The sequence below is a fragment of the Canis lupus genome, chromosome 4 (genome assembly GCF_048164855.1).
Source record: "Canis lupus baileyi chromosome 4, mCanLup2.hap1, whole genome shotgun sequence".
Classification (NCBI taxonomy): Eukaryota; Metazoa; Chordata; class Mammalia; order Carnivora; family Canidae; genus Canis; species Canis lupus.
The window spans coordinates 39,067,960-39,140,048 of NC_132841.1; positions in this window are offsets into that span (position 1 = coordinate 39,067,960).

The following is a 72,089-nucleotide window of genomic DNA, read 5'->3' on the forward strand; positions in this document are numbered from 1 at the left end:
TGTAAACAATGTGGCAATGCCTGGCTAGCCTGGAACCTATACAGAAAAATGGAATTGCTGGCTCGCACAGTGGGCCATATTAAGACTTGCTAGATAATGTCCCAAAGTATTCATGGCAGTTTATACTCTTACTAGGAGCATGAGACCTCTATTGTTCACATGCTGTCCAATATTTAATAACTGATTTTTTTTTTGGTTCTTGCAAATGTTTTGGGTACTGAATGGTATCTCATTGTGGCTGTATTTTGCACTTCCCTGATTCCTTATAAGATTGATATCTTTTCATATGCTTTTTGACCATTTGTATTTCCTCATCTCTGAATCATGTGTTCAGATTATTTGCCTCTTGTTCTAGTAGGTTGCTTGGCTGTGATCAGTAGTGACAGTGTTTTCTTGATGCCTACAAGTTCTGTTATCTACTCTGAGCACTAAACCTTTTTAGGTTTTAGATAAGTTTCCCTGTTTGTGATTTGCTTCCATTCATTAAGGCTTCTTAATTTCAAATAGTTAAATTTATAGAAATTCTTCTTTACAGCTTGCATTTTTAAAATTTAAATTCAGTTAGCCAACATATGGTACATCATTGGCTTCAGAGGTAGAGTTTAGTTATTCATCAGTTGCATGTAAAACCCAGTGCTCATCACATCATGTGCCCTCCTCAATGCCCATCATATGACACAGCTTGCATTTTTATTTTACATTTAAAAAGTTTCCCTCCTCTAAGTTCCTAAATTTATTCTAAAAATTTAAAACTTTTCCTTTCCCATTTAAATCTTTAATCCATCCCATATTGGTTTTTCTATAAGGAAGTTATCTGATTTCATCTTTCCCATGTGGATAACAACCTGTCTCTGCACTAATTATTAAGTTACTCTACAATACCATCTCTGTCACCTATCAAGTTGTCATACATGTGTAGGGTAACTCAAGGCACCTTGGGATCCTCTGATCTTTCCCACTAAGCTATGTGTTTATCCCTGTGTCACATCAAACCATTTTGTTATTTGTAGGACAAGTTCCCCATATTATTATTCTTCAGAAATTGCTTAGCTGCTCTTGGCCCTTTGCTTTTTCATGTTAGAATCAGCTTCTTAATGTCCATGAAAAATGATGCTGGCATTTTGATGGGTAAGCCATCAAGTCTAGAGATCATTTTGGGGAAATTTGATATATTTAGAATATTGATTATTCCTACCCATAAATGCAGTGTGTCATACCACTTATTTGGGTCTTTAAAAAATATATTTAGCAGAGTATAATTTTCTGCATAATTTTTTGTATCAAGTCCTGGTATATCTTTATAAATTTTATACTTGTATAGGTCTTTTAAGTTAAAAATTTCTAATTGTTGCTGGGGAATTCTATATTTTGGTGGTATGTCCCAACAGTCTTGATAAACATTTTCATTAATAATTTTACATACATTTTTTTAAGTAGACACTTATATCCTCTACAGATAATTACAGTTTCTTTGTTTCTGTTCCTCACATCCTGTCATTTATTTTTCCTCCAGTGTAAGATGATTAGTGGAGATAGCAAACTTCCTTGTTTTATTACAGATAAAAAGGGAATGTTTTTGAGCACTTGGGTGGCTCAGGCAGTCAAGTGTCTGCCTTTGGCTCAGGTCATGATCTCACATTCTTGGGATTTAGTCCCACGTCTGGGGAGTCTGCTTCTCCCTGTCCCTCTGCCACTGCCGCCTACTCATGCTCATTCTTACATGCATGTGCGTGCTCTCTCTCTCTCAAATTAAAACAAAAATTGTTTTAATAAAAAAGGAAAAAAAGAAACGCTTTTAACATTGTACCTTTGAGGAAGGTATCTTCAGTAGTTATTTATTGCCGCTGTTGTTTTGTTTTTTTTTTTACATAAACTTTATCAGGCAAAAGAAGTTACTTTTAACTTCTAGAAAAGCTTTGTTTTTAATCATAAAGGGGGCTCAATTTTGTCAAACCTTGCTCCTGCATCTAATAGGTTGATGAGATGATTTTTTTTCCCTCTTCAATCTGTTAATCTGGTAATTTATGTAAATAGGTTTTCTTGCTGTTGAATCAACTTTGCTTTCTTGAAATAAAACCAACCTAATTATGGTATGTCAACATTTTTATCCATTATTGGGTTCCATTTTCTAATTTTGATTGAGGGATTTGATTTGATTTAGGAATTTTTTCAGTTACATGCTTGAATAAGATGGGTCCACATTTGGCTTTTTAAATATTGTCTGGTTTAGATGTCAGGTTGCAAGAACTTCAGAAAGTGAGTCGGGGAGTGTTTCCTCTTTGAACTTGTGTGGAATTTGAAACTATCTGTTCCATTATGAAAAAATTTTTAATCTTATCATCAACTCCCATAATAGTTAATAGGCCATCCAGGTTGTCTGTTTTTCTTTTTTCTTTTTCTTTTTTTTTTTAATTTTATTTATTTATTCATGAGAGACACAGAGAGAGAGAGAGAGGCAGAGACACAGGCAGAAGGAGAAGCAGGCTCCATGCAGGGAGCCTGACGTGGGACTGGATCCCGGGTCTCCAGGATCAGGCCCTGAGCTGAAGGCAGCACCAAACTGCTGAGCCACCCAGGCTGCCCAAGCTTTCTGTTTTTTTTTGTGTGTGTGTGTCATTTTTAATAATTTATATTTTGCTAGTACTTATCGATTATGCCTGCTTTGAAGTTTATTAAGATAAAATTATTGCTGGGGTCTCTTATTTTTTTATTGCTTAAACCTCTGCTGAATCTGCATTTGTCTGTTTTCCCATTTCAACTGCTTTTTAAAATTTGAGCCTTCTGTCTTGCTTGGGATTTTGTCAATATTGCTAGAAGTTTATTAATTTTTTTATAGTTTTCAAGAAACTGATTATGGGTCTTGTCCTCTTCTTTTCCTCTTCTTTTTCTTATTTTTGCCTTTATTTTTAAATCCATCTATTCTTTCTGATTGCTTTTGAGTTTATTTGCTTATACTTTTTCTAATTTCTTAAGTGGGATGATTAGCTCATTTGTTTCACTCTCATCTTTTTTTTTTCTTTTCTAACATTATTATTTAAAGCTATAAAGCTATAAAATTCCTCCTAAAAAGCAATTTAACTACATCTCACACTTTGTAACATAGTATTTTTATTATCACTCAGTTCTAAGTATTTTTAAATTTTTCTTTATGAGTTTGTCTTTATGAAGTCATACGTTATTCAGAAGTTTGTTTTTTAATTCTAAACATTCACAGCTTTTATTGTGTAGGCCAGTGACGTCCTATTCTAGTACATGTGCCATCACTGTCACCTGTCACAACTACACCTGATATCTTGACTCAGCCCCTGCATCTTTTCCACTAAGCCCTTTAGTCTTCCTCACACAGCACTCTAGGTAACCATAGCCAACCAATCCGAGCTGGAACGTTGAGATGGAAACTGTTGAGCATCCCTGCCATAGACTGGAGAGACATTCAGGCCTGGTACATGCAGGAGCCACCAGGCTTATATTTGTGCTTAAGGAAAATGACTCTGATCTCAAGACAGTAAAAAAGACCCATTTTCCTTAGCCCTAGGATACTTTATTTTCAATCTCAGAGAGACAGATGCATCAATTTAACTCAAAAGGCACTTACTGAGTAATTACTATGTCTAAGACAGTGGGCTGTAAATAATGAACAAAACTTGCTGCCCTCCAGACATTTACAGTGAGCCTGGTAACGTGAAATCTTTCACTCAGAAAGCCTTGTCAGGGCATTCCCTGCGCCTGGCACCGCTTCTCTCGTGTGTGATCTCATTTCTAGCAACTCTGGGAGTGAGCTAGTGTTATCTCCACTTCACAGATAACAAAACAAGACTTAGAGAAATGAAGCAGCTCACCCAAGATTGCCCAGCCAGTATTAGAGCTGAAACTCAGAGCCACACTGATGTGGCATGGTGCCGTGATGCCTCCTTGCAAAAGATTACAGGGTTTTTTTTTTCCCTCTCCCATTTTGTCCACATGCTCAGCAATTGGAGAGTGGGATGAGAATTGATGGATATGCAGTCAATTCCCTTTTCTACTACGAAAAGTACATCCAATCTTCAAGCTGCTCTAAATTACATCATGGTTAGTTGACTCAAAGAATCTTGCTTTGGGGGCCTGTTTGTTTTCCTTATCTCTCCAGGATGCTTTGGCCAACCAAGCAGAATGCTTATCTTGCAGCTTTAGGGCTTTGAAAAAATGTATTCTGTTGTGCTGAGCGTCCTTCCCTGGGGTCCTGTGTGACACATATAAATCCATACCGCCCAAGGCAGGGAAGCAGCCAGAGTCCCTGTGTGCTGTGGGTAAGACCAGGCTGTCCACATGCATATATTACCCCGTAGTTCCCATGGCCTAGACACTGGCTATAGGTGTCCCCTGCTACCTGAAAACAGAGCATTCCTATAAAACCTTTCACAAGTCTCAATAGCATACATCAAAGAAGCAGTTAACATTCATTAATATGGAAATTTTTTTTAGCATTCCCAGACCCAAAAAATAACCTCTTCTGCTTTTCTGATACCTTAGGACATATCTTGCTAATGGATGCACAAAATAAATCGAGATAAAGCCCAGATGCTCACAAACACAGTTCAGAGTTCTGGCAGTTTGACGCTGAGATGCTGAGTGGTTCCCGGGGAAGGGGCTGGTGGGGCCACTCTCCCTGCCCAGGGTGCATCCTCCCTCTACAATGCCTCACAGCAAAACAAACATGGAACACTGCTTTCACTTGTTTCTCTTTTCCCTCAAAAGTACAAATCCTCTTTGGATTTCTTTCCATTAAGCAAAAATGGGTACTAATGTAGGCCTTTCCAAAAGCAAAGAAATGTCATGTGAATGTACAAACTGTGGGGAGTACATGTATCTGATGAGCATACACATGACTTAGACCTGCTCTCCCATTTCATCTTTCTTTTTTTTTTTTTTTAATTTTATTTATTTATTTATTTATGAAAGTCACACACAGGGAGAGAGGCAGAGACACAGGCAGAGGGAGAGGGAGAAGCAGGCTCCATGCACCGGGAGCCCGACGTGGGACTCGATCCCGGGTCTCCAGGATCGCGCCCTGGGCCAAAGGCAGGCGCCAAACCGCTGCGCCACCCAGGGATCCCCATTTCATCTTTCATTATTAGAATGAGGTTTAGCAGCCCCATGTTACCAATGAGGATGGAAGACTCAGGGAATGTACATGATTTGCTCAAGGTCACGCAGCCATTAGTAGAGGGATTGAGATTTAAACCTTTCTTTGTCAGACTCCGTCCTCTTTAAAGTAGAGACTCATGTTCCTACAGCATCTGCTACTCTGTTTCTGAGTGGGAGATGATATCCAATAGGTATGGCCTTATACCCTGATGGGTTTTTCCTAAATGGAAAAAAAGATGCTATATAACTACTATAATAACTATGTTAGGATTTGTCCTCAGTCTTACAAATGTGATCCTCAGACCAACAGCCTCCACTTAACTTGAGAGCTTATTAGAAATGCAAATTCTCACACCCCACCTCATACTTACACAGTTTAACAAGAGCCCCAGATGATTTGTATATACACTGAATTTTATGATCTCTGTAAGACACTGGAAGGCTCATTAAATGGCTTTCCTTCCATTGACAACCAGCTCTTCAATTGTATGTAGAGCCAGCCTCAGAGGCCTAGGCATGGTGCTTGTGTGCCCTTCTCTGCATCTCAGAAAGACCAGCTGCAAAATCCCATTCCAGAGGAAGATACTCCCGATTAACCAGTTTGACTCATCTGTATTTTCTTTCCTTCCTCTCCTTTCTTATCCATTGACTGATTGTTTGATTCATAGATTTATCTGCCTCTTGTCTCTTCCTTCAGTCCACCCCCGACATAATGTTTCTTAAATTCAAACATAGGTATGCAGATTCCTGCTTGAAAATCATCAGTGGCTCCCTGTTGTTGGCACAGTAAAGTCTCCACTTCTTTGGCCTGCCATTCATTGCCTTCCAAATCTGGTGCCATTTTCTCTTTTCAGATTCATTGGTTACCCGGTATCCTACTATATACCCACTGGCATGTGGCTACCCTGGTTGCTCACAGTCCTCAGAATCCCGTGTGTCTTGTTAGGGCACAGCGACACCACCTATCCTGCACCTTTCCTTCCCCTGCTTTGTGAAATAGTCCTGGCGGCAATCTTCTCTCCCAACTTACTGTTATGAAAGTATTTCTTGGTCTGAGAAGAAAAGGTATCTCACAGGGCTACCGCGAGGCTCACAAAAGAGGCGTAAAGTTCCTATGTGATCATCAGTGCTAACAAATGGAAGAAAAGGGAGGAAGGGGGAAGGAGGGGAGGAGGGAAGGAAGGAGGAACAGCAATCAGCTAATGTTCTGGCCTCCTGGGCGGTGAGCTCAGTGTACAGGAAGCAGTCCATGGGGGCCTTGAGTCCCAGACAAAGCCCAAGTGGAATTTTACAGGCAGCTGTGTGATTTGGAAATGTTCAAGTGTACTAAGCCTGTAGTCTTGGGGAGCATTTGTCCTGAGAATTGCAGGGAGCATTTTCCACTCTGATAAATAACCAAGGAGACACTCAGACATTCCTAAGTACAAATAGTTGACTGGAGAACACTTTCCAGGGGGATTAGCACCCCCAGGTGCACATTGGGTTTCAGAAATGGACCTGCTAGCTAATGCTGAAGGCAAGGCCAGTGCTCACAGGAGACTCCAGTGTTGCTGGTAGGAAGCGTGTAGCTCTGGCTGACCCAGATTGCTGGGGTTTCCAGCACTCAGGGATGTGGCTGGGGAAGAAAGGAAGGAGCTGAGTGTGGCCAGAGTCCCAGCCTCTGTGTCAGGCTGCGCAAACAGGAGATGCCTTGGCAGGTACTCTTCATCCAGTCCCAGGGCAGATTTTGCTAACCCATCCGTGTACTCCTTCCTGCCCTGCCCAGACTCCAACTCAGAGTCCTTCTCAACAGAGCCCACCAACAGCCACTGCAAAGGATCTGAGTTAGAAAAAAACAAAAAACAAAACTGTAAAATCTGAGATGGTCTTGTATTGGTCAACATTGTCCAATAGAACCATCTGGGAGATGGAAATGTTCTATGGTGTGCACTGCTCAACGCAGTAGCCACTCGCCATGTGTGGCCACTGGGCCCTTGAAATGCAGCTAGTGTGAGAAAATAAATGTTTACTCTGTTCATTTTAATTGGTTAAAAGTTAAATTTAGGGACACCTGGGTGGCTCAGCTGTTGAGCATCTGCCTTCGGCTCAAAGCGTGATTCTGGGGTCCAGGGATCAAGTACCGCATTGGGCCTCGATGGAGGAGGATTCTGCTTCTCCCTCTGCCTCTGTCTCTGTCTCCCTCTGTGTGCTTCTCATGAATAAATAAATAAGATCTTTAAAATAAAATAAAATAAAATAAAAGTTAAATTTAAATTGCCATTTAAAAAAATAGATAGATATCCAGCATCTGTTTGGTGAAAGAAACTCTGATTTCCTCATTATTTACCCTGGCACCTTTGTGGTTTTCCTCATTCTTGACTCTGCTAGAAGTTGCTATTTAAACCCAGCACGACTTTCTGAGTCTTAGCCTGGCTATTTAAATTTGAATTGATATAATTAAATAAAGTAAGGATTCAGTCTCTCAGTTTCACTAGCCATGCTCCAAGAGCTCACTGCCTTATTGCAGCTGTATCTGTGTAAGAGTTTTGGACATTTCCCTGATCACAGAAAGCTCTCCTGGACAGCGCTGGTCTAAACCAATGGTCTCTAGTGTGACCACAGGCCTCAAGCTGTGAGGGAACAGAAGTATGATCACAGTTATCCAAGTGGTGGAATCCTCCAGACCAGGATCTATAAGGCCTGACTATGCCCAGCAGATGCCACAGCATATGGGGATGCCCATGGCGGCTTGCCCACCCTACAGCCCTCCGTGCTAGCTGTCCCAGAGGTGCTGTCTTAGGGGAGCCATCATACTTCCCCATGGGACAGAGGAGGAAACTGAGGCTCAGACAAATTAAGTAACTTACCTCAGGCTGTGAGGGTAGAGGAGGAGTCAGACCCAGGTCTGATTCCTAAGTCTGCCCAGTCTGCATGCCATCCCTGGAATGCTGATCAGAGAGAAAACCTTTAGACAGAATGACTCAAGGCATCCACTACCACTTCGGTCCACCTTTGAATCATTCAACCTACTGAAGGGTCATTTGGGAGTCCCACTCATAGCCTATCTGTACAAAGCTAAAAGTACATTTTTATGATGATCCACAGGTTCAAAGCATGAAGCCTAGAGTGGGGAAGCCTTAACAATAGCAATAACAAAAAGGTGGCCCTTGAAGACAAAAAGCTGTGTAATTAATATTCCAAGGCAGAGAGAACACTATAGGATTGCTATGCATAGAAGAGGGTCTGTAACTTCTTTGATAACTAGTATAAATGATAATAATAATAATAATAATAATATTAAATGTATGAGCTTCCTATTGTTGTTATACCAAATGACCACCAACTTAGTTGCTTAAAACAAAACAAAGTTATTTGCTTAAAGTTCTGGGGGTCAGAGGTCTTAAAACCAAGGTATCAGCAGAGCTGCCTTCTTTCTGTAGGCTCCAATTCCTTGTCTTTTGTAGCTTCTGGTAGCTTCCTGCATTCCTTGGCTCACAGTCCCATCCTCCAATTTCAAAGCTAGCTGTGTAGCATCTTCCAGTTGTTCTCTGCTTTCACCACACCACCTTTTCTGGTCCCAACCTTTTCGATTCCCGTCCATAAGGACCCTTGTGATTACATTTGGGGCTTATTGTCTGGATAATCCAAGACAATCTCCCTATCTCAAGAACTTTAACATAATCTTATCTGTGAAGTCTCTTTTGCCATGTAAGTTTCCAAGGGTGAGGACATGACATATTTGAGGGGAGGAGCATTATTGAGTTTCCCATAAATAATAACTCATACTACTTCCTTAATCAAGTGCTTCCACTGCTGAGAACACTGAACCAAGATTATTCTTCATCCACTCAGCAACCCTACAAGTAGTAGGATTAGAGAAGAGAGTCCTCTATCATCACTCACGTAGTAAGTCACAGTACAGGGATTTAAACCTTGGCATCACTCTCCAAGTCCACCTGATTTTTTTCTCTTACCAGGTTATCAACATGGAGAACTTCCTAAGTACTAAGCATTAGACCAGCACCTGCATGATCTCATTTGCATTGCATCTTCTCTTCACCCTGACACGGGGTCCTTCTATCTCCAGTTTACAGGTGAGGAAACAGGTTTACAAAGGGGAAACAATTTACAAGATCAGAAAACTCAGCCATGACAGAACCTGGTGACTCTGAAGCCCTCTGCTTCTTCCCTGGATGCCATAGACTCCTTCCCTACAGCTTATGATGGCCCCAGTTGGCCCCAGGTCCCAAGATGGATGGCCCACCATGGACTCAGGCACACCATCTTCATCTCAGCCAGTCTTTAGGTGCCAGAGCAGAGAGGCTGTCCATGGCTTGCCACCAGCTTGTATTTATCAGCTGGAATGGTTTTACATTCTACTTGCTAAATTGGATTTCTTTCTGAAAAGGCTAAGGCGGCAGATAAAAGCAGATTTTATGACCATCCAATCAGAGGAAGCTGAATTTCATTTGAGCAGGTGAGACTGGATGTCTTTCAGCCTTCTCTTTTAAAACCTGGGGGAAGCACTTAGATGTCGAGGCCAATTCATCAGGCTTTAGGAGGCTTTTTTTATTAGTCACTTACAGCAAACATTTTCTCCTTTACAGATGGTTACCTAATGCAACAAAAGTCTCCATATAGGCTCAATGCCAGGCTGAAACTTGGAAAGCATGGGCAGGATGTGAATGACAGCATCTCATTCCAAATCAAGGATGAGAGAATTCACAAAGGCACCAGGGTAAGTCAAAGGAGAAAGAGACTTTCCAACAAATCGTGCTGGAACAATTAGATGCCCACATGGGAAAAATGAATGTGAACACTCAATTCGCACCATATACAAAAATCAACTCAAAATTAATCTTAGATTTCAATGTAAAGCCTAAGGCCACAAGACAAGAACACTAGAGAAAATGTCTGTGACCTTCATTTAGGCAAACATTTTTACAGAAGATAGGACACAAAGAGCAAAAGTCATAAAAAAAGAAACTCATCAAATGGACTATATTAAAATTAAAAACTTCTGCCCTTCATAAAGCACTGTTAAAAAAATGAAAGGACAAGCCACAGACTGGGAGAAAATATTTGTGAAACACTTATCTGATACTTGGCTGTGTCCAGAACGTATAAAGAACTCTTACAGCTCAATGATTGGAAGATAAACACTATTCAAAATATGGGTAAAAGATTTGAACTGACACTCATTCAAAGTAAAGATACAGATGGCAAAATAAGCGCATGAAAAAAATGCTTGCCATCATTAGCCATTAACTAAACTCAAAACCACAGGGGTATACCTCTGCACACCTATTACAATGGTAAATGCAAACAAACAAAAGCCATCAATACCGCTATGGTCTAAATGCTTGTATCCCCCCCTCACCCCCCCACCTCCCCACCCCCGCCCTCAAAATTCCTATGTTGAAATCCCAAAGGGGATGGGATTAGTGGGGTGGGGTCTTTGGGATGTGATTAAGTTATAAAAGTAAAGTCCTCATGAATGGGATTAGTGCTTTCATAAAAGAGATCTTACAGAGCTCCCCCACACCTTCCACCCTGTGAGGACACAAGGAGAAATCTTCAACCCTGAAGAGGGCTCTCCCCAGACCATGGTAGCACCCTGATCTCAGGCTTCCAGCAATAAATTTCTGTTGTTTAGGAGTCACCCAGTCAGTGGTACTTGCTTAGAGCAGCCGGAATGGACTAAGACAAACACCTTGTAAGAATGTAGAGCAATTGAAACTGGAATACATCACTGGCAGGAATGCAAAATGGTACATCCAGCCACTCTGGCAAAACGACTGGCAATTTTTTATATAGTTGCACACCAATTGTATGTATGACACAGCAATTTTAGTCTAGATGTTTACCCGAGAAAAATGCTATGCCCACAAGAAACCTGTATACAAATGTTCACAGGAGTTCTATCCCTATTCATCAAAACCTAGAAACAATCCAAATATCCTTCAACTCATGAATAAATGTCTATCCAATGAAATATTATTAAGTTATAAAAGGGGATCCGCTACTAATATATGCAACAGCATGGATGATTCTCAAAACACATTATGCTAATTGAAAGAAGCCAGACACAAAAGGCTCCGTGAGATACGATTTCATTAATATGTTACTTGGAGAAAAAACAAAACTATGGGACAGAAATCAACTGAGTGGACTGGATGAGGAGCAGGGGAGGGGAGGAGAGGCCACCGACTGCAAAGGGGCACTGGGGAACATTCTGGAGTGATGGAAATATTCTATACCTGGGACTGTGGTAGCAGTTACAGGATTCTAAACCTTTGTCAAAATGCAATGAATGGCACATCTAAGAAGGGTAAATTTTACTCTTTGTAAATTAAATCTCAATAAACCTGACTTTGAATAAAAGGAATGAAAGAATTCAAATCCTACTTTTCCCCCCTTCCCAATAGCAACATGTAAAAGTTCTAATGGGGATGAAAATAACAACATTGGCACAATTATTCTGATTGTAGAAATTATGCTGTAGCCCACGCATTTAATAGTGAGCATCAGAGTCCTGTATTCTCCAGAGCACAAAGCTTCTGAAATTAGATAATCTTTCCCTTATCTTCTATTCCTATCATGAAAAAAAAGAACTTTCATTTTCCAAAACATCTTTTTTCTCTAGAAAAATATTTTATTTCTTTATACCCTATTTCAACCCCAAAAGGAATAGAAGCAGCTTACATGAATGCTTTCAATAAAGTAGAGGTTATAAATAAAAAAAACAGGACCGAAGAAAATATGCATCCCATGAGAATGTCAAGAACAGCAAAGAAGTTGGGGTGTGGATGTGCAGATCATGAGCTTAACACACTTAGTCATGAAGCCACGAGTTTCCTGATGGCCACAGGAGACAGAAAGGGACCGGAAAAATTAATTAGCCAAATAATTTACAAAGCACAGAACCAGAAATGGGAGAAAATGTTATCACGGCAAGACCAAACACCAACAGTACCCCAGCAGCTTCCTCCATTTTTAACTGGCTCTGGTCTGGGAAAGAGGTAACTCAGCTGGTTAATCAACCTGCAACAAACATGGTGTCAGATAGAAATTTCTCCAGCTCTAATGCTTGCTTCATGGTCACCACCATGCTTGCTGTTCAGGTGGCCTCTTTCCCTCTGGCCAGATTGTTCCTAGGAGAGAAGCAACACGTGATATAGTTTTGGAACCTTGGTGAGATCTGGAGCTGATGGCCAAACAGAATCCTTAAGATATCTTTGGTCAAAAATGGTGATTTTATAAAGACATGGGGACAGGACTGGTGGAAAGAAAGAGCTGCTGCCTGGGGGATGTGCACGGTGGTTGATTATATACTTGGGACTTGGGAGAGGTAAGGAAAAAGGGAGGTGTTCAAAACGACTTTGATATACTTAAGAAGAGTCTCAGGATACTGGAGGCCTTGCTATCTTTTTTTTTTTTTTTTTTTTAAGATTTTTTATTTATTCATGACAGAGAGAAAGGCAGAGACACAGGCAGAGGGAGAAACAGGCTCCATGCAGGGAGTCCGATATGGAACTCGATCCAGGGACTCCAGGATCACACCCCAGGCCTAAGGCAGCACTAAACCACTGAGCCACCGGGGCTGCCCGCTATCTTTAATCTAAGGTTGTTTTTTCCTCTAGTAAAGCATTGACTTTAAGACAGTTGGAAATTTCCTGGAGGAGCTTTATACTCTGCCTGCCTCAAGTATTTGTCTTTTTTTGTTGTTGTTTACTTCCCCTTCTACCCTTATTTCCCATGTCACTGTGGAGGATAAGGTGGTGTTAGGGCTCCAGGAAATTGAGTTATGGGTCTCTGGAAGTTCGGCTATTGATAAGAATGCTTTTTCCTTGTAAATCACTAAGACATTGTTGAACTTATAGGGACTCCTGTCTTGCAGGACTGTGATCTCTATTAGTTAACCATTTGTTTTTCCCTTCCCTTAGTTTTAGGGCAGCCAGGAGTACCTGAGGAATGTCACATAGATCCCACTTGGTGGGAGGAGGGGTTGAGGAGTGTCAGCTTGTGCTTTGTTCTCAGCTCGCCTTCTGCTCCCTCATCAGCATGGACTCCAAAAAGAGCCCTGGCAAAGAAGCTGACTGGGATCTGGGTTTCAGTCCTATCTGGGCACTGACCAATGGCTCATGGATTTGTACAGGATTTGTGCCTCAGAGTCTTTGTGTAAAATGGGCATACCTAATTTAGGAGCCCCACATGATTGTCATGAGAATTTAACAGCTATGAAAATATTTTGTAAACTGTCTGACAAGTGAATGTCCTATTATGGGTTGAATTGTGTCTACTTAAAAAATGTTGAAGTCCTAACCTGCACTACTTGTGAAAGTCACCTCACTTGGTGATAGGGTCTTTGCCGACAGTCGGGGTAAGGTAAGCTCATTGAAGTGGGCATGAATCCAATGACAGATGTCCTCATAAAAAAGGAGAAATTTAGACACATAAGAAAGAGATGGTGTGACGATATAGGAGACAGTCACCTACAAGCCAAGAATGCCTGAAACTACCAGAAGCTAAGAGACAGGAACAAGACCAGATTCTCACTCACAACCCTCAGAGGGAATCAACCCTGCCAACACCTTGATCTTGGACTTCTAACCTCCAGAACCCTGAGGCATGAAATTTCTGTTGTTGAAGCTGCCCTGTTTGTAGTATTTCACTATGGCAGCCTGAGGAAGTTGCTATGGCCCCAAATGCTGCTTCAGTGCCAGCCCATGAGCAACTTGCCAGTGGTCTGAAGGAAATCAAGAAAAGAAAGGACAGTGTAGGAAAGTCTTTATAATTCTAAACTTACTCCACTTTTTTATCATCATAGATTATCCTTCTGTCACACTATATGATAGGGTTATTATTCTGTCATCACTTGGAAAAATGAATGTTTTATTTATTTATTTATTTATTTTTATTACTCCAAGAAATCTACAGGTGTAGAAAGCACTGGATTAAATTCCCACTGTTCAACTCCCTCTTTCAGTGATCCCAGATGAGCAGTAGGACACCGTAGAAGGCAAAAAAAGACATACCTCCACTTGAATATGACCTCTAGACAGCAAGGACCTCAAAGCACTTTTCTCTGTTACAACTTTGAGCACAGATCCTAGAACATAGATGTGCTCTGTGATTCTGACTGATGGGTCAGTAAGTTAGTCAGGTGGAAAGTTGTTTCTTAACTAAAGGGGGGTATTACACTCTGAGGATGCACCAGGAATTCCAGGAAAGGACACCTGCTGAGAGGGCTGTCCCTCCCCCTGCCAGGTCATCAAGGGACCTTGATCATCAGTCATGGACATCTTTTTCAGAACCCTTCTCAAAATGGCATTCCAAGCAGCCACTATCAATGGAACTGGGCATGAGGTAAGTCCAATCTCTTACCTAAATACCCAAGTAACAAACGCCTTCTGAAACTCCATGAACCTGGAAAATACACTGAAGTCTCCGGACTTGCTCCTCCAAATGGAATTTCTGGCTCTCTCTCACAAGCTGGACCACTAATAAGAAGCCCCTTCCCAAGGGCATGTTCCCCTTGGGTATAGAGGAGAATATGTCCCTTTGGCCATTTTCTCCAATGGCCTTGAGGCCATCCCTTGCTGTTCAGGTAGTGGGACCAGAGCTCAAACACCTCCTGTGTCTTCTATGATATATGGTCTGTGCAGGTGGGCATCTCCACAGGGCATCTGTCAAACAATCAAGGTTCAATCTATGTCAGTCTCATTCACTGTATCCTGAAGACTGAACCCCTGGGGGAAAAAAAAAAAAAAAACTGAGGCAACATGACCTGCTCACCCACACCTCTCACACCAACTGTCCTTCTGATTAGATCTGGTGTATTAGTTTCCTATGACTGCTGTCACAAATAATAACAAACATAGTAGAAATGTACAGAAATGTACTCTCTCACACTTCTGCTGGCTAAAAGTCCAAAATTAGTTTCGTTGAGACAAAATCAAAATGTTAACAGGTTTGCCCTCCTTCTGGGGTTTCTAAGGAAGAATCCAGTTTTTGCCTCTTCTAGCTACAGGAGGCTGCTGCCTTCCTTGGTTTGCAGCTGCTCGTTTCATTCTTCTAAGAGACTGTCTTCAAATCCTGCATTGTGGTCACATCATCTTCTCCTCTTCTGCTTCAACTCTCCCTCTGTTGCTCTCTCATAAGGATATATTTCATTGTATTTAAGGCCAATCTGGATAATCCAGGATAATCTCCCCAGCTCAAGATCCTTAGCACCTTTTTTTGCCATATAATGTAATATTTACAGGTTTTAGGAATCAGGTCTTGGATCTTTAGGGGGGCATTTTCAGCATATCATTCATGGCTTTAATTCTGTAACCCACCCCAGACATGCCCATTTTGGTAAATGCAGTTGATGTATTAGAATCCACAAGTTATAGGGGACCCATCATGCTCAGGTTTGGGGTAAGGATGGTGTTCAGTGATGAAGCTACAAGACTGGTAAATGAAAAGAACGAAACCAAATTGCCACTGGGCTTGTCTGGCAGATAAGATAAGGTCAAAGGTTTGCTCAAATCCCAGCATTCATGGTCCAGAGAGAAAGAAATTCAATTCTTCTTTTCAACAGAGTCCAGATTTGCTTTAGGAACTCCCCTCCCCCAAGCCAAGACCTTGGGCTTTAGGGAGGCAACCTCTGCCCTTTAAGCTGCAGGGATTGTGTTCTGATTAACCCAGGCTAATCTGAGTCCGTTTACCACACTAGTGAAATATTGTCATGAGCATATGGCAGATTACTGGTCCATTAGGATAGGGAGGAGTATCTCCTATAGAATTTTGCAAAATGGTTTCTTGCTCTTCCAAAGGGACATGACGAAGGCCTGGATTTCTTTCTTCTCTGAACATGGTTGTGTATCATCATGCCTGGAAGTGTTTTACCACTTAGCGTGCATTTGGAGGGCCAATGTAAAAACAACTTTCACTTACCGAAAGTGGCAGAGTGGAGGGTGGCAAGATATCGATCTTCAGTTCAATAACTGAGCTACCAAATTAGCCAACCCAGAGAGAGCTGCCTCCCTTCTAGAGTTCTTATGAGGTGAGATATAAATTGCCTTATCACTGAATTTGAATTGAAGCCAAAAGTATCCTAAGTCTCCTCTGTCCAAGACCCAATAATACTTAGTTAAACCCACTTTTCCTTCCAGCAACAGAAATAGAAGAATGATCAATGTTATACATAGAAGCTTATATTAGATTTGAATCAGGGTCCATTTTTATGTAACAAATCAAAGAAAATTGCATTTACCAAAACTCCTCTTAGAAAGTGATCACTATTTTAATGGGAAAATAGTCTGGTAAGTGTTTGAGGTCACAGCAGAGAATGTGAAGCATTTGAGCTTGAACAGAACAGAGAGGGTATTATTTGTGCTTGGAAGGGCATCAAGTGGTAGAATAAGAGGAGAAAAGGAGGGAAGGGAATGAGGAGATGGCGGAAATCTAGGAACCGCATGCTGTCACACCTTCCGCTGGACAGTCCTCACATCTGCCCACTCCAGTACAAGCATCCAAAAGCCACATAATGTGGACCACATATACAAACTAGTGACAGAGCTGATTGTGGCCTCTAGGGATTATAGGTTGAAATAAGTGAAATAACAGCACACAAGAAAGCAGGTGAATGAAGACAGAAAGAATCACAAGTATTTCCCCATGAATTGCCCCCAAATCACAAAGAGACATCTAGTTCCCTAAGTTAGACTTTAGCGTTGCCATCTCAGCAATATAGCCCCAGGCTATATCAGGCTCACATGACTACTTATGTTACCGTTCCTAATACCTGTGTCTATACCACAAATCATACTAAGCTATCTGGCCCAACCACTCCCAAATTTTGGATCCCTAGTCCCTCAGTGAGCTTTGCTTTGAGTGCTTCACTTTACCTTAGTCTGCCTCACTCTGGCCAATGCAAGCCATGCTCACCAGCCCCTTTTAGAAAAGCATATCCTTCAATACCTCATCCTTCTAACAGGACTTTATTCTTTCCACCTTGCCTGTAGTTTTTTTTCTTTTTTGCATGTATGGCATCGTGGGTCCTAGACTTTTCAGCATTTTGGGGGTTCGAACATTGCCTTTCCTGAGGAAAAGCTTTCCTAGCAGAATTCCCCAATATGGGCATTCAGACCTGCCATTTGCATAAGTAAGCAGTCATTTGTACAGATGAAATGAGCAGTTACATATGTGCAGATAGGTCCTAATAGGTACCGTATGCTTCAATTACCCATTTTCCCAACCCCCTGGACTGATTGGTTATTAATGCAACAGATGGAGCAATTTAGCACTAGCAAACTCCCCAAATGCTACCCTTCCCTCTTCTTCCCAGACCCAAGAGCTTCTCCTGGCATTCTCCACTTCTTTGTCACTGCAGAAGTAGCACCACTGAGCAGTATCCAACACATACCCTTAGTTCCGCTGACAGTTAAATTGCATTTTTTTTTAAATAGGGTGCCACTCGGGAAACCCAACAGGCCTTCACTGTCAAGGAGACTCTTGGCTGACAAAAGCTGGATTTCTAAATTGCTTCTTGTGTAAGAGCTGGCCTGTTCTGTCAGCTGGAAGTCTTCTAGAAGTGTCAGAAGTTCAGAGATAGGGATCATTGAGGTTTGCTAAGATGATCCAGAGTTCTGATGAGGTCCTGGGGTCCTTGTGGACCATCCTGGGCCTACCGATGATGTTCAGTACACTCCTATCAGACCATCAAAGACCCAGAACCCCTCAGAGGTAGAGGCAAACAGGAAAATCGTTCAGGCCAGCCAGTTGCACACTGAAACCCTGACACTTGAAACCCTGAGAGTCTCCAGAGATAACCTGTGAGTGGGAGAAGTCTGAGCAGCAGGGAACCTGCCCTTCACAACCCTGCTTTAACCAGACCTTCTTTTCTGTTTTTACTTTGTGGACTTTATCACTTATTGAGCTTATTCGTATGAATAGAAAATCCCACAGCCAAAGTCAGTTTGAAAACCCAGCAGATTATTGGTTTCAGACCTGGCCCTCTAAAATCTTTTAAGTTCTTGATGTGATGAGGGTAGGACAGGTGGTAGAGCAGAAGCTATTTTTAAATATTTTACAAAGCTTAATAGTGCTTCTCCATTTACTGACTGCTCCCTGAAATGTCAAGCAGTGATCTCATCCACCCTCAGCTCCATCCACCACCTTCACAGCCATGACTCACAGGCTTCTGCCTCTAGCACAGACCCCTTTTCCAGAATCCAGGTCTGAATCCAAATCTGTTTACACTGCCTCTCCTCTTGCAGCTCTCAAGTCATCCCAGCTCAGCTCATCTCCTCCCTGTTACTCATGGCCCCCACAAACAGATTCTTTGCTGGCATTCTCCTGTTGACACAAGGCGACTTGCTCTATTGAGCCACATACAATAGAACCCTACAAATCCCCCTTGGCAACGCTCTCTCCTTTTCTTTGTGTATCTAGATGATCACCAGGTCCTGTCGATTTCCCTTCCTAACACTTCATAAACCACTTATTCCCTCCATACCTTTGGACTTCACCCTACTCCAAAAATCACTCAACGAGGCAACTGTAAAGTTTCGTACCTGGACTCTGCTTCCATTCTCCCTTGTCTGCTCCAAACTCCTTCCACACTGTAGCTGAAGTATAAACTTTTGGCCATGTCACTCCTCTTCTTATATCATATCAGTGTTTTCACATCTTATGATGAAGAACACAATCCTTAACAGGGTCCAGGGCCTTACAAGACCGGGTTCCAGCCTCACCTCTCACCACATGGCCCTTTGCTCCTGTGTCCCAGCCACTCTGCCTTTTAATCAGTGCCCTGTACACATCAATCTCTCTTCCACCACAGGCTCTTTGCCCATGCTGTTCCTTCTGCCTGGAATAGTTTTCCCTCCCTTCTCTGTATAATTAACCTACTCATCCTACGGTGCCCAGCTCAAACTCCATTACCTCTAGCACTCTTTGTCAAGCAGGTCTCTGGTTTCTAATCTCCCTTGATTTGTATGTCCCTCCTGTACAGCAGTTGTGACTATATGGTTTGTGGGTTATTTGATGAATATCTAACTCTGCCTTGGATGCAAAGCTCCATGAGAGTAAGGACCATGTCTGCTTTTGGTCATCCCAGTGGCTTTGGCATCCAGCACAGAGCCAGCACACAGTGGGAGGAAGGCTGGAAGGAAGGAAGGAAGGAAGGAAGGAAGGAAGGAAGGAAGGAAGGAAGGAAGGAAGGTGTTTTTGCTGCCACCTAGAAACAGTCTATGTTCTGTGAGGTCACATAGATTACCTTATGTTAATGAGCAGTTCTAAGAGCATCTTTGCTTAAAAATGAATAAATGAGAGAACCATTACTCTTGTTGAATAGTTTTCTTGTTGAAAAGCAGGTAAATCTTTCAAAATAATTGAGGGGAAAATAGAAGGGGTCTTGGGGCAGGCACCTGAGTGGCTCAGTTGATTAAGTGTCTGCCTTAGGCTAAGGTCATGATCTCAGGGTCCTGGGATCAAGCCCTGCATCAGGTTTCTTGCTCAGTGGGGAGTCTGCCTCTCTCTCTCTCTCTCTCTCTCTCTCTCTCTCTCTCTCGACTGCTTGTTTATTTTCTCTCTCTCAAATAAATAAATACAATTTTTTAAAAAATAGAAGGGATACTTGCTGAAGAATTCAGAAATGCTCGAGCCATCTAAACCCTTTATTTCTTTAGATGGATGAAGATCCATTATGTAGGCTTTTATCTGCATTATCTTACATCATCTTCTGAGCAACCTCACAGATAAGTATATTATCCTTTTTATTTTTAATAAAAAGGGGAACTGAATCTCAGAGAAATTAAGTAATATGCTCAAAGGCACACAGCAAGAAGGTGACAAAGCCACAGACTTGAGCCCATGTCTGCCTTACCTGAAAGCGGTTCTACACTTTGCACTGGCCACCCACCCCCACTAAGTAAACTGAAGTGGCCAGAAGCCCAAAGTCATGCTGCTAGAAAACGACAGAGAGAGGGCAGGATAGATCCCGGACTGCCATGCTTCTCTGTTCTTTCCATAATCATGTGTATTTTCCTATATGCAATTCTCACAAAAGCATAGAAACAAACCATCAACAACATAGAGAGGACATGAGCCAGCCTGAGGACATCTAGTTAGAAAAGAAAGGCTCAATTTGCAATGATAAACTAGGTCTTCTAGAAAACAGAGCTGGAGGAAAAGCTATGTGCTAATATTCCACTGGGGGTCCTGGGGCTACAATGTCAAAGAAGCACAATAAGGGTCATGAAAGTGAGGGGGAGGGGAGAGAAAGCCAATGCAAGCTGCTGAAGACGGTTCATTACTGTTACTTGATCACTTGGAACATTCTGGAAGACCATATAGACCCATCTGGGTCTCAGAAATTTCCATCAGCCTCTGGAGAGTGACCTAATTCAACTGCCCATCTCCATCCTCCACTGGACTGGACCTCTCCACTTTTTGAGGGTGTCACCCAGCCTCGGCAGCCCCCGTGGGTCTGGGCTGCTAGCACTGCAGTGTTCCCTGCTACGAGCGAGCACCATGGAGGCGTGGTGGAGGAACACTGACACCACAGCCGGTTTAGATGCTGAGTCCCCAGCAATTGCAGCCCAGGCTTTACAGGTATGGAAACAGTGCTAGATGTTGCTGAGGAAGCGGTAGCTGGGACCGAAGCCAAGTGACCCAGCCCAGAGGCGAGTGGGGCCTCAGTCGGGAATGCTTTCTGTGAGGGTTAATTTTACGTGTCAATTTGACTAGGCTAAGAGATGCCCAGATAGCTGGCAAAGCATTATTTTTTCGGTGTGTCTATTATATTGCTTCAGGAAGAAGTTAGTATCTGAGTTGGTAGACTGAGTAAAGATCACCCTCACCAGCATTCGTGGGCATCAGCCAATTTACTGAGGGGCTGGATAGAACAAAGAGATGGAAGGAAGAAGGGCTGGTTTGCTCTCTGCCCAAGCTGTGGCATCTGTCTCATCTGCCCTCAGACATCAGTGCTCCCGGCTCTCAGACCTTCAGACTCAGACTGGGACTCCTCACTGGCTTCGGGGGCTTCTGGTTTGCAGATGGCAGATCAGGGGACTTCTCAGCCTTCATAACTGCATGAGCCAGCTCCTCATAGAAAATCTCTTTCTTTCATTCTACATCTACCCTATTGTTCTGTTTCTCTGGACAACGCTGACTGACACACTTCATATTACGTAATTATTCTCTTCTCAGCTCTAGTATAATGGCAGTCATGGCAAAGAGGGTGGACTCCTAGTGAAGTTTCAAATCCTGGCTCTCACCTCTTCAAATATCTGAAACTCCTCTTTTGTCTGCAGAATGGGGACAATGAGGGTCTCTGTGGCACCAGATTGTGGGATGACCATTTTTCAAGCTTTTTAGAGGAGCAGTAGGCAGACAGGAATGCACGGGCAATTCTAGAAGGTTGGGGGAACAGTATAAAGCAGCTACTGCATCTGTGAAATGATCTTGAAACCCATGCCATCATTAAAAATGAACATAAAGTGTGCGTTCTAGTCCATAATGTATCATGTTCATTTTATCATCAAAAATAATTTTTAAAAAACACAAAGCTTCAGGAAGAGCTTTATCCCACAAATGTGTATATCCATCCTCTGGTGCACCATCAGAAAATCCCCTATGGGTGGCTGAACGTCGCAGTTGAAAAAGCACAATTCAGGACAAGAGACAATGACAGAAACAACTACTATTGATTGAAAACACATAAGGTGTTTAACTTGCATTTTCTTATTTGACCATTTCTAAAACATTACGAGGTAAGGATAGTTTCTCCCATTTTGTAGATGAGAACATCAAGGCTCAGGGAGATTACATGCCTGACCCAAATGGATACAGCATGCAACTGTTAAGAGAGAATCTAAATTCAGTTCATCATATGCAAAGGTCAGAGTTTTACCCACCAGGCTGTATGGTTTCCTGATACTTGTTGAGTGCCAACCATAGCAACGACTGGGAATAAACAGCATGTGGTGGTCAGAGGGCATCCTCAAGAACAGGTAGCGGAAAACCATGCCCTCTGGACTGTGTAAGCAGGGCTGTCAGTAGGCAGAGACATGACTGGCATAATTTTGCCTCTTGCTCATCAGTGGAGTCTAAATCTCTTTCTTTCTCTTCCTCCCTCTGGATCAGATAGCTGCAAATCTGCCAATTATTCCCCCAAGCCATCAAGCCGTTAGCATTTAATGGGGGAGCCAGGGAACATTATGGCGGGTCTCTACTCTGCATTACCAGGATCAAGAGCTCCGAAGACAGAGGTGGCCGCAGACAAGTCAGGAGCTGTTTTTGCAGGTCAAGGAAGCAACTCGTGGCCTTGGAAATTTAAATAGCCCCTTGAAAGGGAAATGTTACGTCTCCAAGTGAAAAAATTAAAAATATTGATTTTCTGAGTGGAAAAATACTAAAATAAAAAGTCTTTGCTCTTCTTCTGTGAAGGCGTTGTAAAGAAGATTAGAGGGATCCCTGGGTGGCGCAGTGGTTTGGCGCCTGCCTTTGGCCCAGGGCGCGATCCTGGAGACCCTGGATCGAATCCCACATCGGGCTCCCGGTGCATGGAGCCTGCTTCTCCCTCTGCCTGTGTCTCTGCCTCTCTCTCTCTCTGTGTGACTATCATAAATAAATAAAAATTAAAAAAAAAAAAGAAGATTAGAGCCTGAGTGTGATGACAACGACTCTTCTATATTATCTCTCCTTAGGTAATCTCTTGATTATGACCACTTGGTGTATGACAGTAATCCCTAGTTATGTCCATCTGTCCATCCATCCACCCAACCATTTGTCAACAGAAGGCACCTGCTCTGGGCCAGGCAATACCCATTCCTTGACTCCTACCAACCAGACACTGAGGACGGTGCTACACTGCCATCAGCTCTGGCCTCATTGAGGCCACACAATAAACAAAACCACTTCAGTTTGTGACACAACCCCAAACTTATCTTCTTTCCCTCCCCCATCTCCCACTTGCTCTTCTCACAGCATGTGTAGTGGCATCACCATCTAGAGTGATTGGATCTGGTTTGGACACAAGTAAAAACCCTGAGAAGTTCTAAACATACTGCATCTCAGTTGATGCAGTGAAACTCCTCATTCTATCCTGGGAAGAAGGAAGGTATAATTGGTTGCTCGCCATTTTGCAGCCCTTAAGGAAAGAATGATTTCGGTATTAATAATGAGAGGACATTAACCTCAGGAAAAGAGACAGTCAGATCTAAGCTGCTTCCTGCACATAGTTCTGCATACACAGTGGGGCTGCCAGAGCAGCAAATCCAGACCTGGGAAGCTTCTAGAGCCAACCATCAACTTACAGGAAATATAGAGGACAAAGGAACTTGTTAAATGCCACCAAGGGAATGCAATTAGCAAAGTCCAGACTCTGGGAGAACTAAGAGGCCAAATGAATCCGTTCTTCCAATGACAAGAGATTGCAAGAGGATGAAGAAAGAATCTACAGTTTTAAAAAATCTTAGGGGACACACTAATCACAGAATAGATTTTATTTGGATTTCAACTGAAACAAATAAACTTAAAAAACATGTATAAGGTAAGTGGGAAGTATAAACACTGACTAGATGACTAATGATATGAAGAAATTACTATCGACTGTTCTGGGCTGTGATGACGATATTGTGATTTTAAAGGGTGGGGTTTCATCCTAGAAACAGAGAGTAGGATGGTGGTTGTTGGGGGCTGGAGGAGGGGAAATGGGAAGATACTGGTCAAAGAGTACAAGATTTCAGTTATGCATGATGAATAAGTTCTGGAGATCTAATGTATAGCGTGGTGACTATAGTTAAAAATACTGTCCTGAGTACTTGAAATGGCTAAGAGGATAGATTTTAAATCTTCTCACTACACACGCCTGCACACATACACACACGCGCGCACACACGGTAAACATGTAGAAGTGATAAATATGCTATATAGCTGGGTTGTGGTGATCATTCATGATGTGTATGTATATCAAACCATCAAGTTGTATAGTTTACACATACACAAGTTTTATATGTCAGCAATATCTCGCTAAAGCTGCTAAAATAGAAGTTTTTGCTTTTCGAGAGGCACACTGAAATATTTGCAGATGAAATGATAGGACATTTGGGATTCACTTCAAAATCATCTGGGATGCAGATAGAAGGGGGTGTAGATGACAAAAGGTTGTTCATGATTGACAGTTGTCAGAGTTGGATGATGGATATATTAGAGGGAGCTATCCTATTGTCTCTATTCTCTCTATCTCTCTATACACATTATTTATGTGTATTTGAAATATATTGTAATTTTTTAACACTTTGAAAAATAATGCCTTCAGCAAGAGTCATTAACAAATACTTTGTCCAGCACCTACCATATGCTGTGCACTAGTCTAGGCGCTTGAAATACATCAGAAACAAAACAAAGATTCCTGCCTTCCCGGAGCTCTTCAGGTGGGGAAAGAGGGACTAGGAATTTGATTATTATGTTTAAGACTATAGGAGAAACTGTGAACAGTGGACCAAGGGGGTTTAGGAGTTAGAGAGGGAGTGGGTTCTCACTTTGAACTGAGTGGTGGAGACACTTGTGTGAAGACCTGCTGGAGATGAGGGAGTCAGCCAATGGGTGTCAGGGGGAAGGGCATGGCTGGGAGATGTAATGGCCAAAGCGAAGGCAATAGGCAGAAGAGTGCCTGCTAAGTCTGAGCAACAGCAAGGAGACCAGTGTGGCTGGAGTGAAGTGAGTTTGAAAAAGTACAGACCAGGGAGGTATGGGGACCAGGCAAAGATCACATAAGGCCCATGGAAGCGCTTTGGCTTTTACTCTGAATGAGGTGGGAGTACTGCAGAGTTGTGAGCAGAGGAGGGATGCCATGGGATTACCTTTGGAGTCACCTTGGCTGCCATGCTGAGAATAGACTGGAGGGGTCAGAGGTGGGAGCAGGAATCTCACTTAGGAGGCTCCTACCATAGGGGGATGGTGCCTCAGACCAGGGTGATGGCAGTAACCAAACACTTGGATACTGGGTACATTTTGAAAGTGGAGCCGCCAAGAATGCATGTGGAGTGAAGGAAAGAAGTCTGGGATGATTCCAAGGTTTATAACCAGAGCCACTAGATGGATGAAGTCCTAGGTCATGCCAGCTTGGTCAAGGGAGTTGACATAGAACTTGTCATTTCTCTTTCACATATGGCTAGTCCAGAATAAGTCATCCAGGGCCAGTGTGATGCCTGCATCTTAGTTATAGGCCCAGACTATCTCCTGCTTCCTTCCCCCCCAACCCCTAGGAACTGTACCAGCCTCGTGGTTCAAGATGGAATCCCAGCCCTCATATCCATATTCCAAAGGGCAGGATATGGAAGGAGGGAAAGGGGGACAAATGGGCCAGCTACGTTTAAAAATGCCTTCCAGAAGCTGCCATACCATCCTTTTGCTTACATCCCATTGCCCGGAAGCTAACCACATTCCACAGCTATCTCCTGGGATGCCTCTTCTAGATATCCATCAAGGAACTGGAGGCTTTATCATGGAAGAGGAGGGTGAGAATGGATAGCAGTGGGCAAGCACGTGCAGCCCCTGCCATACCATCCATTCAGTTGCTCAGAGTGGAGCCTCAGTCCTTCCTGACGCTCTTCCTCAAGTAGTGTCAATTCTACCTCCTCAGTGGAAGAGCCTGCTGCTCATCAGCCCAGCCTTCCGAGTCCAAGAAGCCTGAACTTAAATCCCTGCTCTATCCCTTCATAGCTATGGGACTCTACACTGCCACTCTGTGATCTTTTGCAGAAGCTTTCCCCAGGCTTGACTGCCCCTTATCCTTACTCTTCATACAGCACACTCCTACTCATACAGCAATACCCAGTCCAAACGGCCCCTCTTTAGGGAAGCCTTCCTCGACTTCGTCAGAGTGCTATGAATCCACTTGCCTTGCTTACGGGGATAGTTTTGTGCCAAGGACTGAAGTTTGGGAAAACTATATTATCTCATTTAATCTTCGTGACCACCTTGCTCTCCTGTGGGGGATATCACACCCATTTTACAAAGGAGGACAATGAAGCCCAGAGAGGTAAATGGCAGAGTTTATACCAGACTTCAAAGACCTAGATCTTTCCATTAGCCCCCAGTCCTGGCCTCACAGACCCCTCCCCTGGGAACTAGTGACCAAGGATGGCAGCAGACACCCCAGCCAGGGGCTGAAGATCTTCTGCCTGCTGGGGAGTGAGTCTGTACCTCATCCTTCCCTACATACTAAGTCTAATTCATTTCTCCATGCCCAGCACACAATTAGCATTCAGAAAATGTTTCCTATATTTCAACTGTTTCCAAATATTTAAATGTCCGCGTGTGTAAGAATTAAATAAATGGTAGCTATTGCTATCATTGTAATTACTGTTATTATTACAAGTATTTTGCTGTCATGGGTACAAAATTTATGTGGTTGCCTGACTCTTAATCCATATGTTTGTAAAACAAGTCAACAGAGTGAAAATTCACCAAAGAAAATCCAAACAGAGAAAGGTCTTTGGAAAGTGACCACCATAAGAAGCGGTGTTTTAGGGGGGCTGGCCACCCCACCACAGCTAAACGGGCCTTCATCTCTCAGCGCATGGAACCCACAGCATAATCCAGGCACGTTTGATAAAACTTCTGTCTTCTTTCCAAAGCCTTAAATCAAAGAGAAATTTGCTTGCAGCATCAACTCTGAGTCTTAAAAAAGCAGCGCATTAGCATCAACAATGGGATTAATTAGGCTTCCCTGGAAACTGTTCAAACAAAGGATAGCGCAGTTCCCCAGAAAGGTCAGGCTTTACGTTCTTTTCTACTGCACACCGGCTCCATGACAGCCCACTGCTGGGGGTCTCCAGCCATCCCCACCCCCAGTTCCCGGGGGAGGGAGCTGCTCTGGAGGGGGCTGCTTGGCCTGGCTTTCTCACAGGGGTCCCAGACAGAGCTCCTGTGCCCTACGACTGGGGGCTCATGGAAGGATCGAGGTCTTTGAAGTCCAGTATAAGCTCTGCCTTTCACCACAGTGGGCTTCATTGTCCTGCTCTGTAGAATGGGTGATATTCTCCCCAGAAGAGCAGGGTCACTGCAAAAGCTGAAAGAAGTAATGTGGTTTTCCCACACCCCAGTCATTGGCACATAGCTAACCCAATCTCACCAAAATGCTGTACCTCTTTCGATGTTAATGACTTAATATTTTCTTTTAATCAATGTATTTTAAGAGAAAAGGCTATCACCTTACTTTAAGTAGAAAAAAACAGGATTTTGAAATTACACAGCTCAAAACTATCAAAGAAAAACATTTTTAAATTCACACGCCACCAGAAATTACCCTATTAACCAGCAAGGTATTATTTGAGCCAAGCTTTGGGAAAGACTGTCATGTTTGCTGTGTAAGAGGAAAATTCCCCTGGGGCATAGACAAGGTGTGTGTGTGTGTGTGTGTGTGTGTGTGTGTGTGTGTGTCTTTATTTATTTATTTTTAGAAATAAAGTTTTTAATTTTTAATTTTTTTTTTGCAGATAAACATTGAATCTTAGGTCAGAGCATGACAGGCATTGACCTGAACGTTTTTTATTTATTTTGTTTTATTTTTAAAGTTTAAATTAAGTTTGCCAACATACAGTATAACCCTCAGTGCTCATCCTATCACATGCCCTCCTTGATGCAGGTCACCCAGTTATCCCATTCACCTACCCACCTCCCCTTCAGTAACCCTCAGTTTGTGGATGGGTCTTTGTATAGTTTGTCAGTTCTCCTTCTTGTGTCCCTCCTCAACCATAGTCTGGAGGCTTCAGGCAAGGCTTGATCCAGGGGCAAAATTATATGACTAGAATGAGCATCTCTGTCCATTTGTTACTTCTGTTTTCTTCAGTGTGGCTTCCTTCTCTGCAAGCTGTCTACCTATGATCATAAATAACTAATTCGAGCTCTCAGGGCTCAGGCATCTGAATACAAAGCCAACAGAAATATGTAAGCCTCACTGAGGCAGCCTACTTAGTAAATCCTGGAATCTGTTCTGATTGGAAATTTGGGGGTACATGCTGATGCCCAAATTAATCAATCCTTGTCACCAGTGGTTATGGCATGTTGATTACTCAGTCCTGGGTCAGTCAACTCCTCCGGAAACACACAGGCTGAAAGTGGTGAAGGAGGTGGCCCGACGGAAGGCAACTGGTAAGTGGCTTCAAGCGGAGTGAACGGATGTCGGGCAGAAACCACACATATTCAGGATATCAGTATTATGTGCAGCTGCTTCAAATAGAAAAGCAAAAAAAAAAAAAAAAAGAAAAAAAGAAAAAAGAAAAGAAAAGAAAAAAGAATGCTTTGAAAAGATAGAAATAAGTTCTCTCTTATAAAAGAAATATGGGCGTGGGTATTGCAAAGCTGGTATGATGTCATTAAAAACTTGCACATGGCTTCTATTCTCCCAGTTATATCCCGGTCCTAGCTGGGTCCTGGAGGGATAAGCTGTTATCTCGAGCTGGCGGTAAGAGAAAGCAGATAGTGTGTGGGGGACATGGGAGACAAATGGGCTCCCCGCCAGCCGAGTTAACAGCCACTCACATTTCAAAGAGCATACCTAGTTCCAAGGTATGGGAGGAAGGCTGGATGAGGAAATCCTCACTTCCTCCAAGCAGTGGGATGAATTAGAACCGTCCACCTCTGGTGTCCAGCCTTGAGTGGGGATTCTATAAACATCTGCCAGTAACAGCCATGGCGATGGCAGGTCTGGGGTGAAGGGAATAGAAAGGTAGGTGGCCTGGTGGTTATCTGAATACGAATGGATGCACACACTAATAGATTCTCCTGAGCAATTAATTCGGAAATCAGAAACCGTGTGTCAAAAAGGATCCACCTGTTCCAGACGCAGCTCAGCACTCCCCTGCAGCACAATCACACCGCATCCGGCAAGCATCTGTGGAACCCAGCGCCTTCCAAAGTGATGATTCCCCAGCAAGCCAGCAAGCAGCTCCATGACTTCCTTTCTTAGTTTGTGCTAAGTGGGCCTTTAAAAGCAATATCGTACTGCTGCTTGGCATGGCCATTCGAGTTTGCCCTCATGTGTTTGTCTGCATGGCTCAGGGTTTTTGAGTATTTTTACTTCGAGTGTCTGTTGATGGTGGTAGCTGCCCCATGAACTGCTCCCGTGGCCTTCCCAGGCGCAGTCAGGCAGGTCCCACATGAGCTACCTGCCTGGCATCTGCAGGCACTTGCTTTCAGTAGATTTCAATTCTGATACGATTTCTAAAGCTGGGCTGTGGATTGTATCTTTTTTCATTTTTCCAGGACAGCTAAACAGCTGAGTCAGTGTGGAGCTGTACAAAGTCTATCCCCTAAATCATATTTCTCCAGATCCTATACCTTCAACACTTCCTGCCTTTGTCCTTTGTTCCCCACCCCACAGGGTGAACTCCTTCGTGTTCAAGAACCATCTCTTCAAATTTAGCAAGTCCACTCTGATCTAATCTTGCATTTTGATCCACCAGACTTCTCCCCAGAAATACCCAGCTGGCGACCTGCTCTGGTTCTGGGGCTTTCTCCTAGCTCTTTCACCTTTGTTTTGTTTGTTTTGTGTGTGTGTGTGTGTGTGTGTGTATATATATATATTTATTTATTTATTTATTTTTTATTGGTGTTCAATTTGCCAACCTATAGAATAACACCCAGTGCTCATCCCATCAAGTGCCATTCAGTGCCCGTCACCCAGTCACCCCCACCCACCCCCCGCCCACCTCCCCTTCCACCACCCCTATTTCGTTTCCCAGAGTTAGAAGTCTCTCACGTTATGTCTTTGACCTTGAATCTTCTTTCTCTTCTCCAGTTCCTGCCCTGTGGCCTTTACTCAAATCCCCACCTCTGCTGGAGGCCAGCCCCAAGCCCCAGGCCACCATGCTTGCCCCCAGGCCCTGCCTCCCTGTGGAGTCCAGGGGGTATGGGTGGGAGGGAGGGAGGGAGATCAGCCTCCCAGGACATTTTGTCTCTTTGCTGGAGGAAGAAGGCCTGCCTAGAAATTTGACCTGATACAAGCAAAAGACAATCATGCTTTCAAACTGACTTGTAGGTCCCTCATTTCACAGGGCAAAGACCCAGGGTGGATGACTGTTTTATTTAGAAAAATTCACTCTGAGCCCTTTGGGGTTTAAGGCAAAGGAAGCTCAGAGCTTTGTCTGAGGCCCAGAGGATGCTACATTTCTCTGCATTATCAAGTCAGAGGAATGAGGAGCTTCTGCTGGGCAATGAGGAGGCAGGGAGGATCTGGGAGATCCAGAGAAGCAAGGAAAAGAAAGAAGGTCCCAGCCACAGGGGAGCAGGCTGGGCTGTGGGGAGAAAGTGGCTCCAGGAGAAAGTCATTGAGTGCAGGTGGAATATTTAAGAGCAGGGATTGGAATAACTAGTTTCCCCGCTCTGTGCAACTCCCCCTGGTACCAAACAAACAGGTTCTTTTTTTTTGTTTTTCCTTTTTAAACATTTTATTTATTAACTCGTGAGAGACACACACACAGGTAGAGGGAGAAGCAGGCTCCCCACGGGGACCCCAATGCGGGACTCGATTCCGGGTCCCCAGGATCAGGTCCTGGGCTGAAGGAGGCGCTAAACCACTGAGCCACCCGGGCTGCCCATAACAAACAGGTTCAAGACGAATCTGCTAACACGTCACAGTCAGTCCTAGAAGGGCTGGGGGTAGGAAGGAAGGGGCAGCTTTGGGGAGAGCAGCTGAGGGGGGTCACTAATTGTGTTGGGGGCAGGAGAGGCACAAGGGACGTTAGGAGAATGGAACACATGAAGATAGCCCTCGGGAATTCCCAGGGGGAGTCCTCAGAGACTTGGCCATTAAGTGTGGCCCCAGAAGACCGGGGTTCCCTGCTCTTAGCTGGAAACCTAGGACGGGGGCGGCCTCTCCAGAGCCCTGCCCAGCCCGGGGGCTCAGAGGCGGCACGCACGGCCCCCCGGGCCCTGGCCTTCCTCCCGGAGGCGGAGAGAGCTAGAAGGCCCCGCGGGGCATCTCGGCAATCCAGGGCGGGCCTAGCCTGCTGTCTGGCACCCCCCGCACACGTACCCGCAGCATCGCGGCCCCTAAACACGCCGAGGCCAGGAGCCCACCTCTCCGAGAAAGCCTTCAGGGCCCACAGAGGATGCGGGAGAGCTGCGGGCCGGGCCGGGGCGGGTGTGGATGCTGCCTTCCCTCCTCCAACTTGGGCATGGCCTGGGCACTCGCCTCACCCCTCTGGCATAGTTTCCTCATCTGGAAGGGGTGGGCGGGGTGGACGGTCCGCGGGGGGCGGCAGGAGGACATGCAGGTGAAGCGCTGATAGGGACAGTGCCTTAGGTATGCAGCGGGGCTCCAGACGGGCTTTCTGCCCCTGGCAGGACCCCAGCCCCGGACGGGCATACGGCGCTGTGCTCGGCCCTGAGGTGCCGGACTCATGTCACAGCCCGGCCGGCTGACCCTGCCTCAGGGCAGGCCCTGGTGTGGGGACTCCAGAGCTAGCAGCAAAGTGGGCCATCCCCCAGGGTTGGGGAGGCTGAAACACAAAGGCTCTGAGAACACAGAACCACCCCCCACCCCCAGCCCAGACCCAGGCCTCCAGCTGTCCAGCCTGGCTCAGTGAATGAGATGGAGTTCTAGTAGGTCCCCATACCTGTCATCTTGGCGACAAGCCTGACCTGCTGCTTCCAGCTCCTACTAACAGGGCCTCGGCTTTCCAGACAGGAGGTGCTAGCCGCCCCCCCCCCACACACAAACACATACACACAACCACCACCAGTGAGGCCCCAGGCCAGCACCAACAAGCAGGAGCTTGGGAACAAGTTGGGTCTGGGGCAATCCCTGACTCTGCCACCCACCACCAGCTAGGGGAACTTAGTCACCTCCCTTTTCTGAGTTTCTGTTGGCTCATCAGAAAAATGGAGATGCTGCCTAACAAGGCAGGAGAATTAAGTGAACTCATGTTCTTCCCAAAACAGCGTGAAACCCCTCCAGGATTCTGAGCTTATCCAGTCCCCAGCAGCTGCGCATACCCTAGCAAATAATGTGACAGCCTCAGTTACTCCCCAGAGAAGGCTAGCCCAGGAGGGCTCTGTCCTTTGCCCTCTCACCAGTCCTTGAAAGCGGGGCATGGGGAGAAGAGTGGGCCCCCATGAGAAACCCAGAGTGGGCCGCAGGCCCCGAGGTAAGAGGTGCTTCTTCTCTCAGGCAGGTGTGCAAGGACAGGGGCACCTCAGCTGGGCAGACAGTTCTGGGGATGAGGTGGTAGGAGCTGAGGTTAGGGTTTAGGGCAGATTTTGTCTACATTGCAGAGGGCTTCAGAGGAGGATGGTGTTAGAGCAGGTCCAACCTACTCAGCTCTGCCCCTGATTGGCCATCTTCCCCTGTACCTCACCCACACTGACAGGACTATGATGGTGATGAAAGTCTGCAGCACATCCTAGACTCACACAGTGACTAGCCCTAAGAAAGCTGTAAGTTCTTTTAGTAGTTAGAATTTATTAAGAACAGAAAATCCCCCCCAAACTGACTTAAAAACTACCAAAATGAAAAAAAAGAAGGAACATATCAGCCTTATAATTAAGAAATCTGGTGTTTACAGCTTCAGGCACCATGTGATCCAGGGGCTCAAATACCAACAGGCTGTACTCCAGGATGTCCCACTCTTGGCTCCATATCCCACAGTCTCTCACCCTAGCATCAAGTTGTGTCCAACAGCTCCTGTGCTCACTTCCTCCTACCCTCTCATTTCTACAACCAGTAGGGAAGGTGTAAATGCTTCCTCTGGAGGCCATAAGCATAGCCCCTTGGTTGGCTCCAACCCAATTTGATTGTGTTGGCCCCAGGCCTGTGCCCAATCCTTGAGCTGGTCACTGTGTCCAGGAGGGCCTTGGGGATGGAATTTGCTGATTGGCCCAAGGGAGTTCCACTTCTGACACTGAAAGTGAAGCCCCAGAAAACTGCATGGGGTCAGGACAGGTCCCCAAACTAGAATCACTAGCTGCTACCAAAGTAGGGAAGCTGGCTATCAGACAGCTATTCAATGACTTGTTACCCCACAATGATTGGAGTTACCTAAATATATTTGTCTTCCAGAGCCAGATCCCTATATGGCCTTGACATCAGGAAGGTTCTTCTGTCCCCCTAGAGACTTGGCCTCACTCTGGAGGTCCTGGAGGACTTCATCCCTGGACCTCATGCCCCTGACAGTCTTCACCCCCATTATATACCAAGCACCCCATCATATGATGGAATCCTATCCAATGAAGCAGGAGGAAGTCTTCTGTGTTCATCTTGAAAATGGTCCCATTCTTGGAGAAGCCTGAACCGAGTTTGTCTTCATAACCACAGAAATCCAATTATCTTCTCTGCAGAAAGTGTGCGTGTGGAGACCACTTTCTCTAATTAATTGGTTCTATTCCCTATGCCGAGCTATTCAGGGGGCCTGAGATGAGAGTTCTGTCTGGGAGGCTGATCAGGGATGCAAGGCCAGGGTGACCCAAGGCCTGCCATTAGCTGAGCTCAGCGAAGCAGCAATCTCAGGTCAGCTTTACCAGAGATGGCCTCCCACTCCTGCACTATAACGTGGGTTGCCAGCACTCAGGGTAGGGGACCCCATCCATCTTCCCTTTTTGCTTCACTTTATCCCAAGACCTGGAAAGATGTCTCCTCTCTGGTGTTGACAGGCTGGCTATAAAGGCTAAATTACTGGCTAATTGCCTTCACCTGGCTCACGCATACACTTTCTCATTTGTCTCTTCTGCTTCTGCCTCTCCTCTGTCCCTCTCTAATCTCAGCTAAGTCTTTTCCAGAGAGGACTTCACACGCATGTTTTGAGTAACTCAGACTGACTGCTGTAGCTGCCCAATGCTGCCGATGGGCACCAGCCATGGCCACCCCTCCATGCTGGCCATTAGAGTGTAAATAATGGCCCCCAAAGATATCCACATCCTCATCCCCAGAACCTGTGAATGTTACCTTATACGGACATCACAGATACTGGGTTCAGCTCCCTGCACTTGGCAAGAAGGGCACATGCAGCAGAAGATAAAAAATGAGGCCCATTATATGTAGTCCTGACTCCCAGAATCTCCTCTACTCAGCCAAATACCCTGGATCAGAAATGAATAATGGTCCTAACACTCACTGGCACCTAGTAAATGCCAGGTGCCACATGCTTTATGTGCAAGACTTCACTCAATCTTCACAATAAACCTAAGAAGAAAGTACTATTATTTTCCCCATTTCATAGATGGGGAAATAATAGCCTACAATCACCTTGCTCACAAGTGGCAAGACCAGGAGGCAGATGCAGTTCTTTGTAATTCCAAAGCCGCTGAGCTCCCCCACATATCGTCCTGCCCCATCCTGCCCTAGTCCCTTTGTTCTTGCCAGCCTGCCAGCTTTTGATGCTACTTGAGAGTTCACTGGACACTGGACTTCATGACCACATCCTTGCTTGCTCATGGTGGGAGAGGGGATCGATTGTAAAGACTGGAGAAAATAGTGGAGAAAAGACAGTAGGCCATTTCACTGGGAACCCAAAGACTTTCTAAAGGGATGCTTACTCATCAGGGCCTTCAAACCGCCAGCTGTGTGGCCAAATCTGGCCCAGAGATGTACTATTTCTTCTCATGTAATGTCAATGCTTCCCGTGCTTGTTAGCTCCTTTTTTTTTTTTCCATTTGAATTCCTGTATTTCTTTTTTTTTCTTTTTTCTCATTTTAGCATCCCTGAAATCAAGATGCATGTTAAAGTCACTGTCGATGAGGCATACGCTGTGACACATCGTTGCTTGTGCATGTTCCATTGATACTTGCAGAATGGGTGTTAGCAGCTTGCAAAAAAATTGTGGAGGCAACAGTAGAGTAGGCACAGAGGATGATACTGTGTGGCAGAAATGCATAGTCCCACAATGCTGGCAGAGAAACCGACACAAAGCACATTCTAAATGGGAAGCTATTTCAGAAGAACTTTACCCAATTAATTTTGCATATGATTTCCTTCTCATATATATACAAGCTTGGTATATGACAGAAATTTTGTATCTAAATAAGTCTAAAAGCTCTTTCTAGACATATAAAATAAAGCTTTTGTGGTAAGAAAGCCCTGTGTTATAGCTTAACTGGTACAATTTTCTTTCTTAATGGTACATAAAATAATGATGCGGCTTATAATAGATGATATCTTAAATTTGATGAGATACGGTATTTCTCCCAAAAGCTCTCTCTTTAGCTCCCATCCAAAAACTCAGAAGGTCTGATAAATAACGGCAGCCTTTAGTTAGAGAACTGAGAGGCTGTTGCTCCTGTTGAACGAAGTATATTGCATTCCAGTTTGCCACGGTCCTCACCACTCTACCACTCCCTACTACCTCACCCTAGACTCTCATCAATCATTCTCATTATTATCTGGCCTCTGAGGGCACTTGAGTCTGTTCCCCTTGAAAAGGTAAATTCAGTCTTGTCTGGTTGGGAATTCTGAACCAAGAGCACTTCAGGAAACAACACTTAAGAGCACTCCTTGAAGACACACTTTCTTGGCAGCATACCAGTATTCTATCCTGTTTCATTGTTAGCCCACTGACTGGCCTCCCAGCCTCCCAGCCTCCCAGCCAGCTAATGCCAACCACTAAATGCCTGTCACACCTGGCCTATGATTGTCATAGAGACATCCAGGCTGAAACTGAACAGAGGCTATAACCAGGTTCAAGCTGAAATCCCTGCTGCCTCTGCATCTATTCATTCATTTGTAAATTTGTAAATGTGCAGCTCTTGTCATGCAGCAGGCAAAGCAATGGGAGGTAAAAATGAAATGCATTGTCTATGGGGAAGAAGCAGGCACAGAAAATAACGCATGGAGTCAGTGTCCTAAGACAAGGAGAAAAGTGACCAGGAAAAGTAAGGGTGATTATTTCTATTTTGGGATGTCAGAGAGAAGCTACCAGCAAGCGATTTCAAAGGCAAGGTTTCAAAAGATGAATACTTGTCTGGGGAACAAGCAGGAGAAGGCATTCTCAACTGAGGAGGCAGAAAGTATTCTAGTGTTTCCAGAAGAATGGCCAGCATGGGGATGACACCAGGTGGCTGGGGAGTCTTGGAGTTTGGAGTTTGGGCCTTGTCCTGCCTGCCAAAAAGAGGCTTTTGATCATCAAAGTGGAGGGACATGATGAGAGACAAAATCGTAGGGAGGCTTGAGGGTGGGTTGGGGGGACAGGATGGAAACCGAAGACAGGAGGTTAATAAACCAGTTCCTTGAGAAGAGTGAGGTGGTCTTGGGAAATACTGCAAGGATGGAACATATTTAAGAGCATTATTCTCTACCTTAATTCAGGCTTTCGGATCCAATTATATTTAGAGTGTGTAGATACAGTAACACTTGCTGTGATAAGCACCAAAATCTCAGTGACTTAAATTATCTCTCACTTATATAAAGTTCAGTTGGTGACTACACTCCACATAATTACTCAGAGACTCAGGCCCTCCCTTTTGAGCCTCTGCTGTCCCCAAGGCCCTCAGAGTCCTGTCCAAGCAAGTGAACAGGAAAAACGAGAAAGGGATCCCCGTGCAAGGAGTTTCTTGGGCCAGGCCTCCGGGAAGTGGTGGTACTGCTTCCACATCGCACTGGCTAGAAGTCAGTCACGTGACCACGACCAGCTGCAGAGGAGCATGGGAAATGCATCTAAGATATGTGTCCAGTCGCATTTCTGGAAAACCACAAACTACCAAAACTGGAACTGGAAGGAATAGAAAACCTGAACAGGCCAATAACCAGGGAGGAAATTGAAGCAGTCATCAAAAACCTCCCAAGTCCAGGGCCAGATGGCTTCCCTGGGGAATTCTATCAAAGGTTTAAAGAAGAAACCATACCTATTCTACTAAAGCTGTTTGGAAAGATAGAAAGAGATGGAGTACTTCCAAATTCGTTCTATGAGGTCAGCATCACCTTAATTCCAAAACCAGACAAAGACCCCACCAAAAAGGAGAATTACAAACCAATATCCCTGATGAACATGGATGCAAAAATTCTCAACAAGATACTGGCCAATAGGATCCAACAGTACATTAAGAAAATTATTCACCATGACCAAGTAGGATTTATCCTCGGGATGCAAGGCTGGTTCAACACTCGTAAAACAATCAATGTGATTCATCATATCAGCAAGAGAAAAACCAAGAACCATATGATCCTCTCAATAGACGCAGAGAAAGCATTTGACAAAATACAGCATCCATTCCTGATCAAAACTCTTCAGAGTGTAGGGATAGAGGGAACATTCCTCAACATCTTAAAAGCCATCTATGAAAAGCCCACAGCAAATATCATTCTCAATGGGGAAGCACTGGGAGCCTTTCCCCTAAGATCAGGAACAAGACAGGGATGTCCACTCTCACCACTGCTATTCAACATAGTACTGGAAGTCCTAGCCTCAGCAATCAGACAACAAAAAGACATTAAAGGCATTCAAATTGGCAAAGAAGAAGTCAAACTCTCCCTCTTCGCCGATGACATGATACTCTACATAGAAAACCCAAAAGCCTCCACCCCAAGATTGCTAGAACTCATACAGCAATTTGGCAGCGTGGCAGGATACAAAATCAATGCCCAGAAGTCAGTGGCATTTCTATACACTAACAATGAGACTGAAGAAAGAGAAATTAAGGAGTCAATCCCATTTACAACTGCACCCAAAAGCATAAGATACCTAGGAATAAACCTAACCAAAGAGGTAAAGGATCTATACCCTAAAAACTACAGAACACTTCTGAAAGAAACTGAGGAAAACACAAAGAGATGGAAAAATATTCCATGCTCATGGATTGGCAGAATTAATATTGTGAAAATGTCGATGTTACCCAGGGCAATTTACACGTTTAATGTAATCCCTATCAAAATAACATGGACTTTCTTCAGAGAGTTGGAACAAATTATTTTAAGATTTGTGTGGAATCAGAAAAGACCCTGAATAGCCAGGGGAATATTAAAAAAGAAAACCATAGCTGGGGGCATCACAATGCCAGATTTCAGGATGTACTACAAAGCTGTGGTCATCAAGACAGTGTGGTACTGGCACAAAAACAGACACATAGATCAATGGAACAGAATAGAGAATCCACAAGTGAACCCTCAACTTTATGGTCAACTAATATTCGACAAAGGAGGAAAGACTATCCACTGGAAGAAAAACAGTCAATAGATGGTGCTGGGAAAACTGGACATCCACATGCAGAAGAATGAAACTAGACCACTCTCTTTCACCATACACAAAGATAAACTCAAAATGGATGAAAGATCTAAATGTGAGACAAGATTCCATCAAAATCCTAGAGGAGAACACAGGCAACACCCTTTTTGAACTCGGCCATAGTAACTTCTTGTAAGATATATCCACGAAGGCAAAAGAAACAAAAGCAAAAATGAACTATTGGGACTTCATCAAGATAAGAAGCTTTTGCACAGCAAAGGACACAGTCAACAAAACTCAAAGACAACCTACAGAGTGGGAGAAGATATTTGCAAATGACATATCAGATAAAGGGCTAGTTTCCAAGATCTATAAAGAACTTCTTAAACTCAACAGCAAAGAAACAAACAATCCAATCATGAAATGGGCAAAAGACATGAAGAGAAATCTCACAGAGGAAGACATAGACATGGCCAACAAGCACATGAGAAAATGCTCCGCATCACTTGCCATCAGGGAAATACAAATCAAAACCACAATGAGATACCACCTCTCACCAGTGAGAATGGGGAAAATTAACAAGGCAGGAAACCACAAATGTTGGAGAGGATGCGGAGAAAAGGGAACCCTCTTACACTGTTGGTGGGAATGTGAACTGGTGCAGCCACTCTGGAAAACTGTGTGGAGGTTCCTCAAAGAGTTAAAAATAGACCTGCCCTACGACCCAGCAACTGCACTGTTGGGGATTTACCCCAAAGATTCAGATGCAATGAAACGCCGGGACACCTGCACCCCGATGTTTATAGCAGCAATGGCCACAGTAGCCAAACTGTGGAAGGAGCCTCGGTGTCCATCGAAAGATGAATGGAGGAATCCCTGGGTGGCGCAGCAGTTTGGCGCCTGCCTTTGGCCCAGGGCACGATCCTTGAGACCCGGGATCGAATCCCACGTCGGGCTCCCGGTGCATGGAGCCTGCTTCTCCCTCTGCCTGTGTCTCTGCCTCTCTCTCTCTCTCTCTCTGTGACTATCATAAATAAAAAAATTAAAAAAAAAGAAAGATGAATGGATAAAGATGGGGTTTATGTATACAATGGAATATTCCTCAGCCATTAGAAACGACAAATAACCACCATTTGCTTTGACGTGGATGGACCTGGAGGGTATTATGCTGAGTGAAATAAGTCAATCGGAGAAGGACAAACATTATATGGTCTCATTCATTTGGGGAATATAAAAAATAGTGAAAGGGAATAAAGGGAAAAGGAGAAAAAATGAGTGGGAAATATCAGAAAGGGAGACAGAACATGAGAGACTCCTAACTCTGGGAAACGAACTAGGGGTGGTGGAAGGGGAGGTGGGTGGGGGGTGGGGGTGACTGGGTGACGGGCACTGAGGGGGGCACTTGATGGAATGAGCACTGGGTGTTATGCTATATGTTGGCAAATTGAACACCAATAAAAAATAAATTTATATATATAAAAACAGATATGTGTCCACTGGTGACGGTGGACAGAGCAGGGGAAGGGGTGGGTAGAGCAGGGGTGGAAGTGGGGATGGGAGGAAGAAGAGGTTGGGGAAGACAAGGGGACAGGAACCCAGAACATTGCCTCTTTCTCAGAAGATGAGGAAGAAGAATCTCTAATAGGTCCCCAGTTTCTAAATTGAGCAACCACGATCATGGAATCAGCATTTATGTGGCAGGATGACTGGGGGCAAGATGGACAGACACATGGACACATGATAAGTTCACAGACCTACTGGGTATTTGGGTAGAATGGGATATACAGGTCCTTAGTTTGAGGTCATTTTGAGCCAAAGTGAGGTTTTATGAGCCGCCAAGAAAAGTTCAAGGCTTACTGGTCTCTGCTCTGAGTCTTGAGAGGCTCCAATCCAAGGGCGGTCACCAGGCAAAATACAGCACACCCAGTCTGGTCCCAGTGTCCCTGTGCTCTTCACAATTGTCCCAGCCAAACAGAAACCTCCATAAGGAATGCCAACTGTTTGAATAGTGTGGATCAAGTCTCATCTCTCTCGGATTTCTTCAAGGGGAGAGAACAAGGAGGGTCTAAAGTCCAGAAATGTTTCAGCCCTCCTTCCTTTTTCTGTATATTCTCTCATTTTCCTGCTTCATAAAGCTGCACGTGTATGGGTGTCACTAGGGCTTGCTGGACCTCCCCGGTTCCCGGAGTTCATTAAACTCACAATGAACAGAAGAGATGCCAGGAGCTGTAGTTTGATAAAGAAGCGAAGGGATTGGATTTCATCCTGAAAGACAAAGGGAAGCTCAGGGCTCCGGGCACATGGAGCCTGGGAGGCACAGGTCCACACCACTCAGAGGAGACAAGCCAGTCGGAAATGCAGATGTCACATGTCAGAGTCATACTTCCTTCATGATTCACATGGCAATCCCCTCCCCCCATCCAATAGGTCACATGCATTTCAGAACAGGGTTCCATTTGTCCCTTTGGGCAGCTCTGCCTAAATCCTGCTTCAGATCTGCCAGCATGTGGAGCACCCACCCTGCTGCAGGCGGGCCTTGTGCAGACAGTGATGAGTAAGACGCACATTTCCTCCAGGCGTCCACAGTCTTCACAGGGAGGCCCAGATGAGGAGGGTAAAGATGAAGGTGGTGACCATTCAAGGTGAGATGAGGTGTTTTCTTGGTACCTGGGTAGCACTGGGATGGAGGTCCAGGGATACCTCAATCCAGCCCTGCTGTCACCTTTGCCCCTACAGGGTTCTGAAGCAAGACAGCAGTGTGCAAGCAGCAAGAGCTAAGGGGGAAAGAAGTGCTTAATTGAGCCACTGTCTGGTACCAACAGCTCCCTTTACCCACCTTTCTAAAAGCAGAGCTTTCTGGCAAAACCTGGGCTGAAATCATGCAGCATGGTTGGAAGCCTCAATAAACCTCTTCTCAGTCAGACTGCCCCCTTTCCAAATCTAAGTCATGACCAGCATGATTGGACCAGCATGAACTGGGGCTGATTCACAGAAAGAATGATGACCAGGCTCCTGAGCACATCTGCCCATGAAGCTTCCTAGGCAAGGAAGAAAGATGCAAGCCTGGAAGCCAGGCTCCACTTTTGAAAGCAAAAAACCAGAGAGCACTGTGCCTAGCATGCTGATCCTGCAGGCACAGAGGCCCTCGGCCCCATGGAGCACCTGGCTCTTAGGGTTTTATTTATTTATTCATGAGAGACAGAGACAGAAGCAGACTCCATGCACGGAGCCCGACACAGGACTTGATCCCCGATCTCTAGGATCACGCCCTAGGCCAAAGGCGGCACTAAACCGCTAAGCCACCGGGGCTGCTCCTGGCTCGTAGGGATCTGCAACTGTACTTCTCTTTCTCAGTTGGAAGGAAGCTGGGAAAAGGAGTGGTATAATGGGAAAAGTCCCTTCTGTAGCTTGTGTTCCTCCTTTTCCAGTATGCACTGAGGGCTGATCCCCAAGCCAGAGCTCCCAGAGAGTGTGTAACCTCACCTGTGTCACCTCACCTGTCACACGGAGGCTGAATTGTGGAGACAGATTCAAGCTTCAATAAATCATAGTCTCTCCTCTGTGTGTTCCAGAACACAGTAAGCTGTTGTCCCTGGGAGCTGTGCAAGGAGCTTTGGAGTCAAGTGAAGGGTGCCATCAGTTCAGCTAGGACAGGGAGACAGAAGCAGAGTAACTTGACCTAGATGTCCCAAATAAGAATAAAGGGAAGAACATTCCTGGTGGAAGCATTCCTGGGTGAAGAAAGGCAAGGAGTCCAGGGCATTCTCCTCAAACAGCAAGTCTGGCACCCACAGCAGAGCCTGGAGGGAGATCCAGGAGGCAAGTCAGCCTCCGGACACTGTGCTAGGGAGTTTCTACTCTGTTCCATAGGTGCAGGGGCACCAAGTCAGAGACTTACGCAGGGCAGAGCAGTGTTGTCCCACCAGTGATGGGAGCAGCACAGAGGATGGGAAAGGCTGCAGGAGCACTGACAGATGAGGAAGAGGCCAGAAGCAGGGCCCTGGCAGTGGGGATGGAGAGGGGTTGGCCAGTGTGAGGAGCCCTTGCCAGGAGAGGTGACTGATGAGGTGGCAAGTAGAGGGAATGAGGAGGACAAAGGGAGACTCTGGGACTACTGGTGGAGGCCTGGAATGTACCACGTTAAGACAAGCATCAGAATGAAGGAAGCCGGACTGCGGGGAGGAAGAGAGGATGAGCAGACCTCCCAACACCTGCTGAAAGGAGACCATATTTCCTCAGCTTCAGGACACGTGTTCTCTCACATGGCAACATCTCCGGAATTGGAATGCATTTTATGCGTGATGTGTCCAGAAAGCCACGTGTCATAGTTTTGCTGGCAGCATTTTCTCTTTCTTGGAGAAATGTGTTTTCACAGCCCATGGTGTCTTAGATTTTCTGGAACAGAACGATGAGCTGGCAAGATGGCTGGGGAGGCCTGGGAGCTAGAATACCCATCGGAGCTCCCCTCCCTGATGCTTCGTGGCACTTACCTGACCCTGAGCTCAAGTGCCCCGTCTTCCTGGGACTCGGGGTCCTGATCTGTAATATGGGGCCATTAGCTGGTGGGGAGCTTTGCTCTGAGTGCAGGGAGCTCTCTGGGGCTCCCTGATTAAGCTCGAGAAGTTTGGAGTTAAAGCAACTCTAGGATTAAACCATGTTTCAGGCAATCCTTCCTCTGCCAAGTGGAAACATTAATCTTACCCATAAAAAAGCTATTCAGCAATCCAAATGCCCATCCAAAGATGAATGGATTTTTTTTTACATTACACGTCCGTGTAACAGAATAGTATTTGGCCATAAAAACGAAGGAAGTATTGCCACATGCTACGACATGTACGAACCTTGCAAACAAGACAAGTGAAGGAAGCCAGACACAAAGGACCACATATTGTATAGTTTCATTTATATGAAAGATCCTAATAGGCAAATACAGACAGAAAGATTAGTAGATTAGTAGTTTACAGGGGCTGCGAGGTTTGGTGGGTGATAGCTAAGGGGTGCAGGGTTTCTTTTGGGGGTGATTAAGATGTTCTACAATTGATCGTGGTGAATGAATTTTACACTCCGAATGGGTGAACTGTATTTCAATAAACTGTTTTTTAAAAAGCCACTCTGCCTCTGCTTCCCTTTCTTTCCAGCTGACAGATTAAGTCCTATAAAATTCCAGATGTTTACGTGACCCATGGATTTGGGACATAGTAGAGGTAGTCCTAAGCCAGGGTGGACCTGAAGGCCTCCGTGCAGAGTGCTGGTGGGGTGACAAGGGGAGGCCTTCTGGGCAGAGGGGACCGGTCTCTGACTTTTACCCTCCCAGTCTCCCCATGCCACAATTCCTATCCCCTTGGGGAGTTTTGAGTGAGATCCAATGGAGGGAAAATCACAAAATTTCACAAAGGGAAGAGAAATGGTTTTGCAACCTTTCTGCTTTAGGTCTGTGCTGGGGCAGGGCACTCTAACCCTACTGAGGCACGGATGCAGGTTTGCTACTTCGGGTCTGGGTTTGAATCCTCTGGATCCCTCACCTGTTGTGGCCTTGCAGTACTCACTCAACCTCTCTGTGCCTCAGCCTTCCCATCCGTAGAAATGGAATAGAGATTGCGTCTGAAGTGATTTCTGCGGACACGGCCAAAACTGGGACAAGAGGGCCCTTTAAGAAGGTACTCACTCTTACTGTGAATGCAGTGAGCACTCCTCAGATTTGGTGCCCTAGGCCCCTCAACAGCCCCCAACCCTAGTCTCTGTCATGTTTCTGGAGATTAAAGAAGAGCTTTGACCAGTGCCTGGCCAACAGGGAGCTCTCAGTGAAGGTGGGCCCACATAGCAATTGCCATGAAAGAAATCTCTTAAAATCCTGGGAGTTGGACTTTCTTGCCAGCGCGTTATCTTCTAAGCTACTCCGTGACTCCAAAGGGTTAGCAGAAAATCGGGTCCGGGTGGCCTAGGCTACTGGGGTAGCTGCTCTACCCCGTACTACCTTTCCGGCGGCAGGGAGGGGGGGCGGGGCCATCCGCAGAGGTAACTCCGCCCACCTGCCTTTCTCCTCACCTCCTCACTCGCATCTTCTTGCCTCCACAGCCCCACGCATCTCTTCCCTCCACCCCTCCCTCCTGGAGGGATGTAACGTTCTCTGAGATATTTACACATTTGAAACTTCTTAAACGGGGAAAAAATGATTAAACCGGAGCCAAAATGCCTTGGGGAGAGAAGCAAACACTCCAGCAATTAACAGCCTGGGAATCACAGCTTTTCTGGCAGTCCACACCCCACGGAAGCCTGAGATCTGGGGGCTGCCTTTACTTGCCACTGCAGAGAACACAGAGGGAAATCATTCCAGTTCTCCCCCCAGCACCGCTTTCCCTCCCCCCATCCTTTTCTCCTGTCTTAGCATAATTTTCATGTTTCATGGATTTGTCCATTCCTTCCATTTCCATTCTTTCTCAATCAGTGGGTTGCATACATTATTTCATGTAATCTTCGCAGATGTCTTCAAAGGAGAAAGCTGCCTCCACTTTACAGGTGAGGGGAGCTGAGATATGGAGATGAATCATATGCAATTCATGACCCCAAGAAATCCAAATACTCACAGGGGAGGTGACCACACCAATATTACTGTACAGACAGACACAGGGGAAGGAATGACATTTTCTCAGATGTCCATTCAGGCCTTTGTTAGCATCCCTGTTTTGTGGATAGGGAAATAGAGCCCCGCGAGATTCTAAGAGATTTCTCTTTGGTCACCGAGCAGGTTAGAGGTGGTGTTGGAGTAGAACTAGAGTCTGGGGAGGTTTCCTGAAGCTATATAAGGCCAAGATGGTATCTTCTCTACTGGGAATATTGACTGGACTTCGACACAGTGTTATCATGGCCACTCCAAGTGTCTGAGATGGGTAATGTGGCCCCTCTCTCCTGGTGGCCGCTGACCACGAGAGTACAGAACAACTGTCTGTGTATTGCTCTGCCCGCCCCTGCGTGCCCGGCTCTGCTGGGAAGAGCACCTCCATCCACACTGGAGACAATCTCTTCGCCTGTGATCAGTCCATCAGCTTTGGGAGAAGTTGACTCTTCTCCTGCCTCAAGAGATGGGTGCATGACCAGGTGTGGCTGAACAGAGCACCTGTCTCTTGGCCTCTTGATTAGCCCAGGGAAGGGCATGCAACCTGCCAGAATTGATGAACTGCAATTTCATGACCTTTCTGAGGCAGTACTGTGGTGACTTCTCACCCCCACAGATGGAAAGGAGCTGAGATAAGAGTTACTGAGGAGGGAGACAGCATGGGTCATGGGGCTGCATGCTGATGCCACCATATGAACCCAGAGCCAAGAAGTTCCCTTTACTCCCTATGTCAGTGGCAACCAGGGGCCTGTCCTTTGAAACCCAGACAGTCCTGATAAGTGCAGATAGATGAGGGACACATTGTTGTGACAGATATCAGACCCTGGGCAGGACAGATCAAAGGGTGTGGTGGCTTAGAGAAGGAAGGAGTGGAGGGCTGTCCAGGATGTTAAGACCTGAGGGGGACCTAGAAGGCAAAGGGACTGTGCCATGTCTGGGGCCAGAGTAATCATAAACAGCTAATCCCATTCCCACAGTGTAGCCACTGTGGGGGTCTTCCCGCCTCACCTCACCCCTCTCTGCCCCTCCAGACTCACTTGATGGAGGCTCGTAACACAGGTGTAGCCTGATTCACTTACCACCTCAACTCAGACCTTTTCTAGGGTGAGAATATCCATCCAGCACAGGAGGCATGATGCCCTAAAGGCAGCATGTACTCACATAATGTTTTTCATTTAAACTAGTATATATATATATATATGAATATATATATACTATATATAGTATTATATGAATATTATTCACATATATGAATATGAATTATTTATATATATGTATATTATTCAGCCATAAAAAAGAAGGAAATTTGCCATTTGTGACAATGCGAATGGACCTGAAGGGTATTAGGCTAAGTGAACTAAGCCAGACAGACAAAGACAAACACTGTGTGGTGTTACTTATACGTGGAAACTTAAAAAAAAAAAAAAAAGCTAATTTCATGGGAACAGAAAATAGGATGGTGGTTGCCAGGAGCTAGGGGATAATGGGAAGATACAGATACAAACTTTCCTCATGCCCCAGACTGCAGTAGATGTCACCATTCCTCTCTGGACATTTATCATTGGTTTTCATAAAGTAGAATTTTAAATATTTACATTTGTTTTTATGATGGCTTGTCATTTCTCCTCCTTCATGAGTGTAAGGATTGTGAGCATCTTGTGCACTAATGCAGTTGAATGAGTGAATGAATTTTGTTCTGAGAAATGCCTAAGCTGTTTCTGGAGCTTTTCATTCTGTGAGCACCAAGACGTCCTTGTGGCCTCAGGCCTGGAAGACTGCAGCTTCCAGTCTTGTCACCCTCAGTAGGAACTGAGTGTTAGGAAAATCAGCTGCTGGTGGTTCTCTACGGAAGGAGACTGCATCAGTTGCAATTCTATTTCTTTCATTCTGTCTTCATATTATTGAGGCATATGGGATTCGGGTGTAACTTCAGGCAGATTAATCTACATTTGGGAATAGCATTTGCATGGGTGCCTCCCTCACTCACTTATTGAAGCTGACACCTTCAAGGTTTATCACCTAGAAATTTGCTTAACCCCAGAGTTATTTTTCTTGATGTTCATTTGCAAAATCCTTGTAACTTTGGTTGATTTGTTCATCCACTCATTCAATAAATATTAGCACCTATCCTGTGGGTGCTAATCCTAATCCTCAAAATGGAGAATACTGATTGGAACAGAGCAAGGTCCTTTCAAATGTGCTTCTCTCCCCGCCCCCTCTCTTACTCTGGCTGCTGGTGGAGAGTTTCTGCTGACAGCCTCTTCCCTATATCATCTGCATCCTTGTGTCATTCTCTTCCTTTCCTCTCGAATTGCTCTGAAAACTCAAAAATCTTCTCCCTCCGTTAAGCAGAATAATTCACTCTCCTCTAGGTCCTGCTTCATCTAACAGGATTCATTTCACTTTTCTCCAGCTTCATTTAACAGGATCCATTCCTTTCCCGTTTTGTCTTTTCATTCTCCTTTGAAAGAATTGGTGAATATAAATAGAAAACAAAGTTCTATTACATAGTTATTTGGAGTCTCAAGACTCCATTTTAATATCTTCTTTATGGATTTTCATTTTTGAAGAGAAATGCTACAGGAAAGAGAAATGTCTCTGTGGCTTTACCTGCATACATCCTAAGATCCTAAAGCCAAAGGATGAGTGATTATCAAAGGAAAAAGGGGTGTCCCCCCCTTTCTAGAGGTTTTGGACATTGGATTTGTAGGGTGTTGGGAAAGAGGATAGCCATTAACAATAAAGAGAACTGAGTGCCTTGCCTAGCTAAATTGTTCAGGGTCACGTTCAGGAGAGGCTTGATCTAGCCACTCTAATAATGTAACCTAGCATCTTACATTTCTGCCCCCTCAGAATGGTTTCAGTCTCACAGGCTCAGGGTTGCAAGTTGCCTACCAGCAATTTCCCAGGTCATGTGCTTCCATATGCAAATCTAATAGTAAAGAAAATCTGCCTTACTAATTAATGTGAAAGGTGACTAACCTAAAGGTGAGTCATATTGTCTCTGACTGGCCCGAGTTAAGTGATATGTCCATCCTTGAAGCTATCACTGTGGCCAGACTCACACCAGTAAGGGCTCAACCTTGGAGCCATGGGTGGAGTCAATTTCACTAAACTTCCATAGCCAGGAAATTTAGGTACATCTGGGAAAGGGGATTGGATACTGGAGAATTGTACAATCTATGGGTATCCACAGAAGGTGGGTCTTGGGAACACGTTCCACATGGAGAGAATGACATGGCCAAAGTCATAGGTGGGAAAGCAGAAATCCCTGGGCTGAAGAAAGCTTTGGATACTTCATCTTCCTTCCCTGCCCCCTGACTTTTCAGCCCAGTCCCTCCAATACCCCAAACCCACAACCTTCCATCCAGCAGGGCCTACACTCTTTGATTATTTTAAAAGATTGAATTTATTTATTCATGAGAGACACAGACAGAGGCAGAAACATAGGCAGAGGGAGAAGCAGGCTCCCTGTGGGGGGGCCTGATGTGAGGCTCCATCTCTGGACCTGGGATCACGCCCCAGGAAGGCCTACAGTCTTACTGACTTGTCATTGTCCCTTCCTCCTTCACATCCCTTCTTCCTTTTACCTAAATGCCCTGGTCAATCATGACCACCTTCCTTTACAACATCCTCAACCCCCTTGCCCTGAGGTCTGTGGTTTGCTTCCATGTTGTTCCAGCCTCAAGATTACCTAGAAGGCAAAAAACTGCTGGAATTGCATCAAGTGACTGATGCCATAAGAAGGTTGTTTGAGGGCATGATGAGTGTATCCGTTTCCTATTGCTGCTGGAATCAATGACCACAAACTTAGTGGCTCAAAACCATCTAAATTCGTTCTCTTATGGTTGCGGAAGTATGAGCCCAGTCTCACGGGGCTGAAAGTCAAAATGTTGGCAGGACCAGTTCCTTCTGGAGGTTCTGAGGGGAGAAGCTGTTTCCTGACTTTCTGGCTTCTAGGGGTGGCCTGTACACCTCAGCTGCTGGCTCCTTGCTCCACCTTTGAAACTCATCATGCAGACCTCTGTTTCTTGCTGCCGAGGTCTTCTCCTAACTGATTCATCTTGTGCCCCTTTTATCAGGAGCATGGGAAGCACATCAGGCTGCTGGCATCATCTCACATCTCAAACCCCTTCATTTCTGCAAACCTGCAAAACGCTTTTGTCACATAAGGTGACCCTCATAGGGATCGGAGATTAGAATGTGAACACCTCTGGGGGGAGGGGGGTTGGCATTTGTCAACGTACCACAAGGACCAAAAAAATTACTGATATTCTTCTGGATCGGGGAGCTGCCTTCTAGTCCTCCCACATCAGCTGGGAGGGGAGAGGCTCCAACCCGCGCCCCAGGCTGGGGTCTGTATGGTTGCTGGGCCCTAGGCAGGCTCCAAGTGGAGCCCTTGCAGCCCAGCATGTCGGGGAAATCAGGGAAATCTTTCTCTGGCGTGCAGCCTTAGTCCAGATAAGCAGGCTTACACTGACGTCATTCACAGTAACTCAAATCTCAGAGACTCAACACAGCAAAGATCAATTTTATGCTTTTTGCGAAGTCCAGTGGGGTCCAGGCATCTCTGTCGGGGAAAACGATCTGCTCCTCAGCAGTTCCGGCTGTTTTGAGCTCGTGACTGTACCATCCTAACACAAAGTCCCCTCCACATCTGCCGTGTTCCAGGAAGAAAGAGACCAGAGACCAGGGAAGGACTTCTCAGTATCTTGGCCCTGGAGCGGTACTGTCACTCCACTCGTGTTTCACTGGCTAGGACTGGTCATTCGGCCGCAGCCAACAGCAGAGGATGGAGAAGAACAGGCTTCTGTGCCTTGAGAGGGAAGCAGAGCAGATGTCGGTGAGCACTCGCACGGGCCACCGGCCACTGCACGCGCCAACGGTGCAGGTCAGCTGGCAGCCATCCAAGGGGGGGTGGGGGGAATATGGGCCAGAGCGGGAGATGCCACGCTCCGTGAGCAGCCCTATGCCGGTGTTCTCCTGCCCCTCCCCTGAAGGCCCATTGTTTTGACATCTGCCAGGAATGCCAAACCCAGACCCAGGAGAAGGAAAGAGAATTTTCCTTTATCTTCAAATTTCACAGTTCTAATTATGCTCCTGCCTTCCCCTGCCGGGGGCATGAGCACAAATCAGAATTATCTAAAGAACTCAAAGAGGAATTTAGCCTTCAGACTGTAAATGTGTAGCATTCTTGGATTCCCACTTCAACAAGGCAGAGATGATTTAAAAATGAATTTTGCTTTATGTCAGAAAGTTCAAAACAAGTGAGTTCACAAAGAGAGCTCTTGGCAAAAGCTCCTGATTTGGAGTTAGACAGACATAGGGTAGAGAATTCTAGCTCTTGCCCTGTCACTGTATAGTTTGTGTAAGATGAGTTTTCCCCATCTATGAGATGATAACATGTGCCCTGCAGGGTTGTGATTGGATCCCCGTGCACACTGCCTTGGCCCCTGCCTGCACGGCCTAGGGTGCGTGCCACCTCTCCTTCTCTGCTAGGAGTTCTCAACCTACAAGGATTGTATTGGTGATAGACCAGACACATGGGAAGGACACGGTGGAACTTGGTAGAATCATATGTTGAAGGATTTTTTTAAAAGATTTTATTTATTTATTCACAAGAGAGACACACAGAGAGGCAGAGACACAGGCAGAGAGAGAAGCAGGCTCCATGCAGGGAGCCCGATGTAGGATTCGATCCCAGGACCTCAGATCACAACCTGAGCCAAAGGCAGATGCTCAACTAGTGAGTCACCCAGGCGTCCCCATATGTTGAAGGATTTTAACTGAGATCTTTCTTGACCTTGCATTTCCTTATAGCCCTGGTCCCCACTCATCCAAACAGCTCAGGGGCTCATCATCGCTGAGAAGGAATGCCAAGCAAAAGCCTTTCAATTCCAAAAGTTGAGGCCTCGTGGAGAATGTGCAAAAATTCTAGAAAATACAATAAACGTAGAAAAATACAACATAGATACGATCCCCACCAGCAAAGCCAGACCAGATTATCTTGGTTCTGGGAGGAGGAGTTGGGGGCAGAAGAGAGCAGAAGTTAGAAGTCAGTGGGTCCCGTAGAAGGCTGGCTGTGGATTCTCTCCAGAGTAGGAAAGAAGATGGGATTCCCAGACCTGGTAGCATGGGCGCCATGACCAGTATTTTCCAGGTAGAGCCCTGAGAGGTTACAACCCTCAGAGCTAGGAACCTATATGATAAGACTGGACAGAAGGCCTCTCGGGGGTGCCTGAGAGTTGCTCAAAGATGTGTAAAGAGCTCTTAATCAGCATTCATGGGTGATGGTGCCCACAGTCTGCCCCTTCACTGCCTCTTTCAACTCCCTGGTAGCTGTCCTACCTCTACTGTAGATTAGGCTTGCAGGTGCCACCCACTTTCTCCAGCTGCCTTGCAGGGCACTAAAGAAAGCCTTTGGGGGAGGATGTAACCAGTAGTGAGAAGGGCCAGGGATGGGTCTGCTTCTGCTGGGGCAGCTGTGAGGAGATTTACAGTTTCTGGTCCCCACACTGCAAGGCCAAGTGGCAGGCAGCATAGACAGTGGTGCATTTCCCCCTGAGTCCTAAGGTGGTTCGCATTTCTCCTGGCTGTGTTGTCCCTGGATGGGAGAAACCTACCTCTGTTCTCAGGTCTTTCTAGAGATTCTGTGCAACTTTACACCTTCTGATAGATCCTACTCTGTGGTGGATTTTTGTCCTCAGCCTCTGGAATACTGACTGGCACAGTGACTAAGCAGCAGCTCATGTGTTGGGCAATGGAGACAAGGACATTCCAGTGAGTGCCAGCACAGGCCAGTAGCGAGGACCAGAGGAGCACTTCATTATTGCACTGTTCCACTTGGATGTGACTCCAGGGCAAGCAATGGCTACTGCATGAACTCTGATCGCCTTTCCATCACTTAGCAGACTGGTGACCCCAAGCAGACAGTAAATAGTTACAAAGTATTACAGAAAGCTTTGTCTACCTAATACTTCCCTTAGTGGTCTGAGAGCTATACTCAACAGTGGTGGTTGGGTTTACCAAGAACAGGCCAAGTAAATATTTCTAAATCTCCACCTCACAACCTTAAAGTGGCTTCTATAAAAAAAAAAAGAAAAAGAAAAAGAAAAGAAAAACAGAATATAACAAGTGATGGCAAGAAGGATGTGGAGAACCAGAACCTTTGTGTATTGCTGGGAGGAAAGTACAATGGTGCAGCGGCTATGGACCAGAGTATGACCATTCCGCAAGCAACTACAGATAGGACTGCCATAGAGTCCAGCAATTCCACTTCTGAGTATGTGTCCCAAAGAATTAAAAGCAGGATTTTAAAGAGATATTCATACTCATGTTCACAGCAGCATCATTCATAATAGCTAAAAGGTCAAAGCAACCCAAGTGTCCATCAACAGATGAGTAGGTAAAGAAAATGTGACATACACATACAAAAATAGTGTCATTTAGCATCAAAAATAAAAGAAGAAGGACATTCTAATACCTGCAACAGCTTGGATGAACCTTGAGGACATGATGCTGAGTGAAATAAGCCAATCACAAAGAAGGCAAATACTGCATGATTGCACTCAGATGAGGTAGAGTAGCCATGCTCATAGAGACAAAAATTCAAATGGTGGTTGCCCAGGCAGGAGGGGCAATGGGGGCTTGTGGTTTAATGGGCACAGTTTCTGTTGTATAAGATGGACAGAGTTCTGGAACAGCTGCATAACAGTGTGAACACACATAATACCCCTGAACTGCACACTTAAAAATGGTTGAGATGATAAATTTTGTTATGTGTGTTTTGCCACAATTAAAATTTTAAAAAGAAAGATGTCTAAAATGTTCATCAAGAGCAGTTGGCTAGAATCCCAGAGTGTGAGCACTAACTGAGGCCTCAGAGGGCACCCATATTCCCAGAGGGGAATTCTTAGGCCCAGAGAAGGAGGAGACAGACATTATCCTTCAGGCCTGTGCTCCTTCTACTCCCCACCTCCCTACCCTGCCATGTGACAGACACCCAGGTGACTGACATGTGGTCCCTACCCTGGAATGCTCTGTCCTGTCTTGCCAGGCTCTGCTCTGGCCCCTGGCTGCTGGGTAATTGATGATGACTCACAGACCAGGCTAGAATTGGAAGCAGCAGGCCCAGACACTAATTAGATCTTCTCACTCCTGAAAGGATGTGCTGGAGCCTTGTTTCTAAAACGGCCACCAGAGAAGAAACGACATCGTGCAAATGAAACAGCCACCTGAACTGAGCTCTTACTGGGTGCCAGATCCTTTATGCACATTGTCACCTCTAATCCCACCCCCATCCTATGAAATAGATGTTATTATTATGTCCTCCCAGAAATGAGGAGCAATTTATCCAAAGCTTCATGGTGGCCATGGGACAGGGCTGGGACTCCGCTGGGTCGGAGTCACTCCCAGTATGGCAATCCTTGAGACCCCCTAGGTGCCTGATACACATTTGTTGAACCAACTCAACAGCTTCAGCCATGCAAGGCTGGAGAAAAATATTGCTATGTCTTACCTCCCATACCGGGTAGTGGAGTTCAGGGACAATTGTAGTAAGTACAGTAGCTATAGGTAAGTAATTGATTTTTTTTTTTTTTCCGACAGAGTTGCTTATCTATACCGATAGATCATTTTATGGGCTTTCTCTTTCCAAGTCATTCCTCTGGGAATCATTTCCATGGAAGCACCAGCTTTAGAAAAATTTGTGGACTTCTTTTTATGGGATTGCTTGCCGAGAATGAATATATTTGTCGGATTATCTTCCTCAAAGCTAAGTACAGAATATTAGAGTCAGAGTGTTGTTAGAGATCATTGTATACATTCTTCTCACCAGCTGAGGCCAAGAAAGGTTAAGAGGCCTCCAATTTATAGCAGAAGTGAGAGAGAACCTAGTTCTCAGACCATCCACTCTGCTGAATGGCCTTAACCTTGGATATAGATATATATAACATCTGAAAAATCTCTTTGGTGACAAGTCAATTCCTTCTTAGGACCCAAACTGACATCTTCTGGATCTGCCAGGGAGCAGACTCAAATCTCTCAGATGCTACACCACAAGCTTCTGACATGAGCCAAGCACTTGTAGTCATCTATGAAGAAGGGATCATTACTACCCTTTTGTAGATGAGACAATAGCCCCTGAGAGGCGACTGCCTCCCTCCCCACCCCAGTCCTTGCCCAGGACACCAACAAGTGGGTGAGTGTATTATTTTGCTAGGGCTGTTGTAGCAAAGTGCCATAGACTTTGCGGCTTAAAACAATGGAATTGTATTTTATTTACAGTTCTGGAGTCTACAAGTCTGAAATCAAGATATAGGCAGGTTGTTTCCTACTGAGGCTTGTGACAGAAAATCAATTCCAGACGTCTCTCCTTGGCTTATAGATGACTGTCTTCCCTCTGTACATATCTCTGCGTCCAGCTTCCCTCTTTTATGAGGACAACAGACATGTTGCATTAGGGTCCAGCCTTACAACCCCATTTTAACTGAAACACCTCTTTAAAAACGCTATCTCCAAATACAGTCCCATTCTGAGATACTGGAGGTTAGAACTTCAATATATGAATCTGGGAGGGACACAATTCAACCCATAACAGTGAAACAGGTGAAGTTGGAGGCCAGGTATGGGAACTGTGAAAGCCTGGGTTCTCCCCTCCACCATCTGCAGCCTCCATGGCAAAGTCAGGGCTAGATCTCCCATGAAAGTTCCCCTGATGAGTCATGAGCAGAATCTGACCACTCTTCCCAGAAGCACAGAAAAAGCAACCATCCAAATGGATGATGTTCCATCTCTTGCTGCAGCCATCAAGTAATAGAGAAATCCACAGGAAGAGAAGCTCAGGTAGTTCTGAAAAAGGTGAAAACATCCTAAATCTTACTTGTGGTAAGAGACAGGAAAAGCTATTTGCACCAGACAAATTGACAGAGATGGAGAAGTCTGATAATCCCAGATGCTGACGATGCTGTGGGGAATCAGGCACACTCACAGTGAGAGTGTAAAATGGTCCAGATGTTAGGGAGTGGACTTTGGCTCTACTTGTCAAAATCACAAGTGCATGCTCCGAATGTATCCAGAAATTGCACTGCTAAGTATTTATCTACAGCAATACCATCCAACATCTGCACACCAAAGTAGGTACCAAGTTCTGTATTTCAGTGTTATGCTATCGGAAGATTGACCAACCGAAGTGCCCATGAATAGGAGACTGTTTAAATAAGCCATGGTGAGAGCCATACAATGGAACACAATTTTAAAGAAGAAAAAGAAAATTATTTATGAACTTAGGTGAATAAAAACATAGAGAAGGAAAGCACATTGTAGAACAGAATGCAAAATATGCGATCATTTGTGTGAAAACTTAGTATCTCTTTATACGTTTGCACGCACACAGAGAGTGTATGGATGGTCACATACAGAAACCTGGTATTGGTGGTTATTTTCTGGGAAGAAAACAGGGAGGAGAGTGGGGGCAGGGAATGGTGCTAGAAAGGCATGTTTTAAAATCTGTTCTACATGCAAGGATTACTTATTTTAAAATATATGCAATGACAAAAAATGTCTTACCATCAAGCTATAGGCCCCATTTGGTGACTTATTCCTGCAGGCAAGACTTGAGCCTTTTAATAGTTTCCCAAATAAAGTCAATTAATTTTTATTCTCATTTAATGAATCCAAATTAAACCAGTACCAGCATGGGGGTGGGGGGGAAGCCAAGTACAGAGAATCAACACAGATCAAATGTCAGTTCCTTGCTTTCCTTTTTCACAACCTCTCTCTGCACTAGGCTGAGTTAACCCTTCCCTCTCCAGCATTCCCATCCAAGTCTGGACCTGTTATAACTCAAGCCATAGAGAGTGACAGGCATTCACCAGCAAGTCTCAGAAGCAATGTGGCTCACAGACAGGCCCTGGCATTGGACACAAATGGCTTGGAATCCTGGTCTGGCCATGCACAAGCGTGTGACCCTAGTGGTTTGACTACCTCTATGTTGCTATTTCCCACATGATGAGGAAAGGGATGTTGCTTGCTCTCTACGGTTGTTGTCAAGTATATTCAATGGAGGGCCCAGCACAAGATCTGCCACCACCTGGGTCTTCTGTCGGGACCATTTCTGCTCCAAGTTTTCACATCTTCCGAGCACCTGTTGACGTGCTAGGTGCTGGGCGGGGTCCTGGGAGTCACCAGAGAGCAAGGTGAGTCCCAGCTCTCAGGGAACTTGCATTCTAGTCTAGTGGTTGTTAATCTAATTGCTATCACTGCTTTGTGTGCACACCATAGGCTCTGGTAGAGTGCAAAGGGCTGGATAAAGGTCAGTTTCCTGCTCTGGCCTTGCTGCTGGCTCCCTGCAACAAGGGGCCATGTCAGCACCCACTCTGGGCCGGGCACAAGGTGCCTGCTCAGAAAAGCTGCTGAGTGCAGCAGTGAGAAGCACACCGGGGCACCCGCTTTCCCTCAGCCCTCCCCTCCAGGTTGGAAGATGACACAGCAGAACGGAATGCCAGGAAGCTCCCTTCATACCTGCAACGGGCTGCTGAAGCAGGAGGCCTCAAGGGTCTGTAGTCGTGATTTCTTGTGAAAGGGTTGGGGTAGACTCTTCAGATGAAGAAAGCCAGTTCCTCAGCCCGTTAGCCTCTCCCATGGGAGCCTGACGAGCCCCTGGCTTCAGAGCACCCTGAGAGGTCCTTTGTCATCTGCTCTCCGTGCTGCGATGCAGGTGGCCCCTTGCAGAAGGGGGTCAGGAAGCCGGCTTCGGTGGGGCTGGCAAAACACCACATTCCTAAGGCCACAAGACAAAGAGCTGGCTGGGTTCACGAGGACACATTCTCTGCTTGGTTATTTTGGGGCTTTTGGCATTTTTAAAAAAATCTCAAATGTCTGTAATTCCACAACGAAGAGTTCCCTCCTACACCTGACAATGCCTCTAAGACAGAGCGGACTGAACTATGATGCTGAGGCCATTTAGGGGCTCAGTGGATGCCTAAGGGGGAGTGGTTTGAGGACTGAGCAAACCCTGTGTCAGGCCTACATATTCATCCACGTGGAGGTGAGGGGGTTTAGTGGAGGAACTGGCTGGTGAATCTGCAGAGACTTGGGGCGGAATGATGAAAGCTTTCAGATTAATGCAGCCCTTATCTATGTGCAAAAAAAAAAAAAATGACACGCCACTAATCAAGAAAAGAAAGCTGCATTTTCAGTACCTATAATCTGTCATGTGCTTTATAAGCATCCCTCTCATTAATGCAAAGTTATATTGTTCCCATTTTAGACTTGAGGATACCAGTGCTTGGAAAAATCAAGTATATGACCACAGTTCTGCAAGGAGGAATGGATTCTCAGCCAAGGGACTGTACGGAAGCCCAGGCTTATCTCCGGGGGACACAGACAGCTGTGTCCCCACTGTACATTTGTACCCCACTGAGGGGTTTGCCTCCTACTGAGGACACATGCAGTTCTGAAATCCTGCTTATGCTCAGAAATTGCTTGTCTTTGCCTCTTCACCCTTTAAAAAAAAATATGTTATTATTAAATAATCTCAACACCCAGTGGAGGACTCAAACCTATAACTCCAACATTAAGAGTTGCATGCTCTACCGACTGAACCAGCTAGGCGCCCCTACTCTTGGATGATAAAGTGCATCTGGCTGACAGACCGTGTCAGCCAAGAGGGATGGGACACTGCTCCATGCCAGGCCCTGCACCAGGCACCAAGGAGGCAGAGATGAGTAAGACATAGCCTTGGCCCTTAGCAGACTCAGTGACCGAATGCCACTTGGAGCCAGGCAGACCTGGGTCTTACCTCACTCTGGGTACCACCCTGAGACCCTGGACAAACCACCTTCTTCCCTTCATGCCCATGTTCCCTACAGACACTGAGGATAATACTATCCTCTTAAGGATGATTCAAGGATTAAATGAGATGGTGTACTTTGAGTTCTGGCATACAGTCGGTGCCTAATCTTAATCCTAATCTTATGGCTGGTGGCCAGTCTTAGCGTTTAAAAGACATGCTTGCCCAGCAGCCAAGTCAGCCCAACAATGTCACATTTAGAGAGTGCAATGTGTTACTGGTGAACAGAAATGCAGATTCTGGGTTGGGGACACCCAAGGGTAAGACATTCATCCCAGAGTTGGGATGGGAAGGAAAAGGGGAGAAATCACACTATTTTTGGCATGAGCACAGGGCTGTTATGGACTGAATGCTTGTGCCCCCAAAATTCATGTGCTGAAACCTCATCCCCAGTGGCACGGTGTTAGGGAGTGGGGCTTTGGAAGGTAATGGAGGATGAAGCCCTCAGAATGAGGCAAGTGCATTATGAAAGGCGTCCCACAGAGCTCCCTTGCCCTCATTGTGCCATGTGGGGACACGGGACACAGCAAGAAGTCAGCAGTCTGCAACCAGGAAGAGGGCTCTCAGCAGAACCAGCCCATGCTGGCTCCCTGATCTCAGACTTCCCAGCTTCCAGAACTGTGAGCAATACATGTCTGGTGTTCATGAGCCACTCAGGCTATGCAATCTGTTACAGCAGCTGGAACAAAGGTAAGTCTTAACATGCCTTTAATGCTTGATTTGGCCAATTTGTCTAGAAGCTTGGGATCTGGTGTGTTACCTTGCTTAATGCTCATGATAGTCAGTAAGGCAGGAGTTTCTAGCCTGTCCATCTGACAGATGGAGGGACTGAGGCTTGGAGAGATAAAAGTCAACCAGCCATCAGCAGCTCATTTGTTCAGTGATTCATTAGCCCATTCAATCAACAAATACTGAGAGGGCCCCTCCTACGTGCCAGTCTCTGTGCTAATGAACAGCGTGCCGAGTGCTCTTTACAAGACACACAGTGCCTGCCCTCAGGATGCCTATAGCTTGGTGAAGGAAACAGACGTGTACAGAATACCCACAGACATCGCATGGTTGCAAGCTGTGAGAAGTGCCCTGAAAGCAAAACAGGTGGTGCTGCTCGCCCGAATGGAACTGGGGTTACCCGGGAAAGCGCCCGGTGGGGAGAAACTTCAGGAAGGAGAGAACCCTGGCACAGGGTCTTGTCTGATCAAGAATGAATCTTCTGGCTCCCAAGGTGGAGCTGGTGGCCTCTCTGCACAGGTAGCCTGGGTGCAGAGACAGCACGGCGAGCTCCCATCCAGCCTCCCAGCCTCCCCAGACTTCCCAGAGAAGAAGATGGGCTCACCTAGCCAAATAGGTGAGTCTCTCACTCTGTAGGCAGCAAGAGGTCTCGTAGCAGCCTGAGGTCCCTCGGGGGATCGGGTCTTCCATGTCACCCTGGAGGTGAGGAGGGTGAAGGCCAGTCTAAGGGGTATGTGTGTCTAGCTGCTTTAGGCTGTGCATGAGTGATGCCATGAGGCCTCCATCGTCAGAGACCAGCCACTGAACATTCTGAGATTTTCAGAGACATTAGGTGGTGATTAGAGCATGAGTAACCTTCCATGCTCACAAAACACCCTTAAAAAAATGGCTCAAGGGACACCTGGGTGGCTCAGCGGTTGAGTGTCTGCCTTCAACCCAGGGCGTGATCCTGGGGTCCAGGTATCGAGTCCCACGTCGGGCTCCCTACATGAAGCCTGCTTCTCCCTCTGCCTGTGTCTCTGCCTCTCTCTCTCTCTCAGGAATAAAAAAATAAAATCTTTTTAAAAAAATGGGCCAAGCCCAGCCCCATGCTATAATCAAACAGTTGTATCTGCCTCAGCTACCTGAGTTCTTTTGGCTTCAACTATTATAGAAGTCTGGCAATTGGAGAAACAAAGTATCATTTACTTGGGGCTGGAGGAGTGCTGGGTCCCAAAGCAAGGTGTTGCTGAATTCTTGTACTCCCTGAATGGGAGACGCTTAGCTATCTCAGAAAGAAAGCCAGGTGCGGGTGGAATCGGGAAAAGCCAGCAGGAGCCGGCTGTGCAGGGCCTGGAGCCTGACTGAAGACTCTGATAGTTATCTGAAACTATTGGGGCTACTAAAGGGGTTTTGGTGGAAGTGACACCATCTGGTGCCTGTTTTGAAAAGATGTTTCTGCGGCTCTGGGAAGAAGTACCAGGCAGGGGCCTCTGGGAAGCAGAGTGTGGATGGAGGAATAGGGCACTGGGGGTGACATGAGGGACCATGGGAGCCAGGGAGGAGAATGTCATGGGCAGGCTACAGGATTTGGCTCACTTCTTCTCCCCAGCAGGCAGCGGGGAGCCAATTTTCTCACAGCATCTAAGTATCCAGGAAAATCATCTTAATTACTAAGAACAGGACTGAGAGTTTTGTTTGAACATGGGGCACTGACTAGATCAGCTGATGACCTGAGTGGATTTTGAAACCTAATCTCCAAGATGAAACACGCAGGAAGCAGGTGGAGGAGTCTCTGAGAGGGGCCAAAGGTGTGTGCACTTCACTCTGTGCGTTGTAAACCTCAAGAAGTAGAATGGAAGTAGTAATAAAATTCAGGTTTTATAATCTGAGTGTCCCCTTCCTTCTTCTATTACGGGGTGCCCATCGCCCATTCATGCAATTTGATATGAACATCCCTTTATTGATCCCAGGACAGATCATCACAACAGAACAGAGAACACATGCATCCAATTCTTGGCTTTTGAATTTCTAAATAATAAATAAGAAAATAAGAAAAATAAATAATATATAGAATAAAGATGAATGGTCAGGGCCCATTTTTCCACTCCTGCAGTTTCTATGCCAGTGGGAGGGGAGGAAAGGTGACAGGCAAGGACAAGAAAGGACGCAAGTTTAGAGAGAGATCAGGACAGGAAGCCACCCCAGGGGTTGCTGGCAGAAGCGGAGTCAGCCTGGAAGACCATCCATCTGTACTCCCCCGGGGCTTGCTCCGCACAGCACAGTCCAGTTTCCGTAGCAGTGGACATTGTTGGTTGTCACTGTCAAGAAGCTGGACTAGCTGTCCATGAGATGCAAAATGCCTATCGCCTGCAGCCTTCACGGCATCCATGAACACCTGTGCCAGCACCCATCTGATTCACCTGGGCAACCCCCATAACCTTCTGAAACCCCCATGAACACCCCTTTCAAAACATGAGGCGAGCTGTGAAGTTGAGGGAGGTTGTGCTGGAGACCAGAAGGCTCTCCATCTATGCACGAGAATAATCAGAGGCCTCCTCTTCACACGCCATCACATAACTAACTTCCTAACTGGTCAGGTTTGGGGGCTTTTGGGGTTTTTTCATCATGAAGTCAAATTATAGATAGATATAGATATAGATATAGATATAGATATAGATATAGATATAGATATAGATATAGATATATAGATCTGAGACTGGCTTTTCCCAGTTCATAATACACCTTAAAGATCTTTCCTTGTCTGAACACAGAAGACTACTTTGTTCTTTTTAACAGCTGCAAAATAATTCATAACACAGAAATGACAAAACTTGTAAGCCTCCTGTATTGTGATCGTTGCATTGTTTCTGTTCCCCACTGTTACAAAACAATGCAAGAACCTGTACCTTTGTGTGTATGTGTGTGTGTGTGTGTGTGTGTGTGCTTTTGGAGTGTGGCATTTCTGCATCAAATTTTGATAGCTTCTGGCCTTTTGCCTTATAGAAAGGCAGCATTATGAGATCCTCATGTTGTGAATGATTTGACTGAGACTTTGAGGGAGAGACTTGGCTATGATCCCCCCCACCCCCCACTGACTGCTAGAGTGGAAGAGACAGGATGGGAATCTAGATCTACTGCTCCCAGCCCTGGTAAGCAGGTGCACAGAAGCCTAGGCTGGAGGAAGTCTCCACTGCTTGACAAGAAGGGGGCTGTGATGAGGTTGGAGGCTCCAGGCATCTTGTGAGCCCTGATAGGTGTGTCCCTCTCCCTACAACCCTACTGACCACCACCAGTTTCCTGAGGGCACCCCCCATCCCAGAGGCAGGAACTACCAGATCAAGCCATCAGCCTGGAGTCGAGGTTACTAGACAAAACAAATGTGCCCCTGTGGCCTCCCTGACAAGTGGATGGCTGAGACTGTCCTTCTCCTCCAAGCCCCTTTGCAGATCTATCTGGGCTACAGATGTGTTGAGGGTGAAGTGGCTTCTGCAGTACTCAGCAGATTCTATGACCCGGCCTCAAACACAGTCCCCATTAGTGAGGTCTAATGTATGTCCTGCTCAGGTGTACTTGGAAGCTTTGATTAGTAAAGAAGGAGCCAAGACAGATCTTGGGGCTCTATTCAATTTCTCCCTCTGAAGTTGGGGGAAGAACTATTTCATTCTCAGAATATATTTAAGGACAGTATTTCAAGTGAGAGGGCCAGAGATCAAGAGAAGTTCAGTGCTAATTGGCAAGCAGTCTGAGTAATTTCATTAATCTCCCTTCTCCTCAGTAGGCCAGGCATGCAGCCCGTTCCTTGAACTGTTGGTTAATTCACTGGACTCCACACAGACTTCCATCACACCTACTTATTTATCGAAGCCAAGTAGCAAGTGTCTACTTGCCTTTTTTTCCTAGAATGTGAGCTCCTGCCATCCTTGGATGCAGAGCACCATGCCACATTCCTCTCTGCCCTACACAAGGTCAAACACAGAGTAGGTGTTCCATAAATGTGTGGTGCGTGGATGCTGGATTCATGCATTCATGTGATAAATATTCCACAGCTACGATGTGTTGGGTTCCGCTCTACACTCAGGTTTGTCTAATTCAGTGGCCAGTACATAAGCAAACTACTATATTTGGTGGTACAAAGCAAGAGTCCCAGACTGGAAGTCAAAGATATGGGTTTTGGCTTGACCAACTCCCTTTCTGGGCAACTTCCTCCACTATGATAGGAGGGGCCCTAGAAGACCTCCATATCCCTACAACCAGACAGTTTTGAGGAAGAATTGATAACCTTTATCAGAATGCATAGCCCTTCAAAGAAACAGATGTGTTGCTCACTGAATATCAGATGTTAGACAAAAGCGATCAGTCTTGGGGAAATTAACTGTTTGTCTATGCTGTTCACAGGTGGAAGAGAAGATGTGGATGAGTATGTCTGGGTAAGCCCCTAGCCATTGGTAGGTAAATGGCAGAGGCTGGGCCAAAGCAGGGTGGGCCAGCACAGGGCTGTGGCCCTGGACTCAGATGGACCTGGACTTGAAGACCTGTGCTGCTCCTTCCTAGCTGTGGTCTCTCTTAGACACTTTTAGCCTCTCCAAGCACATCTCACCTCCACCACTTCTGTGAGAATCGAAGGCGATGGTGCCAAGACCATGACATAGTACAATGGTTAGCTCCTGAATTCTAGAGCCGCGTGGGTTCAAATCCCTATCACAGCATTTCTAGGTGGGGACCTTGGACAAATCATTCATTGTAAATTTTCTCATACAGATAATAATTGTTTTGGGTTAAAAATTATAATAAGCTCTCAATAAGCAGTAGTTATTAACACACAATGGCCTGGCACATGGTAAGTGTTAAATGTAACCCTTGGGGAGTTCATTTGAATAATTGACCTTAGTGCTCTCAATGACTCATGAGAGCATGACGGGGCTGCTCAGCTGTCTGTCGGCATCAGTGTGTGGCATCTGTGGTGAGCGAGGGTCAGTCTGACTCTCAGCGGGCTGGGAGGACCCTAGCTCTAGACTAGGGCGGGATCATTCCACTTGGCAGTATAGCCAGAGACCTCTGGCTATAAGGTTCTCAGAGAACCTTCTGAGACTATAAGGATAAGAGAGGACTATCGGTATTCAAATGGGGTTAAGGATCCCAGGTCCTGACTTGGAACCTGCTATTTGGGGCAGTGGTGCAAGAGTAGCCACTGCGACCTACAAGTTTTGGCATGTGGTTTATGATGCTTTGGGTTCTGTTTTGGTTCCGTGTGTGTGTGTGTGTGTGTGTGTGTGTGTGTGTGTGTAAGGAAAACCAATTAATAGCATGCCAACCTAGAACCCCGGTATGCCTGACATCCACTTGCTTCCCTGGTAGTGATCATTGTCCCACGTGGGGAAAGGGAGACCCTGGTCCCCATTATGTTAATGCCAATGTAAGAGTGTATTTGTTCTGGCTTCAGCTTTCCACAGCTTTCTCTCTGGAAATCACATATGACCTTTCCCTCTGGGCAGGTGGGAAGCTGTTTGCTCACCCTCAGCACCGAAAGGCCATTGGCCAGCTGGAGCCCCTCTGTGGCAAAGGCCCTAAAGAGTGGGCTTGTTGGCAGAACTGCTACAAGCCCAACAGGAAACAAGAGGGGGGCGGGAGGAGCTGGGAGCCCCCCAGGCAGCTTCCTTCTCCATCAGGGATGCTGGAAGCTGTCCCAGCCACGGTGACATCTCACAAGGCATCCATGCCAGCTGCCTTCAGCCCTCCCACAATGGTTTTAAAACTCTGGATTCAATTCTGTCTGGGACATGCAAGACCCCAGCCTGGTCTTACCCCCTTACCAGCAAATTAACCTCTGCCTTCAGAGCAGGTGTCCATTGGAGGAAGCAAGTCCACTTCTGGACCCTCATCTTTCCCTCTTGGGTTTGTGGATCTTTCAAAAATAACAGTAGCCATCATAAATCTCTGCCACTTAACCAAGAAAGACTATGTTACTTTAACTAGTAGAACAGCAGAGACAGACATGAAGGAAGAGACAGTCGTGACCCAGGTGGGCTTTGGCCAACTGGGAGAGTCTCATAGATCTCACCTTCATCTTGCCGTCATTGTCAGCATCCTCCAGGGACCTGGTGTCAACGTTTGGAGGCCAGCTGGGAAGGGTCCCCATCAGTGCTCTGACAATGGTCAGGAACATACAGAGCTGCTGCCCAGGACCCTCGGGATCCCACAGCTCTTCTGATGCCATATTTTTTGTTTCAGTGAAGTAGATGACTTCCCTGGCTGGTCCCAGCATGAGATACAATTGTTCCTCCAATCACTAGCAGGCCACTGTGGTGGGGAAGCTAGTTAGTCTGAGATTGGCTGCTGCTACTGCTCTAACACTGGGCTGGAAAGGCAAAGCATGGGGGTTAACAGAAAGACAAATGTTTTAAAAGAACCATACCGCTGTGATCTTGACCTTTTGGTGAAACGACTAAGACAATGTCCATTTTCCTTGTTATAAAAAGCCCACTTTTGGGATCCCTGGGTGGCGCAGCGGTTTGGCGCCTGCCTTTGGCCCAGGGCGCGATCCTGGAGACCCAGGATCGAATCCCACATCAGGCTCCCGGTGCATGGAGCCTGCTTCTCCCTCTGCCTGTGTCTCTGCCTCTCTCTTTCTCTCTCTGTGACTATCATAAATAAATAAAAAATTAAAAAAAAATAAAAATAAAAATAAAAAGCCCACTTTTAAGATAAAGGGCATGGTGGGTGCACTCATTTCCTAAGGCTGCTGTAACAAATTACTATAAACTTGGCTGCTTAAACTTCAGATGTATTCTCTCAGTGTTCTAGAGGTCAGAAGTCCAAAGTCAGTGTCATAAGGCTAAAATCAAGGTATTGGCAGGGCTGGCTCATCTAGAGGCTCTAGGGGAGACTCTGCTCTCATCTCTTAGAGCTTCTAGAAGCCACTCCATTCCTCAGCCTGTGGCCACATCCCTTCAATCTGTTCCAGTCACCACATCTTCCTGTGTCCTCCTGGGAATTATACTGGGCTCACTGGGATAACCTGAGATTACCTGGGGAGATGGAATTGAAGACACTCCATTGTATATGGTGGGGTTCAGAAGATGCTATCCCAAAATATGACACCTTGAATATTGAATATCTTGAGTTGGAAGAGTTGACAAAGTGGCAGAAGCAGGAAGGTCACTGTGACCACCCTGCCAACCCCCTGCCTTTCTTCCCTGAAACAGGTGGCTTCCGGTCACTTCCTCAATCTTGTGAAGGCTCCTGTGTCCGTGCACAGGTTGGGCACAATCTGCTTTTCTCCTGTTGATTCGTCTTTGCCAGCTTACCTTTCTGGCCCAGCCAGGGACTCTAAGAGAGTCAAGGAGAAGGTGTTCTACCCCCACACAGTCTGACAAGGGCAGAGTCACATAAGGTCAACCAGGTAGATCAGGGCCTCTGGAGCAGGAGGTACTTTAGGGCCCTACAAGTGAATTATGGGCACAGGGGACAAAGGCTCAGTAGAGCCCACAGTATGGTGTGCCTGAGGGCTTCGGGAGCTAATGGGCTTCCCCACCCAGTCCTCCAGGTTGCATGAAGCTAAGACAGGTGACGTGTGGAAAGTATTTCACAAACACAAGGTCCTGTGTGGCCGGCGGGGACCTGAGGCAGCAGGGGCCTCTGCCACCACCCATGGTCCGTGGCACCTCTTCTTTCCTCTGGTTTCCATCAGTAAAACAAAGGCAGTTATTCTGAAGTGACCTCAGAGGGTTTGTGAGGGACAGATGAAACAAAGTGACAGGGCTGTGAAAAAAAATCGTTAAATGCCAACACACAATCTCAAGGTCACTCTCCAGGTCCAGAGTCTCCAGTAGCTGCCATACTTCTGCCACAGAAGCCAGAATCTCTTCTACAGGGGTCCCGGGGCCCAACTGTGGCCCCTGCCACTATGCTGGACCCGTCTGACCCCCCACTTCCCTCCCAACCTCCTCCCCCACACACCCACCCTGTCTCTATTCCTTGAATGCCCCCAAACAAGTGCTTCCTTAGGGCTCAATACTTGCTGTCTCTGTGTGTAGGACTCTGCTCCCAAATACCCTACGCCTGCCTCCCCCTTCTCGTTCCTCCTCAGAGGCCTCTCTGGTGGCCCCTACCCTCCCTACCACCTCTCACTCCCGGCCATTCTCAGATTCCCTTTTCTTTTCCTCATGTAGCATTTATCATCATCTGAATGACTTTCTTCCAGTACTTACTCGCTTGTCTCCCAGGGGGTTATAAGCTTCATGAGGACAGACACCACACCGTGTTTGCTGACCTCTGCATCCCCAGTGCCTGACTGACACCTTCTGGAGCCAGGAAGACAGTCAATATTTCGATGAATAAAATCCCAAGTGAAGGGATGCATGAGTGCAATGGAAAGGATTTCTCCAATGCTTGCAGCATTATTGGACAAACCGAAATGGAGTTCGGTTAACCTTCAAGCCTTTTTATAGCAGGCAGTTTGTTTTCCCTTCAGGAAAGTTGCACAGCTGGTGAAAGCACCCCGATATCTCTGGTTGGGCGGGGGTGGTGGTAGAATGAGACTATCGCTCTAGAATTTATGAAGAATTTCAGGACACTTGATCTCATTTTTCTTTCCATGGTGACCCCGCATGTTAGCTGGTATTTTAACAGGTAAGGAAACTGAGGCACAGAGAGGCTATGTGACTTACCTGAAGTCACACAGCTCCATCATGGTGGACCCAGGCTCCTAGGGAAAACTGTGTTTGGAAATAACCTGTGCTGGGCCCCTCTCTCTAAGAACACTGACATCATATCTGTCTTTTGTTCTGTAAGAAGTTCACTCATTTGGTTATTTCACATTCAGTGGAAACAAATCCTGTGCTGGGTGCCCAGACTCAGGCACTGCCCTCAGGTATTCACAGCCAGATGGGGAGAATGAATTCTGATGGATACCTAGTGGTGGTGGTTGTTACTGGCATTGTATTCCGTCTAGCATCCAACCATCCTTCCTTCAAGGTCTCTCTCCTTGATTTTTCTTTGTGAAATCTCCCCAGGGTGGGCATATGCCCTCTACCTGGCCAGTTGAAGGCAGAGTGACTGAGTTAGCTTAGGCACTTGGCCCAAGCCAGGCCAGCAAACACCAGTCCTGGGAATTTTCTGGAAGTTTTCATTTCCCAAAGGTATTGCTTATTTAGGGACATATAAGTTTAAAGTTACTGATGGCTATGTGAGAATGAGCCCAATGTGACGAAGTAATTTCTCATTTGTTGCACCTTGGTACCTGGATCAAGCCATGCCCGAAGGTATGACTTTTTTGCTAAGGCCAGCCAGAGCTGGGCTTCTTTTACTTGCAGCTGAACGAATCCTGGCAAATACAAGATGTGTGAGTCCTACTATCCCATAGGGCAGGAACACACAGTATGAAGGTTTGCCATTTGGAGGCCAGGGAAAGTCTCATAGAGGAAGTGACATTTAAGGTGGAACTTACGGAAGGGTAGGCATTCTTGGGAAAATCTTTAGGTGATAGCAAGAATACACACAGCAACACTGCCCCGGGATTAGGCAGGCCCAGTGCTGCTGGACCACAGAATGAGAGGGTAGCGTGGGGAAGGGCAGAAAGGGGCTCTGGAGCCCCTCACAAAGGGCTTTGAAGGCCATACCAGAGTTTGAACTTTCTTCCATGGGCAGTAAATTCTCATCTAAGAACGTTCAAAAGGGAAGACAGGGTTTCTGAATCAGCACATTGTTCAGAAACCCTCCTGGAACAGGTGACCCTGGCCTCCTCTTCCCTGGAATCCTGTCATATCCTCTGTGGGTGGATTAGCCACCCCCACCCCCACTGCACTTCAACAGCTGAATGGCACTGGCATAATTAAGCCATGTTGGGCGTATTTCCAGAAGAGACCCAGCCAAGGCCAACGAAAACTGTGATTCTATTAGAGTCTCAGATTTCTTTCAGACTCAGAAATTCTACTTTTCCTCATTTTCGCCTCAGAAACAAAACACAGTCCGCCTGTAATTACGCTCCGTGGGATGTGGGGTGTGGGGTATTCGTGGGCTACAGTGATCTCTCTGGCACACCAGTGGGGCTTCCTTGGAGGATGCTATCTGAATGCCCTAAAGAGAGGGTGCCACCCTGGCTGCCCTTCTTGATACAGGAAGACTCTGGACAGAGGAGAAGCAAGGAGTGGACAGATGGGGAGCATGACGCCAGGACAGACTGCTCTCAAGGCAAACTGTCTTCATCCGCATCTTACTGGTACACATCCTGCCTGCCGAGAGGTTCAGGGTTCAGTCCCCTGATCTGACCTTGGGCCAAAGGCCTGGTCTCATCCTGGCTTCTGTGGGTGGAGGAGGCTATCAGTTGTGAGACCCTCTGCCAGGCCCTCTGAGGGTGTTAGGATAACCCCAGACTCTTTGAACATAAAGTCTGCAAACAGATGCTTAGGAATTATCTGGGACGTGTCGTGGTGGCAAAGCCTGGAGCAGGGTAGTAATGCATGGTTACCCTAAGTCCCCACTAGCCCCCACACTTGCTCTCGTCCACCCCTGCTCCACCCTGACCCCTAGCAGGTCCACTGTCCTCTCCACCAGCTCACTGTGCTGCACCTGTCCCGAGCCTGCCATGGTCCACACGCCGGCTGGACTGGGAGCCCACGTGGCTGCTGGCCCCAGGAAGGAAACTACCCACGATGCTGGGGCCAAGGCAGCACTGGGGGCTCGGAGATGGGGCAGGAGGGTTGAGGGAAGCTTCCAGTCCAAACGGACAAACCTGGTTGCCCTACTGTTTGCTCAGCTTACTGTTCCCTCTGCCCCAAACCATTCTTCCCCGAGAAATCCAGACGCTCCCTCCTCCTCCTCCTCCTCCTCCTCATTCCTTCTGCTCCACTTCCTCTTCTCTTCTCCTCTCTCAGATCATGACTCAAATGTTCCCTTCTCTGTAAAACACTCCCTGACCACCCTATTCAAAAATGAACACCCCCTCCCTGAAAATGAGCACCCCCGTCACTTGCGCACACACCCACGCACCCACAAGCATGCACACGCTCCCAAGAACTCCTCCTTATCACTGCCTTTCCTGCTTTATTTGTCTCCTTAGCATTTGCCGGCGATATATAAACACACATACATCATGTATACACACATTTTTTTTTTATGACGACAACTGCTCTTTATTTGTCGCTCACAGTGTTCTAGCACCTTCACTGGTCACTGTGCTTGCAGACTGATCCCCCTGACGACCTCAGGAGACAGCTGCCATAGCTGCATGAGCTGTTCCCTGCCACATCACTAAGGACCAACAAGTCTACAGGGCAGAGGTTAGGCCCAACTTAGCTGGAGCTTCTGCTCAAGATCTCCAGAGACTGAGCTTAAGAGTGTCAGCTGGGGTCTTGTCGGAGGCCTGTGGCTGTTAATAGAATCCATTTCATGGTGATGGTAGCACTGAGGTCCTTATTGGTCTGCTGGCTATTGGCTGGGAGCTGCTCTCAGTTCCTGGGGGTCATTCTCATGTCCTTGCCACATGACCCCTCCCCAGACGCTCTCACAACACATACAGAGATATTCTCAGACTCACTCATTCATGCTACCTCCCCACTGCTCCCCTAGAACACAGATTCTGGGTGGGCAAGGATTTGTGTTGGTTCTGTTCACTGCCATATTCCCTAGGGCCTGAAACAGCACCTGATACATAGTAGCTGCTTAACACATGTTGATTGAATAAATGGCTATAGTGATGAAGAACGTAGACACTAGAGATAGGCAGAGAGAGTTCAAATTTTAGCATTAGCGTCTACTGGTTGCATGGCATGTTGCTTGACCTCTCTGGGCTCAGCTCTCTTATCTACAAACAGCGGTGGTTGTCATCATAGTCCCTTCCTCATAGTTCCCCCTAGAGTAGTTGAGCAGATTCAGTGAGATCATGCTTGAAAAGTGGGTGACATGTGCATGGCTCTGTGAGCACAGAGTACATGTTAACCACTGGTGTCATAATTTCCTTCTAAGTGTTGGGTAAGTGGCCACTTTCTTACTGGAGCTGTCCACATGTAAACAAAGAAAGTAGCATTTTAGAAAGGTCCAGCAGTTTTCTCAAGGTCAACAGTACGGGGCCAACAGAGCTAGAACCCAGGACTGTGTTACTCAGGGACAGACACCAGTAGGGAGGGAGGAATGTGAGGGGCAATGGGAAGTGTGAGGCTGCCATGGGACATTGAGGAGGAGAGGTGACCTTTTGTCCCATAGGCATACTTCAGGCGATCATGTGTGGCACAAGGTTGGAAGATGGGCTCTTCCTTCACAGGCTCAGTGGGAGAAAGCACACACCAGGATGTTCTTTTTTTTTTTTTTTTTAAGATTTTACTTATTTATTCATGAGACACACACACACAGAGGCAGAGACACAAGCAGAGGGAGAAGCAGGCTCCCTGTGGGGAGCCTGATGTGGGACTCGATCCCAGGTCCCCAGCATCACGCCCTGAACTGAAGGCAGACGTTCAACCACTGAGCCACTCAGGTGTCCCTAGGATGTTCTTGTACAAGTGTCTACACATGTAACTAACTGCACACTGATTCTGCTTCTATCTACCGTGTATACATCTGATTCTGCCCACCTAGCATCCATTCCTACTCCTCTGGTTCCAGCACCCTGATTTTGCTTTGGAAAGCAATTGTGGCCCATCCTCAGTCCCTGTGGTTCTAGTGAGACTGACCATACCTCTCTGCCTCCAAAGTGCATCTTGACAGTGATTGGGTCATGTGACCCAGGCAGTGGCAGTGAAAGTCAGTCCTGGGGCTATTGGCTAGAGGTTTTGAAAAACATATTCTCTTAGGGTTGCTAAGAGATATAAGCAAGAGCTGAGCAGTGTTCCAATATGGAAAGAGTACAAATAGGAAACCGAAAAAGCTAAAACAGAAGAAAAACAATGGGTAGACATGAAGATAAAAGACAAGCAGGAGAAAGAAAACAATTAGTTGACATCATTTGAGTCTCTGGATCCAGCCATACCTGAGGCTAGTCCTATCCCTGGACTAGCTTCATTTCATTTCATTTGTATGATTCAATACATTTCTTATTTGCTGTGTCAGTTGGCACTGAGTTGCTGTCACTTACCACCAAAAAACTTCTGGTTAATGTACCTATTCTCACCCTCATGTAGCTATTAAGCATCTTATAGTCTGTTCAGAGGCTTAAGAACACTAGGGAGAAGGAAAGTCTACTAGTCTACCATCTACTGTGGGCTAATCATGTCCCAAGCTTTTGCTGGAATCATCTAATCCTTCCCAAACCCTAGGAGCTAGAAGCTATTACCCTGACATTACTGATGGAGAAACTGTAGCTCAAGAAAATGATTTCCAGAGCCAGCTTGCAAAGCAGAGCTTCAAATCCATCACCTTCCTCTTTCTAATGCAGGCTTCCATGGATTAGGGAGGAAGATCCTTTAAGAGATGGGACTTTAGGGGATGGCCATAAAGAATGAACATGGTCCTGTTAGGCCAAGATTGGGTAGGAAAGGAGATCTAAGCAGAGGGAGCAACACAAACTGAACTCAATAGCAAGACTACCAAGAGCTGTTTTAGAAAACAGCATGGAGTCCAAATGGACCAGAGGCTAGAGCTCACGGAGGGGCCAGGAGGAAGGAAAGATCTGAGCGATGGGCGGTGACCAGACTGCAGAGGCCTGAAGGCCTTGACTGTAACCTCTGAC